The sequence below is a fragment of the Spodoptera frugiperda genome, chromosome 15 (genome assembly GCF_023101765.2).
Source record: "Spodoptera frugiperda isolate SF20-4 chromosome 15, AGI-APGP_CSIRO_Sfru_2.0, whole genome shotgun sequence".
Taxonomy (NCBI): domain Eukaryota; kingdom Metazoa; phylum Arthropoda; class Insecta; order Lepidoptera; family Noctuidae; genus Spodoptera; species Spodoptera frugiperda.
In genome coordinates this window covers 9,581,709-9,653,538 of record NC_064226.1, presented here as the reverse complement: position 1 = coordinate 9,653,538, position 71,830 = coordinate 9,581,709, and the positions used below count along the sequence as shown (strand labels likewise).

The window sequence follows — 71,830 nt, the reverse complement described above, 5'->3', positions numbered from 1 at the left end:
TCCGTAACTATGTAGTTGTATATATGAGCTCCATGTATCCAATATATAAACTTGAATGTTAGTAACACAATATTTATATGAAGTAATATAAACATGTGACCAAAGGCGTGATCCTTCAGATTGATAGAAAAAGGATGATTCTTTAGACTGTCATTCTAGTCTTTCACCGTATCTCATTTTTTAAAAAGAAACACGTCATTTTTTCTAAAAAGACATTGCAAAGCCACTTTCCATCACTTATGTTTACAGGACCACGTAAAAGAGGGAAAGCCATACTACTGGGAAAAGACGATAAGCGATTACAAATGTTATCTCGTGTTATTATACATAAATAAATATGCAGTTATTACATAAATTAAATGTATCTGATACCTTGTGCTAACTAACTTTCGGGCTTACAAAGTCAATAATCACAATTGCAATATAACCAACTTGCATAGACGATAAAATCACCAAAAAAAAAACAACAAAGAATCACAATACCTAAAACCCACACACTACACAGATATCATATCAACAAATAACTATATCAATTCGAGTATTCGATGTGTGTGAGTTCACAACGAATATTTGCGATAGTCAGTAATGCGCTGAACAACGTTAATTAAACCGGACGCGGCGGGCATCGACTGGCCGGTAATTGGGTTGAGCAACAGGCTCCTGTGGGTATCACCACGTACAGACGCGTGGGTAATACTCCCGAGGCCAAGTACATTGTGCACATATGTACAAGTCCATGTGTGTTCAACATGTCGACACCAGCAATTTATACTGCGCTAACTCAAAAAGCGTACTTTACAGTAGAGGCGTTTAAAGGGAAAAACGTGATAACTTTTACATTAATTAAGATACTTTTTTGAAATTTGGTATGCTTAATATTTAATTTATTATGGTTTCTTTTTATATTTTCTTAATTATTTCTATTTTTTGATTTGCGCAAGTTAGCCGTATATAAGCGTAATTCATCAAAAAAAATTACATCTTATACACGTCTAACTTATGTTAGCAGAGTGTAGTACGGGACGTCGTAGTGCATGATCAATCATCTGTATGCATATTTCAATATTTTATAAAGAACATGACTTACTCACAAAAAGAATAGTCAACGTACCATTAATAAACTAATTAATACGGAACACATAAGTATTTACTATGTAAAAGTCGCTAAGTCGTTAGTTTTACAAACGAACAAGTATACACATTGAACGCACTAAACTACGCTAACTATGAGCTTAGTGCAGTGTTGCACGGACTTATGACCAACTTGATCCTCGCGCAAAATCCGCTAATAATAGTTGGCGTAATATAAATCGAGTGATTTCAAAAAGTACCTTTACTTAGAGTTTTATAAGATTTGTAACTTTCTTATTTTTGCATATTTCTTCTCAATTTTTTTATGACGTATGTAAACACACATTTTAAGCAACTTGGCATAAAAAAAGTTTTTTCCAAATTTCGAGTTAGCGTAGTATAAATTGCTGGTGTCGATGTGTTCTGTGTTCCTTGTTAGTTGATACGATCTTTGGTTTTTGTTTCCTATTTCAAATGTGGTTCCTTTATTTAACTGGTGCGTTAGTCGTGTATACCCTAATCAGATATGCATTTGCTCCTAACATTTTGAAACTTCACTTTCTATATTGCGGGAAGCCGTGTATAGTTTTAGTTGTGTTTTTCTGTCACATACTGAGAAATGCTCTACTAGTTTCGAGTCACAGAGGGAGTTCATCATGTGCAGACGCGGGCGACGTCTTGCACCCTAAGTACAGTATATTTACGTGTGTGTCTTAGAACAACTGCAGTAGTTGATGTAAGTAGTCCTCGAAACAAAAGATTCCTGAGATATTCGTTTATTAGAAACGTACTAGAAAATATGCTTGTTGGCAGATACTATAGGTACTACTTCCAAATATATCAAATTTCTTCCTGTTGACCAATATCATAAAAATATCGCTAGAAAGTAACAAAGGAAAAATTTCGGAAATAATTAATCAGTAACTACTTATACGTCGTCAAATAAGAAATAGGTCACGTATTTAGGTTACTAAGAAGGATGAATTATTGTTAGAGCTTTTAATTTATTGGCATTTTCCTCCCTAAGACAATAGTAAAAAGAAAAAACTGACTGTACTGATCTCTCTGAGATTATTATGAGAACGGGGCTACAAAGACTGACTATATAAAAGATAGATTAGGTATAGTAGTTGGAAAAAAACTGAAAAAAGTACAATTTTTTATAACATTGGTGAGATAAACTAAATTAATTATTACCTATGTTATCGGCTTACTCACGTAACTTGTAACGATCAAACGTTACAAGTTAACAAGACGAACTCGACTAGTTTCAAGCCATACTAGAGGCTCATATTATGTTGTTTTATAAATGAGAGCGTTTACTGTAAGCAGTAGGTGGATCTAATGTTTACTAATACCCTAAGTAATAGGAACTTCCCTTAATAAATTACTCGTAGTATAAATATGATTAGTTTACCTTTGTAAACAATTCAAGATGTATATCTTTAGTATCCCATTAGCTTGCAATTAGATATTTATTGGTCATCCTTTATAATGTGTAACTATTCCACAATTTGTATTATCAAACTTAACTCATAATATTCGCAGTCACTTTCAGAACATGATCTCTTGTATCATATTAAATCTCTAGTAATTTTAAGTTTATATAAATTAGATTTTTGTAATCTTTGAGTCACATAACTGCGTAACAAGCAACATTGATGCATGAAATTATAACAGCAGTTATTATTATTAATCCATATTTATAATGCATGATTATAACACTAATGAAACAATTTAACACAAAACTAACCACGAAAAGACCTCAAAATCCAATTTAGTAAAACACGATAAGTGTCATTATTTGTTGACTTATGTAAATTGCGAGTGAAATACTCAATAAGCTGTATTTAATACGTTGTAAGGCTTTATCAAGCGAGCGCAGGCATAGGTGTCTCGGCTCAGTACGACAACGTTTCACTTTGATACTCCTTAACAAAATTTAAGGGGGGTGATATTGAAACGTCTACGCTTTTACGATACAAATTTCATGAACATACACCCCGCTTTGTAAGATAAGTTTGTTTTTTAAGTAAGAACGCTTCACTTAAGACTTGAAGCTACTTGACAGTTTTCTTAACAAAATAGTTCCAGTAATTACTAAATCTTTTAAAGTCCTCCAAACAATTTCAAGAGCGAAAAAACGATAAGTACTCATCAAAGGAAACATTTTTGGTAGACCCCATTAATTATAACGTAATTTATTTAGACAAGCTCCACAAGCATCGGCCCTTTGAAACCCATTTACAAAATAATTGGATTCCCTCATTTAGAGCAATTTTCTGATTTGATTAAAATTGACTTAGACATTGGCAAGATCATTAACAAACTTATTCTGGCGTCGCCGTGCGTTTGGATAACACTTGTGTAGACTTTCATTACAGTGGAATTTAATTAACGACTCCTGCGATTATTAAATATTTATAAAGATCTCTTCGAATTTCGAATCAATATTGACATTGTTAATAGATTCTAGAACGATTTAAATTCGAATTTGGTGCTTGTTATTTTAGCTGTAACGTGTCGACAATAGTCGTGAAGTGATATTCTGTCTCAAGTTGTAAAGCAAGGAGAATGTGATGTTGGAATATTATGTACTGGGAAGGCAGTATTGTGGGTTACAGACTAACAATTTGTGTCTCCTTGTGCGCTGTCACGACTCTGCAATCAAACTGCTTGGTTACTGCCGAGCCGTTACACCACGTTACGACTGTGTCTCTATCCAAGTATCCGTAGTTACATGAAGCCAGCCATGTCAACATTCCTGATCAGTAAATAAAGATACTCGATAAAGTATTAAAGCCTCAAAAGAATTATATAAGGATTACGTGTCCCCAACCGACATATAAATGTAGATGTCCCTTCATTTAAGAGCTTCTGAACTAATGAACCGATTTAAATAAATGAGGCGTCTATCCATTTACCTTTATAACACTTTTACGGTTGTTTTTTTAAGAGTTTCTTGAGCATGTGGTGGTTATTTTTGGAGTCAGTAAAAGATTTCTTTTACCCCGAATTGTTTTTCCTGAACTGGGGTAGAATTGAACATTGAAATAATAATGAAGTTATCATTGTACCTACGTCGTTGTCTATTTCGTTGTTTTAGTGATACCGAGTACAATATAATGTATCTGCAAGTACGATATGTACAATATTTCTTATTTTATTGAGTTTAGATGTGAAATTCGTTTGTTTTCCTCAATCATGAGAATAGCTATTAAAACCAAATAATTATAAACGAAAAAGCAGAAGACATTTTGTTAATGTAAAGATATTCATCATACAAAGTTCTTGACTTCCAATTCCAGGTAAATTGAAATAGATGTATTGGTTTTAACGATTTTCTAACATTTTCAGTGATTATATCAAACTAGCTTCTGCCAGCGGCTTCGCCCACGTTCCTTTCGCATTTATATAAGTACGTTGTATGGAGTACTACCACATTACATAGGTTTTATAACAAAGCTAGCGAAAAGTAGTGTTTACGTTTAAGTGCATTATAATATTCGTATGTGTTTATTCCTTCTTCCCAGATTATTATGCTATCCACCTCACTAGGTATATGACAATCGATACCTAATCAAGTCTCCCGCTATTGTTTGCAGAACTGATTGCTGGAACATTGTGACATACAATACAAACATAGTCTTATATTAATCATAGCGTGTGCGAATGACCTAGTAATGATAGGGATGAAGATGTGATTAGTATAAAAATAGTATTTGAAAAGCGAATAAGCGAATGATGAAGATGCGAATATGCAAACGAGTTTATTAAGTTTCAATTCGCTTCTTATACATAGAATAACACTTATCCTGTCAAACCTTATCATGCTGGCTAGATATATTATGATGTTTAAGTACGTTACATTTAAGATTTATAATTTGATACCGATAATTCAGTGACAGTGTATTATCCACTTATTGATTTTTAAACGAAGATTGTATCAGTTTAATGTGCACTCAATACATAATCTGATTTAAACCGTGAGGCGGAGACAGAGTAGAATACACCACCTCTACTCTTCCTCCGGGTGAAATTAAAAGGAGCTACTCAGTGATTTTGTATGTATTTGACAGACGCCAGGCGCAGTAACGCACTCCTATAAGCCTGAACTGCATTCCCAACTAGCAAAATCAGTACTTAAAACGATCTCAAGACTACTTTTATTTTCACTTATAAGTAACTTGTAGCATTCTACAAAGCTGGATTTGGGCGCAGTTATAAGATCAGTTATTTCTATATCTATCTTATAATCAACTTATAAAATGTTACTAAGCCCTATAATATACTTGACTAAGCGCAATAGCTTCTAACGGGTGTCCCAATAAGAACGCAAGATTTAAATTTGGCGGCATTCGAAGTATAATTGTTTGACATTTGAACACTTGTTATTTTTTGTTAGTATAAGGTACGAGGTTAGTAAAAATGGTGCGCTACACGATTGAAAATGAGGCAGGTCAAGCGCAAACAGTCAATCATGGTGTTCGGTATCGTAAAATGATAACCAGTCTTTCCGTACCTCGAATTGAAGAAATGGATTTGCAGGACATGTGGTTTCAACAAGATGGTGCCACATGTCATACAGTCAGAGAAACAATAGAATTGCTGCATCAGACATGTCCCGGTCGTGTTATTTCACGTTTTGGAGACCAGAATTGGCCGCCTAGATCATGTTATTTATCAACATTAGACTTTTTTCTTTGGGGTTTCTTAAAGTCGATGGTTTATGCAAATAAGCCGACGACGACTCAAGCCTTAAAAAGGAAATTGGACGCTGTATTAATGAAATACCGCAGCATTTATGCAAAACGGTCATTGAAAATTTCATTGAAAGATCGCATATGTTTCAGCAAACCAGCGGCAGCCATCTGCCCGATGTATTATTCCATAGATAACCTCATCCTCTCTACTTTACGATATTATAAAGCTTATACGATTTTATTAAAAAAATATGCGTTTTATTTAAAATTTAAATCTTGCGTTCTTGTTGGGACACCCTTTATAATGTTATGAGACTACACAATTACAAGTACAAACGCTCATGTTAGTATCTGACATAAGTATCTTACTAAAGCAATCTTGTTTATATGGCACTAGTAATGTACTTAGTTATTAGTTATAAGTATATTTTAAGAGGTTATTTTTGTTGTTGCTTCGGGTCGTGGTGCCGGTTGTTCTGTAGTCATTTATTTTTAATAAAAACGTAACTATTATTTTGTGTTATTGTAAAATATAACTAATAATACATTTAATATATAGGGTGTGAACCCGTGGGAAAGTCATATTTACTGTAAATGTGTACCAAAATTTAGTTAATTTCACAATGCCCTCCGAAAAATAGCACATTAGTATATTATTGTAAATTAATTATTTCAACAATGTCATGAATATCCGCCATGTTTTAAAATTGCTCTTCGTTAAGTACTTTATAGAATCATTATAGGTAAATTAGTATTTGTAACAGTTTCTGTCCAGATAACTCTCCTCCATTTTAAAACAAATTAGAGTTCCCTTGAAGTCTGCCTGTTAATGATCGATTTTCCTTTTTTTAGGATTTAATTAACAAGATGGTCGTATTTCTGATACGACCATCTCTGATGTCGACTGTTTTTTGACAAAATCTTCTTTGATTTTACTTACAAATAACGGGTGTCCCAATAAGAACGCAAGATTTAAATTTGGCGGCATTCGAAGTATCATTGTTTGACATTTGAACACGTGTTATTTTTTGTTAGTATAAGGTACGAGGTTAGTAAAAATGGAGCGCTACACGATTAAAAATGAGCAGGTCAAGCGCAAACAGTCAATCATGGTGTTCGGTATCGTAAAATGATAACCAGTCTTTTCGTACCTCGAATTGAAAAAATGGATTTGGAAGGCATGTGGTTTCCACAAGATGGCTTCACATGTCATACAACCAGAGAAACAATTGAATTGCTGCATCAGTCATGTCCCGGTCGTGTTATTTCACGTTTTGGAGACCAGAATTGGCCGCCTAGATCATGTGATTTATCACCATTAGACTTTTTTCTTTGGGGTTTCTTAAAGTCGATGGTTTATGCGAATAAACCGACGACGACTCAAGCCTTAAAAAGTTAGACGCTGTATTAATGAAATACCGCAGCATTTATGCAAAACGGTCATTGAAAATTTCATTGAAAGATCGCGTATGTTTCAGCAAACCAGCGGCAGCCATCTGCCCGATGTATTGTTCCAAAGATAACCTCATCCTCTGTACTTTACGATATTATAAAGCTTTCACGATTTTTTTAAAAATATCTGCCTTTTATTTCAAATTTAAATCTTGCGTTCTTGTTGGGACACCCTTTATAAGATGGCCTTGGACAAATACACATTTTGTGTTATCCGAAAGCTGCAATGGGTGTGGATTTCCAGTTTATATAAACAATATGTATAGACCTACTCATTTCGTTTGTAGTCAAGAAAACATAATAGTTTTATTGCATCAAATCTTTTTTTGGTTCCCGATTTGCTCCCAGTACAGTATATATGACCATTACATCGAGGATGAATGCACAATTTGTTACTGATTTTGTATCCACATATTTTTTAAACACACCCATAAGTACTTAATTTTTTAATGTTAAAATAATTTTATCGGATAATATTTTTTTTTGACATTTGTTATTTTTTTATAGTCAGTGGTCTCTGCGTTATTTAAATCGTATTCTTCTTCCCAATTTTCAACTTCTTTACTTTCTGAGTAGTGGGAAAAGGGTGAAAAAATATTATTGATCGCGGAACCCTCAATTATTTCACCTGTGTTTGCACTTGACGCGCTTGATTTATATCCCGATCCTGTTGTTTACTAGTAAAGTGATTGATCTACTATCTTATAAACCTTTTTGATCTTATAGCTCTCTTTTTAAGTACTATTAGATTTAAAAGAGTCTCGAGCAAGACTATGATGGCACAAACTTGTAATCGTTTCAGCTAAGTATGTTATAATATCATTTTCTCTCACAAAATGCTACTATAGGATCAAAATATTATTCAGGATTATTTAGTCTTACTTCAAACAATTATAGGAGAGTTATTCCTTAAAGTGTCCTAAAAGATAATCTTATAGTTAACTAAAAGACTGAGTTATAAAGGCTATTACTCTTGAGTATATGTATGCTTGTGAAATGCTATTACTAGTAAAAATGTCCTATAAATGTTTTAGAGATCAGTCTTGTAGCGAACTACAAGACCGAGATATAAAAACAAATGCACTTGAGTATGTTAAGGCTTGGCAAATGCTATTATAAGTTAAAAAGTCTACCGCAATGCCTTTACAAGAGCGTTATTAGTAGTGACAGACTTATAATATTTCCTTATAGGATTACTTTGCTTGTTGGGTTCTCCAAAACTTATGTAAAGGAGACATATTTTCTAGTACTTATAATCGTCTATGGACGACTTAACGGGCCTGGCTTGAAGCAGGAGTACGAACGGGGTGGTTTTTAGTCTGTAACAGTCTGACACTTCCTCTCGCCTAGACTAGGGCGCTAGATCATCCAACCATTTCTAAATCATTGGATGATTTTGTGCTTCAAATTCAAAATAAAACTTCATCTAACAGTAGACGGTCACGGCTTATTGATGGAATTAATACTTTAATCAGCAACAAAACAGTTATAACTTATAGGTTAGTTAAACGAAGTCGGAACGTTCGTTCGAAGACAACAGTGGTTTCAGGTTTCCAGTACCTAACTACGAAGCAGCTTTTATCAGATCGGGTTTTGCGAAACTGATCCAACTGTTACTGTTCTTCAATTTCTGAATAAACCCTTTTATTTAGGATGGGCATTCTTGCAATTTTTTCTTTGTGCCATTTTGTTTTCCGAGAAAGTAAAAAAATTGTACCTGCCTTTCATTCATCGAAGTCAAAACTGAAAGTCGCCAGGGCAATGCACAAAGAAACAATTGTATTTGTTATAGGAATATCACTCAAAGTTTGTTTTTCTCTTACGGTTTTCCCTTCATGGGTATCAGGGGTAAAGTGGGTGTGTCACACTCAAAGGAATTAAAACCACCTGCATATTTACTTAGACCGGAAAATCAGGTGCGACCTAGAAGAGACATCTGGTCTAGAACACTTTTAGTAGTCTACTAAATCTTTTATTTACTAAATTTTAAAATAAATCAATAAAATCTGTTTTTTTACATATTTGATTGGCCGCTATCTCGCCTGGTGGTAAGTGATGATGCGGCCTACGATGGAGCACGTCTGCCCATATGACTTATTGTTACCTACCTATAATTGTGAAAAATAATATACTAAATATTTACTATGAAAATGTGTCACTTAGGTATATACCTTTCCCTGTAGAGAATAATAAATATATTATAATTATATTACATATTTAACATACTATGTATATTTACTATTTTTTCACCCATCAAGACAGGATAGATTCTTCACCGTCACAACTTTAATTAAGTCTCGAATGTACAAACAAGTTGCCGAAACTAGTTAGCGTGTTTAGTAACTATAATTAAACTTATACCAACTTATGATGAGGTACAGGAATGTTATTCCATCAACTATCGATTCTTACTTGTTCCCTTTATGTAACAAATCGTTTTCGTATTCAATTAACTGGTTGGTACATTACTAGTGAAGAGAGTAGAATGTTGTAGTGTTTCGTCATGTCATAAATCAACAATTTTACAATAAAATACCGCTATGTAAAAGAAAACGACACTTTTCTTTTTTTTTAGACTTTTCCCCACACTAGGATTTTCTCCTGTGTCGTGGGTGCGTTTACAAACATACAAGTTCACATACACATGACACCTAGACCCGAAACAACAATTTGTGACTCACACAAATAGTTGCTCCGTGCGGGAATCGAATCCGCTACACGTTGCACGACAGCCAGTTGCCAAACCACCGCGCTAACCGTGCAGTCACACTCTTTTAGTGCATTAAATTTTGGGTGTATTACAGAAAATGGTGTTCAGGAATACAGTTTACAGACATCTAATATCTTCAACGTTACGTAAAAACTACTATAATATATATAATTGGGCGTTCATTATCTCGTACAAAAAATAACTGAATTAATATCAAAATGCAACTGGTTTTTTAAGTGTATCAATTAAATGGTCTGTGAAGTATAAGAATCGCAATTTATAAGCCAAGTGTACGGTCTAATGCCTCCATTCATAATGATAACCTCTAAATACCCACATCAAAGACTATGTTCCTAATAGGATTTCTTGCATACCACCTTTGAAGTCTTAATACCTTTCAACGTCTTTATTCCATTTTCTTTACAATCACAAGGATTTATTTCTATCACGTTGGACCTTTCATAGCCATTTCTTTTATGTAAATATATACTTTATGTTGCCAATCTTTATTAAAATATTGATTAGCATAATGACAAGGTAATAAGATTTTAAAACAACAAAGAACCTTTTGATTGCGGTTCTTGTTTTTTATTTTTGATAGGAAAGCTATTTACATGTTATAAAGTCGAATGGCGTGTGGCAAAATAATCTTGGGCCTCATTTTTCTTTTATTTGGACTTCATTTGGTATTTTCGATTATCGTGTAATTTCCTTCGCTACTTAGACCATTATTTAAGGCTTGGATTAGATCTATGTAATAAGATCTAACAGGAGGATATTTATTTTGAGGGGAAAAATCATCCCATGTCTTTTCCGCCTTGAACATATTAAACATAAATTGATTTATTATAGGTAGATACTTAATACGACACTTACTGTCACGAATAGAATAATTTCATTTTCAGTTTCAAGTAAGTTGAAGTGTCCCTTCTTAAAACAGATATTCAGATTATCTACAATCTAAATTCTCAACAACTAAACTGACGAATCTACAATGTTTTCTTGCTAACCGATTAATTCCCACGTTCGTTCGCTCAAAGAGAACACAAACGCCCCATTCTTTGTAACAACACAAGCAATAAATGTTATCAAAGTAACGTCTTCTCATTTCATTTGTGTAACAAAGTAGTGAATAGCGTGCAACGTGCAACCGTATCTTAGCACAATACAGAACGGTGCAGCACTAGAGGTGCGCTCCAAGTTGTTGTCTCGCGACATTAGTCTACAATTGTTGTTTAACAGATACAATACACCACCACGATATCGTTGCCACTACCACACACATACGGTCTCAGACCAACGGCACTGCAATGAATAAAATATACGACCGCTACTTGAGTTTAATCTTGTCTTGTTTGAACATCACTATGCTCCTAATAGTGTTTCGTGCAATTGTGCTGGGGCTACATAATTACATAGAGCGGGAAATTACAGGTATCTAGGTATTTACGATATTTTATATAGCAACCTGAACCAAAAGTCCCCCCGACCACTGTCTGTCCTAGATATGGTTTATCCCATTAAATTAGCTGTAACATCATGCAGTTGATTTTGAAATTATTATTTTAATTTGAGCGTCACTTAAACGGCTGTTGCGGTGTGCGGCAGGGAATGATATATTATTTAACATTTTAAACATAGATATGGAATAATTTATGTCCTGGTATGAATATTTTAATTGCTACTAAATTAAATACAAATTTTTGGTAATAACATTGGTTATTACATAAACTGGTTTATACCAGTTAAAATTAGATAAGACCGCATTAAACGTGCACGTTAGCACGTGTTTTATGATGATTTCTTTCGTGTCTTCTTAGAGATAAAAAATACAAACGTTTTAAAAAGGCCTGGCAACATGTCAAGGCGGCCTGTCTAAGTGGCCCCCTCGCCTCACGCCGTTAGCCCGACAGTTCCGAGTGTATGGGGCGTAAACTCACTGATCGTACCAGAAGAGTGCCTTCAACGATCCTTTTACGCGCTGTATGCGAGCGGGGATAAATGCCATTTTGAAATATATCGCACTTTTATTTCACTTCAACGTCCATGAAGAATTGTAGTTTCCGCCCGGTTAACACAACTTATTGCATCAATTCCAGCGCTTCGTAAAGTTGAGCGTTTGCTCTAAAGATGGTGCAAACCAATTAATCTAGATGCGCAAGTACCTAGGTCTGCGGAAGTTCTGCATATCAAATCAAGCACAGCGTAGGTACGACGAGTTGGAGACTCGTGGCGGGCTAGTTCGTGCCCCGGTGTTTGCCGTTAAACCACATTTCTGCTCCATTGAAAACTTAATTATGAGTGCTCAGCCCGGGCCGTTCACGCTGGCCTAACTATAATCCACTATGTCCTTGTTACCACGTTTTCTTAATAACATTAAGAGGCTATCAAGTGAAGTGTTGGCCGGCCCTTTCAAAACTAAACGTGCGGCTTTTAGGAATTCCGCAAGTTTGGTCATCTATTTATTTTGGGGCCCGAGTAAATAGCTTCGTTCAACTAACCATCTATCTACCTACAAATGGCTGCCACAAAGTATAAGTCTCTTAAGAAAGTTAAAACATTAAACGTTACATAAGAGTATAGGTTTTGGATAGTGGCCAATTTTAAAAAGTAGTAGGTAGCTAGTATACTTTAATACTTCTCGTAAGTATCTAACTCCTGGGTGTTCCGCTGCAAAACGCTCTAGTCTCGCGAAGTTTGTAATACTGCGGTAGATGATCTGGTATTCATAAATTGAGTTGCAGTAAAAACATTTCCATCTATATATACTTGTACTTGTGACAATAAAGAATGGTGAAAACTAAACTAAAAATCACGGTTTACTCACGTAAATTAATGGAGAAAAGCTATAGCTAGAGTAGGCTGCGCGACGTCGCCGCGTACGCTGCTCATGATGAAGAATCCCTCTGTAACTCGAAACTAGTAGAGATTTTCTCCATTATTTTACGTGAGTAAACCGTGATTTTTAGTTAATTTAAATGGTGAAAAGTGGGTGTTCGTTGTACAGTGACTACATTGGCATTACGTACAGTAAGCTCCACCTCTGCCTTCCCCTTCGGGGCTAAAAGGCGTGACGAAGCTTGTGACAATAGTAAATGTAATCTAGTAAATGTAGGTAAATGTGCGTAAAAGAGCAGCATTTAATTATAGACAATTAATTAACCTTTCCCGAACCGTTACTCGTAGTGACTTCATAGCCTATTCGAGGCAACTGAATTCCGCGTTCAGATTCTGAATACGGAATTGAATTGGACTCAACCAGTTATACAGAATGGGCTTATTGAACACGATTTACTGGTTCACAATGAATAGATGCCAGTAACCACGGCTAAATCTATTAGACTTCAAGCTCAAATCGTACCAAGAGAAATGTCATGCGAATTGTTCAACGTGCAATGGAGATGAGGCTGGTTCACTTTATTCAATGAATGGATTAAAAAATAAGAAAAAACTTAATGTTTATATAAGTTGTATAAGTTAATAAACTAAAATACACAACAGTACATTGGGAAAATGCAAATATACACGAATCTTAAAATTTAAATCAGCCATAGTACCATTTTATTATTTGGCCATTTTAATATGGTAGTAATCTTTACTCCATACGATCATCGAACTATTATCTGATACGGATATTTAACCCATCAAAATTCATCAAACACATCAAAAACCAAATGCGTTGTTTTTTGGTTTTGGTAATCATTGTATTGTGAAAATGAGTCGTAGTAATAACAAAACATCGACAACATATATTTACCAATTTACATTATTGTAACTATGTCCAATCAATTCAAATGTCAGAACAACCAAAATACATAATTAAACGAATACAAAACATAATTTATTTAACCGAAACAAGCTAACTTTAACTTCGTCTCACCTTCATTTTATTTGTTCACAACAGTTAGTAACTAGGGCTCAGGTAGAACTAACTCCTAACTTGTTTAATTAAATGCCGAGTCTAAATTATTTTTAACAATGTAACTGTTGGTTGCGTTAACATTAGTATCATGACTGAGGTATCACGATATCAATAAGACTATTATTTAGCGGAGTACAAAGTTGCGGAGTTGCGAAACAAGGGGAAGTTTGGAGCAGGCGCCTGGCTCTACGTCTGCTGTATGTGTAGGTAGTATCGAGCTTCGCCACAACGAATTAAAACTTTTCTATTTAGAAGAAACATGTTCTACCGTGCCAGTGCCATTTGGGAGTAGAAACAAGTAATAATGCCGTCTCCCCATGAACACGCGTGCTTTTGTTCGGTGAATTATTGCTCTGTCGAAGTTAGAACATAATGTATTTTCAGCTTGATGTAAGCTGTCTCAGTAAACGTCTCGTTTGGGGACTCCCGTATATAAAAGTCTGAAGTTAAATTAGGGATAAGGCAGGAAACTTGGTAGTTAAATTTAATGGACTATGTTTGTATCTGTTATTGAGATAGACTGCCCGTTTAGTCTGGTATTCGTTGGGCTGTTAGTTAGGGACTTATAGACATTAATAACGGAGAAGACTTATTAAAATAGTTAATTGTGGCGAAAAGACAGACAACAAGTTGTCGGACTATTGACAGATGATTTTCTACATAAAATAAACTTTAGATACATCTACAACTACATGACACGATACTTTAAAAAGGAGTAGATATAAAATGTACGTCTTCAAAGACCGTGTATAGTCTCACACGATAAAACTTTAATATTTTTCCGATGACGTAGGTAACCTCCGCTGTAACATGCATTTTTAGCAGCTAAGGAAACTTTCAGGGTCTTACTCTGGCCTTATATAAAAACAAACAACTTTTGTTTTATAACTTTAGGGAATTTTTCATATCTTCACAAAGAATTTTTTGTACGCATACATTGCGTTACATCTATTTTCAATGAGTACTTGGAACCGTTTTCATGTTCATGTTTACATTACAGGTATTATTAATTCATACGACGTAAGACAGTTTTTTAAGGGGAGAAAAGCATCAAACGACTTCTCCCGCCTTGGGCAAGGCGAGTAGGAGTGTCCGACTCTTAGTGTCCAAAACCCCTGTTCCTACTCCTGCTTTTCGAGCACGGGGCCCGGTAGGTAGTCTGGAGCTCGGATCAGATATCAGCCCTACTGGGCCCCATCTGTGGTGGTCTGATGGCTCTTTAAGAAACTGCCGTAGTCGACGCCGACCACATCCCTGAGTAACATAAGACAGCTAAGAAAACCGTTTTGGTCCACAGTGTAACGTACCTCTACTTTCCCTTTCAAAAAAACTTCCTAATCCCATGTAAAACAAAATTATACCTACCAAAAGAACCAAACAAACCTTGGAACGTCCTACGTCACGTTTCTACCATCAGGCTAATAAAATAAAAGGCTATTAAAGTGAAATGAAACATCCCGTCCATTTTATTTAATCCCAAACAAGTTCGGTGGTACACGATTCCTTTAGTTTAACATCGTTAAATAAAGATGTGTATTTGCACAGAGCCCTTATTTGCGGAGGTTTTACTTATTTACTAGTACGCAGTTTGTGCGGTGGACAAATAAAGTCCTATATGTGGTCGCCATGATCCTATCTATTTTTCACAAAGAAGAAATTGGACCGGCATATTGATCTTCGCTTGTGAAGCCACGAGGGTCCTGGGACCACAGCTTTTAGAGCAGAGATATCAAACTTTCAATCTTAAATTAGCTAGTAGCTAAGTTCTTACTTAATTAAAAGATACCTACCTAGTTAAATGCATTTTAACAACAATTATATTAAAGAGCTTTTATCAATAATTGTTATTAGATCATAAATAAACTTGAATCTCAAAAACCAATTAATTAATTTTATAATGTATAGTATACTCTACAAAATATTCAACGAATAAAAAAAGTAGCAACATCAAAAACCGTTTTACAAACACCAACAAACGGGTTCCTGGTGACATGCCGCAAAGTGTTTCAGAGTCTACCATGCAGCTAAGTGAGATAAATTGCAGTTTTAATTAATTCCTGTGACGGCTTGCCCACTGACCACCGGCAGGTAAAATTCTCAGGGCCTAAGCTTTTGCATGCAAATGAACACCACCGCCGTATCGATCCGACGGGTTAATTTCTCGCCTTATTAAAACCTGACACGTTTACTCTTGGCCTTATCGGAAAATGAGTTTAGCAGTTCACTGGCTCGAAATAGTTCCTGCGGTTACGCTTTTATTACTCGACATTTTTTTCCAATTTATTACCACGTGCATTGCTATAGTTAATTGTTAAATTACGCTATAGTGGACCAAGAATTTTTATGGTAAAAGACTTTAAGCTGGACTTTATAGTGTTATAAATAACGTTAGAATGGTCTATTTGTTTTAAGAATTTAATTTTATAATAATTTCAAAGCTTTAATAGCTTTAACATAAGTGGCCACTGCTGACCAAAGGCCTCTTCTCAAACGGAGAAGATTTAAGCATTAATCGCCACGCTTGCTCAATGCGGGTTGGCGATTTCAAACTTAGAAATTATAAGCCCAGGTTTCCTTCACCGTTTGTCAGTGGTGTCTAAATAATCTAAGAAAGTACATGTAACTCGGAAAAGTCACATTGGTACTTGCCGCTGATGAGAAGCGGGCGTCTTAAACCACCAGGCAGATCTTATATGAGCTAAACCAACCTTAAAATAATGAAAGAGAAAACATCATCTTTGAAGAACTCAGGCAAAGGACCGTCATAAAATATGGCGTGGACAAAGAACTTGGATATAAAAACGTGTAAATTCCCTAATGCACTGACCACGCAATTCCCTCACAGTTGAGAAGTATTTAAGGGACTTAGAGAGTTTCGGCATCACGTAAGTATCACCACCTAATGACGTTAACCACGACTGTGCCTTAAGCACTTTCTGAACTATGTGAAAGACACATAAACGGTTGGCGATCTTAGACCGCAAAATCCCACGTTACGCGAACTAAGTTTAGCCTTGTGCACTTGAAGGTAATTTTATTAAAACTTTGTTTTTAATTGCTCTATAATGTTAATAACTATTTCAAAATTATTGAGACTGTATCCTATAAGTAGGTCTGCAAAATATCTTCAAACTACAATCCTATACAATACCTGCAGAACAATCATTGCTTTTTTTATACAATAGGGGGCAAACCAGCAGACAGATCACCGATGATGATGGGAAGCAATCAACACCGCCCATGGACACCCACATTGCAACACCATAGGAGTCACAGGTGCGTTGCCGGCCAAAAGGAATACGCTCTTTAAATAACAGAAGTACAATACCATTGGAGTAATAGAACTTACGACACGAGTCAGTAGCGACGTCAGCACATCAAGCGTCACCAATCTGTCAAATATCTTTGATATATTATCAATTTTATTATCAAAGCAGTAAGGCTGACAATCTTTAAATTTTAACAGAATGTGGTAGCTCAATGTGCATATGTCCGCGTCTACAGAGCTTTGTAGCTAAGCCTTTATGCCACCCTCTCTTTTGAAGAATCTCAACTTTGTGTGACCGTGCGAGTCAATACATATTTCTACAATAAACCTACAGCACTATTACTACTCAATATTTAAAGTACGCACTTCGGTACCTACGTCAGATCTCACTTTAGACTTAAAAGCCTCCAATGTCACTCCTGAGTACGCTTATTCATTATTAATTTTCAATTTCGTCTCTATTTCGACTGTACCTTCCACCCTTTTTGGCTGAAGTGATTATTTTAATGAGAAAGCATTAACATTTTAATGGAGATTAATAGACTTAGAGTTTTTTAGAGGAACGGCTAAAGCCTGAGGATCGGATTAAAAGAGATCTTTGCTATTATCTTCGAAGCTAATTTGTTTCGTTTTTTCCTTGGAAGAAAATGCTTCTCCTGCATGGTATTAAGGGATTATTAATCTGTAAGCACGGAAGTACCGTTGCTAAGACGAGTTATAATTAGAACACGGAGAGGGTGATGTTACCTTTATTCTTCAGTTACAAAAACACACCATGTTTTATTTATCCAATTAATTAGATAGTCATAAACCTTTGGAAAGCTTTAATCTTAATCCATTTCAGGATAACGATTATAATTATTTTTTACTTTAGTCCAAACTCTAGACTCACCACGTAGACCTAAACCTAGACGCTATTGATTGGACTACTATCAATAATTACATCAAGCAGTGCGACAAGTTGCCAAGCCGCAAGATTAAAGTCTTCACATGATCCCAGAACAAATTGGGCGTTTAATGAGATAGTTGGGAAGCGGGAGTCGGGATTAGGTCCAAATGAATCAAAGTTGCCCTCAGCCGCTCCCATCGATCGCCTTCCTGATCAACTATACGTGTTTATCGTTGTTTAGTGCCCATTCACTTAATTAACTAGGTTGATTGTCCATTAGATGGATTCACCTTTGAAATTCAATGGAAAAGGAACGGAATTAGAGTTTTGTTAGAGGTAGAGTGAGTTTTAATTCTATTCTCTCAGCTTAATTAACTAAGGTTAAGGTTTGTTATTGATAACTTAAATAAAGGCCGATAACTGTATATATGTATGTCTGTTCAGGTAAGTACTCTGACATTTAGTTTTGGTGACTTACTTGTTGAAAAAGTACTTTACATCTCACATCAACAGCCTATAGGTAAGTAGCCACTGCTGACTAAAAGCATCTCTTCGTACAGAGACGATTTGAACATTAATCACAGCTTACTTAATGCGGGTTGCGCGATTTCAAACTTATAATTACAAATTATAAGCCCAAGTTTCCTCACGATGTTTTTCTTCACCGTTTGTAAGTGGTGTCTAAATAATCATAGATTGTACATGTAACTCGGAAAAAGTCACGTTGGTGCTTGCTGTTGGTATGTTTCCAACCCGTACTCTCATGCATGACAAGCGGGTATCTTATACATCCTCCAAGGCCATTACGACAAAAATACTTAAATAGCGGGAACAGTTTAGATAAACTGTACAAAACAACATATTGCTATAACTATTTGATACACACCAGAATCCAACGTAAGCAATTTGTGTTAGAAACCCAACGAGGCAACAGAACTTCATAATGCATGTTTTAAAAGTGAGGTTAGTTGGGAAGAGGTACAAGCCAAAGGGAAACTGAAAGCCCGCGGAAATCCCAAACGTGGTAAATATAAAATGAGTTGTGGGTTTAACCGCGGATACATAGTGTAATACGTAATGTTACACGCACTACTTAGTTCATATTAATTTGTATTTCAAATCGTTTAGCTCATGCTTAACAAAACGTGGGAAAGTTAGATAAATATTTAGTACATAATCAAAACTGATTTCTCATGATTTTATTGTAACTTTCGTGAAACATACTAAATTAATTATTATGATCGGCTTACTCACGTAAATGTTTGACGAGGAACTCGACTAGTGTCAAGCCATGCAATACGCTCATATTCATGAGCAGCATTTCGCGACACGACGCGGCGATTGACGCTGCTACTGATTTCTCATGTTTCCTTTGCAGATTGCCTATATCTCCAGGCCTTCTGTGTTTTCAGTTGCCAATGTATTCAGCTGAAATTAATACAGGTTTGGGTGTGGTCTAAGTGTTGTTACGCTTTATACATTTTTACGTCACGAAGTTTTACATAGTATCACACCGATAATCTCTTCCGTATAATTTTTATATTGCCTAGCTCCGAGTTTTCTGCGGTTTTGTTTCATTGGAGACATTTTGGCTCTGAAACAAAAGGTTCATCCTGGCGGTACTAAACCTATCATACCTAATACTATCAAAACATAGAAAAAGAAGTGTTTTGCTATTACTATTATTACAAAACACAATAACAAATACAAACAATAACACCATTGGCCCCGAAAAGGCGCAAATACATCAAAAGCATTCCCTCAGAGTTCATAATCGCAATACTTTTGTAATGTCCACGTACCTGCTTTTGCTATATTTTTTACGATCGGCCTCAGTCGCCTCCGATATTACTTTTTTACAGCCAAACCATCATAACACTGGCAATGTTTTCTCAGATACATATTAGAAAAATCATTTTCCTCTAGGTCTTAAGGCAGTGATCAACATGAAATATTTTTACTGTTTTCTTTATGATCGTTGCGCAACGAATTGCTTTGATTCGCACTGTTTCATGTTTTACGAGTGTCTCGTGGTACGTTATAAAATTATATACGTTTTATTGATATAGATGCCAATAGCGGTTAATTTTATTGTGTCGTGTCAACGTTTTATGTGGACGATTAATATTGCCACGTAAATTGGGATTAAGACATTATTGTTTTCAGTATTACTTTTGTTTATGTGCTACCACTTAGTTATATTAAGAAACTAGCTTTTGCCCGCGACTTCGCTCGCGTGGAATAGTGACTTCCGGCAAATTTTTGGTTTTAACCACATAGTTCCCGATCTCGCGGGATCTCTTCAAAAATGAGATGTGGAAGATATTCCAGGGAACTCTTCAAAAATCAACATAATGAGCCTGCGTTTGAATTTAATAGATGTATACTCACTTAGGGCATTGAAAAAATAGTTTAAAAACGGACTTAAACTAACTTAAAACTAAAGAAAGCTACGAATTACGAATTTATAACAATTAAAAAAGAAACTATATTACAACCTATCCTCTATGCTATAATAACCAAGCTTAAACTAAATAATTTAAAAGAAACGACTTAAATCTAATCTAATTAAAAAAAAATTAGACTTACAATTTTATTAAAAAAACTAACTACAGTAACTACTAATAATCGATATCAAACTAAACCTACGTTAAATAGTTTAACCAAAAAACCAGGAAAACCCAACAAATAAACTTATTAATTGACAAATACAACGAAACCAATTTAGAATATACGAAACAGCAGGACCACTACAGACAAATAATCATACGACTGATAATACACTTTTTCTACGATAGTACCGAAGCGCTCGGCCGATACCCAACCAAATGAATGTAACGAAACCATAGCGCGATCTATTTCGATCCCAACGCCATCTATCGAGGATAAAGACAACTTGGATTATTTATTTATACTCCGTTCGGGCATTTTCTTTGTACTAAAAGTTTAATTATATTGATATAATTTTTTTCATACCTTTTTACTATTTATTTACTTTTTTTCGATGAATTAAAACAATAACATGAACCGAAGTCGTGTAACGATCGACATAGAATTATCTATACTCCGTTAGAGCATTTTCTTTGTACTAAATGTTTTATTATATTGATATTATTTTTTTCATACCTTTTTACTATTTATTTACTTTTTTTCGATAAATTAAAACAATAACATGAACCGAAGTCGTGTAACGATCGACATAGAATTATTTATAAATAATTTATTTCTTATTTTTATTTTTTTATTTTTGAAATAAAAATATATCTATGTCCTTTCTAAGGTTCTAAACTATATCTGTACCAAATTTCAACCAAATCCGTCAAATAGTTGCGGAGATTAATGGTATAAGCATAGAATGTTCGACGTGATTCTTTAATTTGACATAACTTTTTTATTTATGAACCGATTGACATGAAACAAACACTAAATGTAAATTTAAGCATACCACAATATATTCGTGAAAACCGCATCCAACTCGGATCAGCCGTTTCTGAGATTAGCGCGCACAGACGAACAGACAAACAGACAAACAGACAAACAAACAAAAAAAAAGTTAATTACATTTTTGGGTTCGACATCGACATAACAATAACCCCTGCTATTTTTTTTATTTTTATTTTCAATGTACAGACAGCACTTTTCTACGATTTTATTATATGTATAGATCACGAAGATTGTGGGTAAATATTTTTTAAATCATCCAATGACTTGAGTGAGTGAGGCTAGAGAGTGTTTCAGACTCTTATTCATTAAAAACCACCCCGTTTCTACTCCTGCTTTTCGAGCTAGAGCCCCGATAAACCCGCTAGATAGTCAGCAGTTCTAGATCAGGCATCAGCCGTACTGGACCCCATCTGTGGTGATCTGATGGCTCAATATTACGTCTGATGGGTTATTGTTACGTTTGATTTTGTAAAAAATAGCTGGACCATTTGTATCGTCTGATAGAGAAATAAAGCATAGTAGCTTTATTTTTCTAACATATTATCTGACCTGATAGCTCATAAGAAATCTCACAAACAAAACCAAATTATTACAATTTAATTATAGAAATATACAAAAGATTACAATAAAAAATACACATGGTTAACATTACGTAGGTAACAAATTCACTTCCTCCCACGAGAAAATAAACATAAAAACATTAATACATAACACAAACGTAAGTTATTATTTAACGAAATGTTCGTACGTATCGGGGAACAAAACCGCACGTAATTATCCATACAGAAAGGGTAATATAAAGTTAGTGGCTTTTAACATGTTGAAGCGTTAACAAACTGCGGTATTTTAACAAAGAAACTTTCGTGTAAACTCACTCGTTCTTATTACACTCGTCCTATGCAAAATGACGATGATTTGAATAAATTTTGTATATAAACACCTAATGGTTCCGTGTTTATGTATAAAACATGTCTTACTTAGCGTATGTATGTGCCTTACTATAACGTTAAATTATGTCGTCTCAGGGACTATTTTCTGAAATCTTCTATTAATGCACTAAATTAAACAAAGATTATGAAAAAATGTTTCATACAGCAGAATTTAGTTACCTAGTATACCGTTCCTACCTGAATTGCACCCTTTTTTTGAGTGGCGAAATCATCCAGTAGCTTCCCCCGCCTTGGGTGAGGCGAGAGGAAGTGTCAGAGTCTTACTCACTAACAATCACCCTTGCTTCTCCTGCTTTGAGCCGGAGCCCCGGTAACCTGCTACATTGGCAGCAGCTCTGGTTCAGGCATCAGCCCTACTGGGCCCCGTCTGTGGTGGTCTGGCTCCTTGCCGTATGCACGGGTCTGGTATCGTTCTCTCACTAGCTCTGCCTCCTCCTTAACTAGCATGACTGCTTCACCAAAGGACTCCAATTGCACCCTTAGGGTGCCAATAGACTCACCACTGATTTAAGACATTTTAAAAATAAACCTTAACACAACTGACCTAAGATCAGAGTAGATACAGTAATAAAACAATAAAGAATTTGAATTATTGTCTTCTTTGCATTTAACCATTAAAGAATAAACGTTATAGTAGGTACGGTTATGTAACCGTCTATCAATCGAGACAACTAATAATAGTACCCCGTTATATTTCATAAACATTCGCAACAAACTATACAGACTGATCAATTAAAAATAATTAAAAATCAAATAGTTCGTACCAAAGTTACCTCATCAAACAACTCGCGTAATTGACGAAGTCACTTGAAAGATACAGGGTGAGCTGACGTTTCAATTAAACATAACTAACTACGTGAAAGTTTTGATTGTGAATGTAAAGTGAACTATAATTAACGCAGACAACTACGGTTATTAATTAAATCAACTGACAGTTTCAGTGATGTTACTTTGTAATTGTGAATAAATAAAACAACACGCTGTTTTAATTTAATTAGCGAAGTTCTGTGCGATTGGTGGCGACGGTTCGGATGCCACAAATTACGTGATCAACTATCTGCTAGTTTTAATGGGACTGAGGAACGCTTTGCTTCTGTGTACAAAACCACTACTATTGAGAACGATGTTATTTTCAAAGAAGAGGTTTGTATGTAATTTCTGTGATATTTTTATATACCAAAGTGTGGGAGATCCATACCTCGGCACGATAAGGCCAGCTACAACATACCATGGCCTCACACAAAACCGACGTGAAACAACACTTGCGTTGTAGTGAGGTTATCGGAAGCCCAATTACGCACCTCCCTTATCTCCCCAATCCCTGAATCTCCTACAATCCTCAAATTCCTTACCCCCAAAAGGCCTGCAATGCACTTGTAACGCCTCTAGTGTTTTGGATGTCTACGGGCGGTGCAGATTGCTTACCATCAGGTCATCCGACAGCTTGTTTACTGGCTTGTACCCATAAAAAATTACTTGAAGATTATAATTGTTCGCTGCAATAGCTTTAGCGGTTATTATATGTCCTGTCACCTGTCATACACCTAGGTAGACATCATCATCATCATCGTCATCACTACCATCACCGTTTTAATACACTCAACGCTTCATTTCTCAAGCACACACACAGCATAGCACGAAAATCCATTTCATTTCAGAAACAAAAACTACTCTCAATCGAAACTGTATCAAAGCTTTTCATCCGATTGGTTCAATACAAATGCATACATATGGGACCTTTGTGGCATTCAATATGAATTGGTTGCCATAGAGACCGTCCATCTAAATTCGTAATTGCTATTGCTAATCATTGTCGATTAAGTGGCCTATAAATCTATGTTCTGAGTCAGTCAATGAAGATATTTGACATGTGTTTCGATTGATGAAAACGCCTAATATTGCAATTGCAGTAATAGACATAAGAATTCATACTTTTGACTTTGACTTTGACGATGTAATACTCACTTTTCTCCAGTAATGTTACGAGTCCTATGTAATAGAGAGTGAACCTAAGACAAACAAACCTATTTTACGTAAAACTTATATTATATTCAGAATCTAAATTCAACAATCTATTTGAAATAGGTCAAGAAGTAATAATAACTTTAGACCCCTAATCAGACAACTATTTAGAATTATTGATAACATGGTATGCGATGAACATACTACAAGTACAATCCATCATTAATTAGACTATCACTAGATCCACTTAGATATTGATAACGTAGGTATTCCAAATTCCAGGAATGGTATGACTACTACTAAGGCATATCATAACTGTATAAGCCACGTTCACTGGTAATTAGATATGTAGTAGCTTTCACATCTTTGTATATAATAGTAACTTTTTTAAAATCATTATAACTAATCAAAAACTAGACCAAATGTAACTATGAAGCATATTTAATTAAACGAACTGCCGTACTCAAAGACCTTTAATAATTACTTGAACTATTCCTTAGTTAGCGATTTTGTATCGAAAACAATTACTAAGGACAGAGCTAAGTAACCATTAAATGACTCTGAGTACAGCGGCAAGTCCCTTAATCCCACCATCGTCCCTTAATATTTAGTAATATTGTTATGTGATCATAAATTATACCAAATGCATAAACTAAACCCCTTAGGTACTACACAAGCGACAAATTCAAACAAAACATCATCAATTTAAACGTAGGTACATAAAAATTCTTCTGCTCTACAGAAATAAAAACACAAAAAAACAAGATCACAAGAACAGGTAATAAAATAATCAGCACGTAGATATAAGAGCGGATGAAACATCAGAATTCTCGTCGACGCCATAACTTCACGTCTCAGAAAACATCTTGCCATATTATACTTTTTGTGGGACGCTCTCAAAACGAGAGCAATTTATATAATGGACTAGATAGTTGTTTCCCGCAATTTTCACGACATGTGAGTGGTTCCCAGTTCACACTGTCCACTTACCTTTAAATATTTTCGCCCCCACATCGTATTTAACGCTTTTCAATGAAGCTCCTATTTCACAACGGTCGACCAGATTTAGTAAACGTGCAAATTCTTTGTAAATGTTAGTGAATGCGAGAAAATGTTATGTTACAGGAAATGGAATGAGGATGGAACATTTTGTACAAAGAAAATGTAGATCAAAAGAAATAAAGATACGGTACGGTTTTGAAATTGTATGAAACATATTTTTGCATTGAAATCGTATATGTTTAGTATTCGATACGTTTCGATAAAAAGATTTCAATGAAATCATGAATGCCTTTTGCGTTCCGATCATTATTAATAGGCGATATTAATTTCCAAAGTTATTAATAAATCACAATCACAGGAAAAACAAGTAAGGCAAAGTATTCCGATACTTCCTCGCAGAAATACACTCAAGGAAGAATTTTTAAATCCATTTCTCTCGGAAATCATTTCTGAGAATGTTTCAGCATTGATTAAGAAGTTGTGCTCTTTATTTTATGACATTAATAACACTCATACGTTTTAAGGGGCTGTTTCTAAAGCTTTCTAAACGATTCCACGTATAGGTATTTCTGTATCTGTTCGACACAGTCGTTTAAACAGAAAACACACGAATATAGAAATAAAATGTCAAAATTGCTGTATATTCCGCTAACATTTCCACAGTGCCACTCGAAGCAAAATAATTAATCAAATAGCAGCCATATTGTGACAAAGGCTTGGCACTCAAGAACGCTCGAATTCGCGCCAAAAGGATCGTGTACAGTGCTTCAAGAACAGCCAATACCTACAGGAAAACACAGTTCATTTATTACGAACGACTGAGCACTATACAATGTTTTTCCCTCTTTATCAAATACTTGTGTACCGATACTTTTCTTTATCACAGAATCTCATGTTGTTTATTGAAATCTAGTAGGAGTTTCAATGCTTTCACTGATTTATTGAGAGAAGAGTAAAGCAGCAAATTATTGTCGAATGTGTTTGTTTGCTAGCATGAGGTTTATTTTTTTATGGTATAGGTAACCCGGTACACGAGCAGACGTATCACCTGATGGTAATCAATCACCGCCGCCCATGGACACCAGAAACACCAGAGACGTTACAAGTGCGGTGCCTTTTGGGGGTAAGGTATTTAAGGGTTGTTTGGGAATCGGGCCTCCGGTAACGTCACTCACACAACGAAACATAACGCAAGCGTTGTTTGACGTCAGTTTTCTGTGAGACCGTGGTATCACTCAGGTCGAGCCACTCCTGCCGAATCATGGCTCTGCCATTCTTAAAGTTTAGCGTTAATCAGGATAACATCATACAATTTTTTTTATTTGAAATGGTCAATGTTTGTATCTTAGTATTAACAACAAATTTGTCCTGGATTGTGAGTGAGTTTAAAACACATTAAGTATCAATATATACACTGTTTCAGACCTACGTGCCATCTTAGCAAATAGTTATAAAATGTACCTACATTGAAACATATTGCCTGCTATCAGAACATTAATACTACAGTCTAAAGTCTCAAGGGAGCACAGTAAAATAATACTAGTTTTCTCTAAGAAACAGGAACAAAATGCACTACACGCCGGCTAAAGAAAGCAGCACATAAAATGTAATCACTGAATGAAAAATAGTGAAATACAACGTGAAAATCTTTATAAAAATGGTTGCACGTAACACTACTAACTTTATATTTTGTACTGAGAAAGTTATGGGCTAGTTACTAAATTATTTGACAACTTTAAATTATTATGTATTAACTTTTCTGTTTACCGATGATGAAGATAAAGTAAGTAAGCACGATCGATGATTTCTTGCATCAGCACGATCGCTGATTTCTTTTTGCGCTAAAATAATGAATGTTTGTATTTATAAAAAATAAATTATATATTTCTATCCTTGTCATTTCAGGCACGACATCATACACATGTCGTTCGTTTTTGTACTTGGAACCTAGCAAAATAAAAATACTTGTATTTGAAAGAAAATGAGATGTATCTTTTTCCTTTTCGATATCGTAATTTGTAGCTCTCAGAAAGTATCAGAAAAAGTCCTTCAGTACCAACATTGTATGTTCTTCAAATCCCGATAACGAAACACCACAAACGCACATTTATCAGAACTATATTAAACAATTCCAGAATATATTCCAGACGATAGAATATTTCATACGTTCCAATCCAACAGATTTGCTACGGTTTACACGCTACTAGAACGTGACTACACAAGTTCAAGTATCTTCGATTGGATCAAACGTTTGATCAAGGAAAGTTGTTGGCTTTTTTCCGCCAATGTTGGCCAAATCCGTTTCATGTGGTAACTGTAGACTAGAGTATATAGCCCTAATCTGATCGCGGGTGTCTTTTTCTTTAAAAAAAACTTTACCCTACTCTAGGATTTTCTCCTGTGTCGTAGGTGCGTTTACAAACATACAAGTTCACATACACATGACACCCAGACCCAGCAACAATTTGTGAATCCCACAAAGAGTTGCTCCGCGCGGGAATCGAACCCGCTATACGTTAAAATGTACTACTAAAAGACTGCGCATTACGCACAACAGCAGTCTCTATGTAAACCTGAACTTTTTAAACTGCGATCTACGTAGTTATAATTTAATAGTTGTGGTTAGTTGTAGTGTGTAACGTAGATACCATATTGATCAGATTTATTGTAAAAAAAAATCAAATTGTATGACAAGGGCACGGACCAAGAGTCCGTGGAGAACAACTGTAAATAAACTTATAAAAAAAAAACTACGATCTACAACGCGCGTGCCACCTTTGGCAAACTTCTTTTATGTAGAGGAGCCCCATAGTGCAGCAATGCACTGTCATAAGCAAATTCAACCCCCAGTCGTCACAAGTATCTCCAATTGTACGTAGGTTTGCACAAGCAAGGTGCATAACAACGACGCATGGTTCATGCACGTCCCACTGCGGTGGTTTATGCTACATTATTTCTCGTATTCTGGTTAATATTCCGACGGTGTCTAGAGAACAACCTTACAACGAATACAAATATTCTAGACAACAATTCCTAGACTAACTATCAAAAGCTTGGCAAACGGCTCAAAAACGTACCGATATAATTTAAGGGAAGCATGAAGGGAGCCATTTTAGTTCTTAGTTCTTAGAACAATGCTTGCATTTGTTTGCAGGTTTAAAATGTATTTTTGTGTTCTTCTTGCGGTTTGAATTGGAGAAGTCGCGTATAATAGCTAGCGAAGATATTTCTGCCAGAGCTTACGATAGTTTAGCAATAAATATTTTTGGAATAAAAATGACAGTAAATTATGTATTTTTTTCACATTTCAGTCTTAATTTAAGAGTCATTTTTATATACTAATTTCACCAAAAGAGTGTCTGACAAGAAGTTCTTAAGTTACCTACTAAAAAGACAGTTATAATTAATTCGAATACTATGGATAAATAATTCAATATTATCTAAGAGTACATAAAAATACATGTATCTCAATACTTGGAACACACACACTCTCAAGGCAAAATGAAAAATATTTCTAACAACAATACGGAACAAAGTTGGAAATTTCTTTGTCCCTTTTATGATATTACAGGAGAAACAAGATTTATCTAGAAGTCAATAGTTTATGGAAAGTTCTCATGTCGTAACAGAATACACATCAATACGACATAGTTTGTAAAACTACATTAGGTTTGTATAAAAAGAACACACACACAACGTCACGCCTTTTATCCCCGAAGGGGTAGGCAGAGGTGAACATTATGGCACGTAATGCCACTTTACAATATACACCCACTTTTAACTATTTGTGTTATAACTCCCATATCTATTGCCATATGCTAGGCACAATTCTAGCCTCCGTGCTACTGAGGAATTTTCGAAAAACCGAAAAAAGAAATAAAAAGAAAAATCATTGTATTACACTTACATTTAATAATAACTTACTAAACATACAAAATTATATTCATTTGCTTACATTTAAATGTACAATAAATAATTTAAATAATAAATAGCTACTAGTTATGTACGAGTGTCCGTAGCTCAATAAAATTTACACTTTATTTTGCAACAAATAAACGTCCGGACTCGATTTAATTCTCATTTACAAAAGAACAAATTGTTGTTGCCCAACTTTTGGAGATTTGCCAGCCAAATCAACTTCCCATATAAATTGAAACTCCCGTTATTTAGCACCATTTAATATTTTAAAATATCAACTAAAATTTAGCACCCGAATGGACTTATTAAAAAATTTAACACTCGTTTTGTTTTTGCACAAAACTAACTGTTAAAGTTCGTTCACGTAGAAAAATTCCAATATTTTTATCGAATAGTTTTGTACAATTGTGATTCTGCCGATAGAATTAACGATTTTAGATTTAAAACTATGACTAACTTTATGATATTTATAGAAATATGTATACTGAACTAAAATTCTGTCTTACTAATAGGTAGGTACTATTTTTATTTCACGACTAAAAAAAGTAAAATGCAATCATAACAGGTGACACAAAGCAAGTTTTCAGCAACGCGGCCATTTTAATTATTTAACGACACAGTGACAGCGGTGGTCGCGAAAAAAGGCGGCCACTCCATAATAATTTCTTTGAAAATTTAATTTATTAGCGAAGTTGGCAAAGCGGGATATAAATATTTGATCGTAATTCATGTTGGGTCACCATCCCCCAGCGCGAAGGGTTTCTCAGCGTTTGTCCTTAGGTAGTACACACCATCCTTCCTAAAACAAAACAATGGACGTTGATCTCCAAGATTTAAGCTAATGTTGTTACTGCTTAACAAACGAGTGTTCTTTGTTTAATTAAACATAGAAGCGACGAAAAGTTAACCGTTGTTCATGAATACTTAAAGTAACCTTCTTTTGTTGTTTGAGCCGCTGAAGTGAATGTTCTACGCGAATTAATGAACGCCTGGGAATCATAACTAAATGTTAATTAATTGGAACATAAATACCAAATACCAAGTTTCGGTACAGTTAAATTTTAGATGTTCTCAAGCGTGACTTACTCTGTTGCTTAATTAAGAGAATTTAACAATCCTAAAAGTAAATTCTTCAGTTTATGCTTGAGTAAATAAATAAACCTAACTTTCTCTTATTCAACTTACCCATAATGAATATCAAATCCGCCCATGACTAAGGTTTCCCCAGTTCCTTTACAAGATCCTGAGTAGTACAACTCGTCGTAGCTCTCACAGCGGACTGCTGTGAACGGCACGTCAGATATGATGGACTCCGAGAAGTACATGTGGGCTCGATTGTGGGCACAGAAACCTGGTGATAGAAAATGAAAGGACAGAGTTTAGATTATTATCATCATATCTAGAGGTCAATCAAAACAAATCAATGTATGAAAGTTGAACTAGCATTCATTCAAACATGCAAATTAAGAATGACATGAATTTTCCTTGAATTATCCCAGTAGGTAACTTATCTCTACCGAACCTCTCTTCTAGGAACAACAAGCGTAATACTATTATTGTACACTTGTACAGAAAACATCGTCAAAACAGAATCTAACTGGCTCTAACTAGTTTAATTAACTTTTAAGGGTCAGTCTTGACGGAATTCCTAGAGCGTTGGACCAGCTAGACAGTCACAGCTGTTCCTGATATTAAGTCCTAATGGAATAGGGTATAAGAAAGTTAGGTCCTAAGTAAGTGGTACAGATCAAGAGAGATACGGTTTATGGCCGTGTTTTTACTGAACAAAAAATGCGTTGGTGTGAACATGTATATTATATATAGCTATACAAATCTTGAATGTATTGTTTGTTCAAACTAGGTATATATTTAGAACTACTACACTAGAGGACTGACCGATAAACAGCTCATTTCATCAAAATCCTTTCAGTTGTTTCACCGTTTTGACGGACAATCGTCAACACAAACACTTACATTTATAATGTAAGTGTGATGGGAATGTCAAAGAAAAGATTAAATTAAGAACCTTAAAATTTTAACTGAAGACAAGCTGAATAATATTAAACTAGTGGTCGCCTAGTGGTCGAAATTCGACCATATACGATTTAATTTACAATACCACTTTCCATTACGTTCAAGGATAATTATTATTTAACAAATTGCTATTAGTTTTGTGAAATTCAAATTAATATATTCCGGCGGATCATGAATAACCAAACCTCCTTCAATGAGAAACCTCTTTCCATATGAGACGTGAGAATATCATCGCAATGTCTGTCAATTTTGACATTTTGTCAAATACGATGCTATGCATGGTAGTGTGTGTAATGTTTTATTTATTGATTTGATGTACTTTATAAGCATTATTTTTGAAAAATATTAGCATTTCTCACTTCTCCTACACATAAACTATAAGTGTACCAAATTTTATGCTCCTACGTCCGCGCAATTTTCGTAAAAAGGTTCCGAAAGTTTTTGCATCACGTATTAATATATAGATAATGCATTCAGAAGTCGAAACCTTTTTTATAACATGTTCCATTACTTATAAATTATCGAGGTAAAAAACAATGAAAGTTAACTTTAAAGCATTTCATTGCGATGTCGAATAAAAAATAAATCAACTTGCTGTAACTAACAAAAACAAATGAATAGCCAGTTTATTTCGAAATAAACTCATTAAAATAAAAGTACAATTTATTAAAAAGTTACTTTTTGTTTAAGAATCCATTACTTTAGTTTTTAGAATGATGGATTGGTTATTGTAATGAGTAACGCCTTTTATTCCAGAAGGGGTTAGGCAGAGGTGCACAATACGGAACGTAATGCCACAGCATAATACACACCCACTATTTGCTATTTCTGTTCCAAGTTTCATGTAATAGGGTATGAGCATATTGCCATATATACTGGGTACAATACCAAACTCCGTGCTACAACTGAGAAATTTTCAAAAAGCCGAAAAAAGCCCAGTAATACACAGTTTGTCCTACTTTTTTAAGGTGTGAATATCGTCCTATGACTTCTCCCGCCTTAGGCGAGGCGAGAGGGAGTGTCAGACTCTTACTGACTAAAAACAACCCCGTCCTTACTTTGCCCGAATCCGAGACGCCTTACCAGGCAGTCGCACTTGCGACCACTCAACCAGGCCAGATAATATAAATTATATTTATTTACGTACTATTCTAGTACGTAAATAAATATAATTTAAAAAAATATATTTGTGGGCAGACAATATAGGCGAATTAGGTAAGCAATCACAATTTCAATCTAACTAGTCTCAAACAGACATAAAGCGTAGGCAGATCTGAAGAACTAGCCTACGTTGTATCTATTTTTGAATACTTAATATACCTACATCTAATCTCATTTTTACATCTTTCATCCTTGAGTGGGCTCAGGGTATCCTACTTTTCATTCACCAGTTATATTGTTAGTGCTATGATCTTACTATTCTGTAACGAATGTCCTAGAATTTTGCCCCGATTTAGGCAATAGGCCCTCCCAATGCTACAATAGGACTGAATACGTGATTTGTGAAAAAGTGCCGATACCGGACACCTGAATATCAAATTATCTATACATATAATAAAATCGTAGAAAAGTGCTGTCTGTACATTGAAAATAAAAATAAAAAAAATAGCAGGGGTTATTGTTATGTCGATGTCGAACTATAAAATTTATGTAATAGCTTAACAGATATTTTTTTTGTCTGTTTGTCTGTTTGTCTATGCGCGCTAATCTCAGACAACGGCTGATCCGAGTTGGATGCGGTTTTCACGAATAAATTGTGGTATGCTTCAATTTACATTTAGTGTTTGTTTCATTGTCAATCGGTTCATAAGGGAAAAAGAGTCTTATGTCAAATTAAAGAATCACGTCGTTCACTATTCTATGCTTTTACCATTAATCTCCGCCACTATTTGACGGATTCGGTTCCGAAATCGTCCTCGAGTTCCAGAACTCTTAGAAAGGACATAGGATAAGAACATAATTAAATAATTCAAAGTTGTCTTTATCCAGATAGATGGCGTTGTCGAAATAGATGCGCTATGGTTTCGTTACATTCATTTGTCCGGGTATCGGCCGAGCGAACTTCGAGTACTATCGTAGAAAAAGTGTATTATCAGTCGTATCGATGTTTGTCTGTAACCGGTCCTGCTGTTTCGCCAAGCTAAATAACGGTTTCGTTGTATTTGTCAATAAAGAAAACAAGTTTATTTGTTGGGTTTTCCTGGTTTTCTGGTTAACACTATTTGGAACGTAGGTTTAGTTTAAAATATCGATTATTAGTAGTTACTGTAGTTAGTTCTTGTTTAAATAACTAATTGTAAAGTCTAATTTATAGATTAATTTCATTAGATTTAAGTCGTTTCTTTTAAATTATTTAGTTTAAGGCTTGACCATTTTATTCGCTTGTATTATTGTTCTTTTATATATTTCTGTTTATTACTTCATTTGGTCTAAACTAGGTACTGATTTGATTGAATTTTTTTTAAGGGGGAAAATCATCCAATGACTTCTCCTATCTTGGGCGAGGCGAGAGGGAGTGTCAGACTCTTACTGACTAAAAACCACCCCGTTCCTACTCCTGCTTTCCGAACCGGAGCCCTGATAAACCCGCTAGGTAGTCCGCAGCTCCGGGATTTGATTACCTACGACGACTTTGACAAGGGAAAAATAAAGTGGTATAGAGCAACGTATAGAAATAAATAAGAATACTAGATAATTTGTAAGAGAAGTGTTTCAGAAAGGAGCCTTAGCGATTGCTCATTCGATTAGATTAATAAGATAAATTAACTAAATAAACCCATCAGTAAGACTCTAGTTTCTAAATAAACACGAAAATCCTTAGCAAGATTCCTTCATACCACTGTTAATTATATCGAAATCAGTTTTCAAGGAAATCTTACAATGATTGAGAACGTTTCGTTAGTAATTGGGATTTATTTACTTGGAATTATAGGCAAACAAATTAATAGAGACAAGGACAATTTATTTTGTCTCTATCAGAGCCGAAATAAGGACAGTATCACAACTATTAGGGATGTATCTATGTAATTAATTTATAGATTTTTTTTTATTAGGAAACATAAATAAAGAAGGCTACAGATTTTTAGTAACATTGTTTTTGTGTATGTCTCTTAAACAGACTTAATTGTAATCAAAGCTTACCGCCATATTCAGAGTCATTTACTGGTTACTTAACCCAGTACTTTGCAATTGTTTTCGGAACAAAATCGTTACTAAGGAATAGTTTAAGTAATCATTAAAAATCTCTGAATACGACACTTAGTTGCCTTTTACAGATATTTACCTACCTAAAACCATTTAACCGTACACACACATTACACAATTACACAACCATCCTTCAAATACACACACGCAAAATTGAACTTACCACTAAAACTTGGCACTTCAACTTCCTAAACAATAACATTTAATTTTAGTTCCACGCTATATTCCAACGATAATGTGCTATGCGTAAAATTAGCAAACAACGCAGTAGGTCTTCACAACAACCGCTAGAATTTAACAAACAATAGAAGCTAATTTGCCGCGGTTTTGTTATAAAAGCTAACAGAATTGGTTACGTAAACACCTCGGTATTCAACGCAGAATGGGGAGTTAAAATTGCCAAATTATTTGCCATAAGCACGTAATTAAGACGCGATTTATTATGTCCTGCTTGAAACGAAGGGATTTAGGTCAAATGCGTATCGTATGCAGGTTTTTGAAAGGGCTATGAGGGCTTAATTTGTGGGAAAACGTTTGGAAGTAGATAATTACTTTTGTCTATGAATTTCTCGTTAATTTCAACCAGTTTTACAGTACGGTCGATTTTTTTTCTATGAAATACCTTTGCCCCACATTAGTATTTTCTGTGTCGTGGATGCGTTTACAAACATTCAAGTTCACTTGCACATGACACCCAGACCCGAAATAACTGTTTTTGGAACACAAAGAGTTATCCCGTGCAGGAATCGAACCAGTTACACGTCGCACGGCAGCCAGTTGCCCAGTCAACCATCAGTATTACCTACATACCATTATCATATAACGACGAAAATCCTTAGTAATTTTCAACCCCCGTTAATTATATCGCAAATCAGTTTTCAAGGAAATCTTATAATGTTTGAGAACGTGTCTCGTCTAGTAATTGGGATCTATTTCCTCACAGTGTCTGTCTTGGAATCTGTAGGCATCAACAAATCCCAAAAGGATGACAAGTGATTTCAATTTAGTTTTTTCTCGTATCAGAGGGGACTTACGTGACGAGTATTCAACTATTAGACATGTATCTAGGTAATTAATCGGTTATAGCCGTTTTAAAGTTATGGGCGGTAAGAAACATACAAAGAAAATAAAGCCGAAGGTCTACAAAGATTTTTAGTAACATGGTTTTTGTGTCTGTCTCAAATTAAACCGCAATTGAAATCGAAGATATTGCCATATTCAGAGTCATTATTTTTGGTTACTTAACAGAAATAAAAAATTAAATAAAAAATAAATAATAATAATTAAATAAAAAACTTTTATAACAAAAATATAAAAAAAACCATTTAACGTTTTATTATAAACAAAAAATCTTGCACCAACGTAATCTTTAGCCTACTTATATGTAGAAACAATAACATTTAATTTTAGTTCCACGCTATATTCCAACGATAATGTGCTATGCGTAAAATAGCAAACAACGAAGTAGGTCTTCACAACAACCGCTAGAATTTAACAAACAATAGAAGCTAATTTGCCGTTTTGTATAAAAGCTAACAGAATTGGTTACGTAAACACCTCGGTAAAAACGCATAATAAAAAGTTAAAATTGCCAAATTATTTGCCAAAGCCCGTAATTAAGACGCGATTTATTATGTCCTGCTTGAAACGAAGGGATTTAGGTCAAATGCGTATCGTATGCAGGTTTTTGAAAGGGCTATGAGGGCTTAATTTGTGGGAAAACGTTTGGAGGTAGACAATTACTTTGGTCTATGAAAATATTAAGCATTTCAACCAGTTTTACAGTACAGTCAAGTATTTTTTAAGTAAAAGCTTTGCCCTACATTCGTTATTTTCTATTTTTTTCGTGGGTGCGTAATACAAAATTCAAGTTCATTGCACATGACACCCAGACCCGAAATAACTGTTTTTGGAACACAAAGAGTACCCCGTGCAGGAATCGAACCAGCTACACGTTGCACGGCATTAGTTGCCCAGTTTACCATCAGTATTACCTACATACCATTATCAAATAACGATAAAACGAAATCGAATTTAATAAAGTACTTTTACATAGTAAAGATAAAGGCAAGCGTTTAAAAACTTGTAAGTATTTGTTGAAAGCAATTGAGTATGGAGTGAAGTTCTTTCAACTAGACATTGATTGACGCAACAAACGTGCAGTGTTGGTTAGAAAGTGTTGACAGCTGATGTTTTAACTGAATACTTAACATAATAATCCGACCCGCCCTTGCAAAATAATTGCTCTTGTATTAAAAGAAAAAGCAAGAGCTTTTTACGACTAAATCAAATGAAATTGTAATAGATATAACCTCATCGAGGGAGGAAAATCATCCAATTCGCCTTGAGCGAGGTGAGAAATCAAAATCTGAAATCCACCCCGTTCTGAAAAGCCGATAGGCTCACAAAATCAATTCTGAAAAGCTAAAAAACTAAAAAGAAACACTCACCAGTAATAGTATCAATAGGTCCCTTCTTAACGTAAGCGCCAGCTATGCCCACTACATGGGCTCCCAAGCTGTGGCCAATAAGATGGACGTCATCCATGGACACGCCCTCACCAATAAGAAAATTGAGGAACTCCGTGAGAAGACGACCAACGGACGCCACGTTATAACTTGCCAAGATATAATTAACGTTGGCTGCGACGCCCCAGTCCACCACAATGATGTTCAGGTCGCTCACATTAAGGTAAGCTGGAAAACAAAAACAATAAAACATAACTTTTTAAGAAGATTATGAAACCCGGAGTTTCCTGGTCATCCGAAGAAAGGGTAAAAAGTTATGGACAATGAAAAGTTATAGTGGTTTTTAAGAGGACCGACAAAGTAGTAAAACGCTGCCGTAAACCGTTGGGAGGAAGGATTTTGTTGAATAGCTATATATAAAAAAAAACTGAGATCTCACGACTGTAATGAGTGGGAGTTTAGTTAATATCACAAATGGTCGAAGGATTAACCTTGGGTACAAATCAGTACCGTAATAAACTTTAAATAGGATCTTTATCTAAAGGATAGAATAATGTTTCTAGAATAAGTTTCATCGATTTTTCTAACTCATCAGCAAGGCATCACAAATTCCAAATATTTTCACCCTTACACATTACACAGCATAGGTAGAAACTCCAGAGAATCAAGATACATTGACCTCGTTCGAAATTCAGTCTGGCATCGATGTGATGGATTTCAAGATCTCATTATGCAGATACAGCCGGAGTAATCGCCTACAACCATTGCAGCTCCCGTTACGCAGGAGCTTAGGGTTGTGAGAGGTATGTTCGTGGCGTTTTAGTTACATGAATACCTGGCTAGTGTTTGTTTTAATTGGAAAATGGTTAACTTCCCACCTTTTCACCAGTTATGTATTTCTAGGTACCTAGTCTAGTTAATTGAATCCAAAACTATTGCCAAACACAGAACACCAAACTCATTTCTATTTCACTGAATTTTAAACCATTTGTTTCATAGCTCTAAACAATTCACGATTCTTCGTAAAAGGGTAACATTCATATATTGTAAATTATAAATACCAACCTTCTTTTATAGACTCTGGCATGGGACTGTATCCATGGTTTAACCAACCATGAGTTAGCACTTTAACTTTTTTGCTAAAATCGAAATTTGATTGGTGTAGAGACGCAGAATCGTTCGTAGTTAACACTTGAAACTCGAACGGGTTTCTCCTGGAAAGATAAACGTTATAAATAAATATTAAAAAAAGTAATATTTCAAGTAAGGAAGCCCCCTACTACGGGGTTAGGATAAGATATGGGACGATGACATGGGTTTATCAAGAAAATCATAGTGCGATATGTAAAAAACCTGCCAAATTCGATTAAACTTTTTGTAGGTACCCCGTAGTCCTACTAAAGGCTTGTTCTCTTAACTATTGTGAAAAACTTTAAAATATTTTAGCTAACCAATTAAGATCTAGAATATTCTGCCACAGAGTTGTACTAACAGCTTAGTAAGTCGTACCTGACCTATCATTAAAACTGTACTTAGATACTCCAAATAGATTTCTCTAACCACGTTATCAATAGACACACAGAATGTTCACAATAGCCCATTTAAATACAATTTTGGTCATATGACTCTTATACACATTACATGCGACGCGAAACAATAGCATACTGTACCGAAAAGGTGGCGTTAAAATTTTTGTCATACCCAACGATAGCAAAATATGTTGGAAAGAACGCATTGCGAATTTTAATTATGCTTTACAATTTTTACTTTATAGCGACAACATATTTTTTAAAGCGGATACAAACGTGTTTTTTGGAAACTTTTAACGTTTATGTCGATTGACTGTTTTTTTTTTTTAATAGAACGATTTTCCGTTTGTTATATTATGACGCCTGCTATTTGTAGAGGATACGTTATAACATCGACTTTCGCCAACCTGTTTAATGAATAAAACTTAAATACCAATTTTGAAAAAATGGAAAAGAAGGCATTTTTTAAATTCCTTAGTAGATTGGCATAAAACAGATTTACGTCAATATCCCATCAAGGAAAACCCAAGCCGGGTTTTTAATAATAAAATATCAATTTTCCTATATCTATATGATAAACATGTTTTTGTAAATGTACTAAACAAGTCTAGACAAGTTCAGATATAAAAATAACGAATGATTCTTGTAGAATTGTAATAAATATTTATAATCCTTAGATTTTATTTGGACCTAGTTCTAACAAAGTTAGGGTGCTTTTCCACCAAAGATGTGCTATGCTACGTTGCTGTGGATGCTTTTGACTTCAACCAATCATAGTCATTGGTACACATAGCTCCACTGGTGGAAGCGGACTCAGTTAAGCTATGTTCCTATATGGATGTGTGCTATGCATGGTTATTGGGCCTACTATCGATACATCGCATTCTTAAGCTGCGCAACTTCCTCGCGCACTATACTGCAGCGCATCCTCGTAGCACAGCTATATAGCTTAGTGTCAGTGGAAACGGTCACATAATTTCACAGCTTAGCTATTACATCTTCGTAGCATATCTACATGAGCTGCGGACTACCTAGCATGTTGTACCTAGCACGAGCCGGAGCCCCGGTGGGCTCCGGCTCGAAAAGCAGGAGTAGGAACGGGGTGGTTTTTAGTCACTAAGAGTCTGACACTCCCTCTCGCCTCGCCCAAGGCGCGAAAAGTCATTGGATGATTTTCCCCCCTCAAATAAAGCATATCTACATAGCACATCTCTGGTGGAAAAGAACCGTTATTTATAAATTTCTAGATATTTCTAAGAATTCGTTAATTCTAAGGGCCTTTGTACTTATGAAAAACCAGATAGGTATCTGGTACCTACGTTGTGACTAGGTAATGTTTTGCAAATAATGTTAGACAAGCGTTAGCCTGGGACAAAATTAGAAATGAGGTCTGACCGCCAATTGAGATAAAATAATGGTGTTTTATGTTTCGAAATTGTTAGATCTAGAAGGTATACTCTACCTACATAGATAGAAATCTAATGTAGGTACCTACTATCCATGCTTAGAAATGTAGATAGGTACCTATTTATATACCTATATATGTATCTAATGTGGTAAGAGGTTCCCTATCTTTACACCGAAAATCTAGGTATTAATAACCACACATTAAAATGTAGATTATAGGTCAAATAATAATAAATTACATTACTGTCAATGCTATATTTAATATACTACATCATGCACTTCTTATATTTACGGGAAAAAACATGTTTTATTACATCCAGTTGTTACCTAAAGTTCAGATATAAAATTAGAAATATCTATAACAAGGATATAATAATCCTGTAACTACTTCAATGCAGATACAATAGATAGGTACGTGGGCGGGCTTATCACTAAAACATATGAGTAAGCATGCACTATTCGGTGCACTTCTTATTTTTACGGGAAAAAACATGTTTTTACCCGACTGCGCCAGGAGGGTAATGTTTTTTGAGGGTATGTATGTATGTTTGTATAATTGTTTGGCATGCTCTGCAGCCGGCTTGATGGATTTTGAAAATAAAAAAACCCTAAAACGAGAAAGTCATCGTAAAATTTAAGCAGTCGGGTCCCATTCTAGAAAACCAGCCGTATGTGCCCTCACGAAGTCTTCATAATATTTAGAATTGGTCCCGACTTCTTAAATTTTACGATGAATTTCCTGTTTTAGGATTTTTTAGTTTCATATTAAAAAGAAACGCCGTCGGGGTTTTTAGTTTTTTAAATTACCTTTTTATTATATCCAGTCGGTACCTAAATTTCAAATACCAAATTAAAAATATAACAAGGACATGATAATCCTGTACCTACTTCAAAGTGGATACAATAGGTACGTGGGTGGCATATAACTAAAACATATGAGTAAGCAATATAATTGGAAACAATCAGTTTGCCAAGAATTTGCACTTTCGAGCTGTGGATGGCGAAACTATTAAGTTAAACACTGTTCTTTAAAGTAGTTAATACAGAGTTATACCAACTTAACCCCTAAGATTTCTGTAGTTCGGTTTGATTTTGCATAAACTTTCGATTTACTAAGTAAGTAGCCTAGGTGCTCATTAAACTCTACTAGTTAACCTGCGAATCGAGATAGAACTAACAAACGTTTATGCAAAGAACTCGAGAAAAAGAAGTTGCTTAATTAATAGACATTAAGATTTGTATCAAACTGTTAGTAGAATTCGTATCTTCATGAAATCTTGATTAGATGTTCATAATTTCTTATAGTATATTTCTTAGTCATTTCTAAGTCACAATGTTGGTTACCGTACTCCTCCGAAACGGTTTTACCGATTTTTACCAAACTTTATATGCGTATTCAGTAAGTCTGAAAATCGGCTACTATTTATTTTCCATACCTAACTAAGTCATAAGGGTTCTAATTTTTTTTTTGAAATTTTTGACTGAATTAATTATAAGGCAAAACAACGTTAGCTGGTAGACTATAAAAATACATACACTTATATACATAAACTAGTACAAACACATTTTGCTACACAACCCTTTACTCAGAATATCACGAGCCAAATACCACTACCTCCACTTAATCCGGTTATTGAACTCAAGACCTAGCTTAGTAGATTTCTTTTTGACAACGGAAGCAACAGGGAAACTCAATAATAGTAGGTAATAATCTACTTTTATTTATGTTAATACATAACTTAAATGTCTCACCTTGTAAACAGTCTGAATTCAACATCAGCATCGTTGACCCATCCGGAAAGCCAAAATCGGGTGTCGTTGAGGACGGGGGCTGGTGGATACAGTTGCACACTAGCCAGCCATACAGGGTCGTACTGCGGCGGCGCATCCCAGTTCACCGCCGACACGACTGCAAGATCAATTCAATTAATATAAGGCAAGTAATTTCTAGACGAAATTGAAATTAATTTAAAGGGACACAAGTAGACTACTGCTATACTAAGCAAAATTTAAACGTGTGCGTAAATGTAACAACTACGTGGCTGCACCCACGAAGCGTAATGATTCAGTCACAAATAAACTTGCAATCAATTTGGTTGGCGTATATTTTATTTCCATCAACTAACCTCCAGTAGTGCACATTTAGTGAATTAGGATATTATTAGAAAATATATAACAAGAGACCCTAAAAATTTGAAGAAGCCTGCGGTTTTTTAGTGGACACCTTGCAAATATGTATCTACTGTAGACGCTATCAAGTCCCCAAGATACAGGATTATCCTAGTTTGGGGGCTACCGATACACTTGATGACAACACCAAAATTAAACAAATTATTGTGATATAGTATAAGACCATGATGATTGTGAAGTTAATTAATAAATTTATTCTTATTCTTATCAAGTAGATTTTTTATGGGACAGGCCGGCAAACGAGCAGACGGATCACCTGATGACACAGCACGGAGCATCAGAAGAGTTACGAGTGCGTTTCCAGTGATTTGCGGATTGGGGATTAGGGGATCAGAGATGTGCGGGGAGGATTGAACCTCTGGATTGGAATTATTTTGAGGAGCCTATGTTTAGTACGTCTTATAGATAGATGCCTACTTTAGAAGTTATCATTTAGAAACTGCGAATTCCAGAAAGTCAGAAGTGTTCGGATTTACACAAGTGCCTATAGCACACCGATTAGATAAAATTGAGTTAGTAAGCATTCTAAAGTAACGTTTGCTTTCAGGAAATCGTTTAGATCCTATACTAACGTACTATACAAGGCACTTAGGTACTTACTTTAAGGCTTTCTGATAATAACCACATTGTAACTGTATCAATGGCACGGTTACGGCCTACAATAGGTAACGCTATGGAAGGTACCGGTTCTCTCTAAGGAACAAGATTTTCGCTTCGAATTATCGAGGTCACATCGCAAACAATTCAAGGGACAATAACGAGACAAAAGGTTTGAAAAAACAGACATCAGGCAGACAAACCAATGAGACAATAGTTTGAAGTCTTTACTTAAAAAACCGTTATTAATCTCTTCTTTTATCATTAGGCTTTGCACAGTTGATAATGTCTGATGATGGTCACACCATAAGATCAACGAAGCATTCGTAATAACAGCTTATACTTATTCCTATTTCTCTACTTACAACCTTTTTTTAAGGGGAGAAAATCATTCAAAGACTTCTTTCGCCTTAGAGTGTCACTCTTACTGACTAGAAACCATCCGTTCCTACTTCTGTTTTTTGAACTGGAGCCCTAGTAACTCGCAAGACAGACCGCAGCTCCGGCTACTTAGAACCTAAGGTGAATTATAGAGATTAATTTCGAAGTAAATATTAATGACACTCTTTTCGGAACTTTCAAAATAATAAATTCTGAATTTGTACCATGCCATGGTAATAAACTATTCATCTAAAGATCGAAATAACAATAAAATATTTGTAAGGTTATCACGGCCACGCCAGCCTATCTCTTCTCACTATATAAAACTGTCTGTTTATAGTTTTTCGCACCTAAACAAACATAATGGCTGACTTAATGTGTGAGTGCTTAGGTACCTAATCTTCTCTTTTTTTAAGGGGGGAAATCATCCAATGGCTTCTCCCGCCTTGGGCGAGGCGAGAGAGATTGTCAGACTCTTACTGACTAATAAGAACCACCCGTTCCTACTCCTGCTTTTCGAGCCGGAGCCCCGGTAAACCGGTAAACCCCGGTAAGTCCGCAGCTCCGGATACCTAGTCTCCTCTAATGCTGTAACAATATGAGAAATAAAATTAACAATTTTATCTTCATTTTATAACGAGAGAAAACTTTTATACGCTTCTCCATTTTTAACCTAATAAAGTTTGTAAAAGATTTTCTGTTTTATCGAAACTGAATTTCTCTAGAGGATAATAATTTGAAAAACTCAATGATCTGAAGTTTAGTCATAAACTTTAAGGTTAATCGATATTGGTTTTATTTTGCTTTAGGGAAATTAAATTAAGCACTTTATATCCTTAGCTGCTTCCAATGCTCAGTTATAATTACTTACCACTTCTTTTCGTATTTTGTGTTGTGTATTAAGGTCCATAAGAGTCACATTAAGCACATCTGTTGAACATGATGAACGTAAACATTTGCCACATTTTGCCAAAGTAAGCAATCTATCTTCTAAAACACGAACTTGTAATCAATTATTCAAAATTCGTGTTGAGTTGCTTCGTTAATTTAATATAAGTCTGCCTCACCATAATGGTCTCGCGGATATAGATTGTTATCTTAGCTATACCATTCTATGAATGCTTGAACATTTACTTATTGGACCTACACACACTGTGAAAGTTGACTACCGTCAAATAATTAATATTCATTGTTTGATTGGGACTTTGAACGTTCATGTTACTTTTCTCAACGGAACCCAAGGGTTCCTCGGAACATGTCTTAGTCTTAATCTTTTAAAAGAACACACTTTTTTTTAAACGTCGCCCCACGCTAGTATTTTCTCCTGTGTCGTGGGTTTACAAACATACAAATAAGTTCATGACACCCAGACCCGAAACAACAATTTGTGGATCACATAGAGTTGCTCCGTACGGAATTCAAACCCGCTACGAGTTGCGCGGCAGCCGATTGCCCTGCCATCGCTCCAACCGTGCAAAATGCTTGCATTCTGAAGATGCTGCTTTACATATTATCTGCTTGGATCAGGGATTATCTATATAATCAGGTATTCCTTCAACATTTACACTGTGAATCCCAAAAAGAACTAAATCAATGTACCGTTGCGTAGTTTCTGCTAGTTTAGCAAAGACTGTACGACAACCTGAACTACCTAAGCAGCTAGCTGGGTAAGTAAGTATTTAAGTACCTAATTTAGAAAAGCAGATAATAAAATTTTCCTTGTCCTTTAAAATTTTCTATTCTTCTCACCCATTTCTGACGGATACCGGTATTGTTTAGAGCAAATCTTTTTACCCATCGTTCCAAAACTTAACACGACTTACCTTATTTAGGTACCTACAAATAAAATTCCACAAAGAATAGCCTCAAAAAACTGACCGAAAATCAAACGGGACCAAAATGGTCTAAATTCACTAATGGCTTGTCTAGAACGAGGTTAACATACTACTCACGAACCTGTACAAAGAGCAAACAGCAACGGAATCATTCCAACTTCACTTCCTGGCAACAAACACCAGACTCACTGAGAGCAAAACCAACTTTCCACACATCGAACAAAACTTTGTTGAACTTTAAACTGTCTGGAACGCTCATTTTGAAGCTAAATCTAATTGAAGGACCGGCACCGAGGGCTCCCACATTTTCACTGGCCGCTCGAAACAGAGATAGAATTTAAATTTACTACGTAGCGGTATCGGGCTCCATTACGATTCATAGTACGATTCGCTGGTCTGTCCATTGATCATATTAATCAAAGTGAACCTTATTAACATTGCATACGGTATCCTGAGGTTTCATCGTCAGGTGAAGGGAGAAACTGCGAAACTTGAGTCATGGGTGAATAAATTACTTCGCGCGTTACCAGGATAAAAACAACTTACAACTTTACCTGTAGGTGTACCTACCATGTGCCTAACCTACTAGGCAGTCTGATCGTGACCTATAAATATGTTTTGCTTAATTTTTCGCACTTATTTTATTATCAAAGCTTTTATAATCTTTTTATATATTTAATATACACTTAAAGCTTGAAAGTTTGTTGGTTTGAACACGCTATTCCCCGAAACTACTGGTCCGAATTAAAAAAATCTTTTTGTGTTGGATTTATCGAGAATTTTCAATTTGTAAGTAATAGGTGAAGGATAGCCAGATAGATATTGGGTAATACATTATCTATTATTATTCAAGGGAATTCTGGGAATGGACGGCGCGGCGCCTTCGAGACCGCTCCAGAAGACAGGTGATATGACCTTGTTGCGACCAAAAATACCAATAATTAAGCAAATATTTAATAAATAATACAAAAACATGTAAAAACTAAAAATTTCTCTAAAATAACGCCATAATAATATGTACTGTATATTCCAAATTAGTCACCATACAAATCATAAATTCTAATTTATACTTTACCCTAGAATTTTCTCCTGGTCACAAGGTTTCTGAACCATCTCACCATAATTATTATGTGGAATACTTTTCTATTTTCATATTGTTCCATAAACGATGAGTGTAGGCATTTACAACGTCTCACAGTTTTCCAGGTTTGCAATAATCGTTATTTCTATTGGTTGGAAGCGAAGCTTGTGCGTACATTATAAGTACCGTACTTACTATTACATATAATAATTTTATGATAACTTCGTTAACTTATATTGGCATTTTCTATGATTTTACATTAGTTTTATGTTATGTGTAAGCTTGTAATATAATCAACTTCTATGCGGACAAAGCCGCGGGAAACAGAAATTCAAACTTTTAGGCCTATAATTACTTATTATCTACATCGCTCCATTTGACAAATGCATCTATTCTACAAACGACAATAGGCGGCTTAAAAAATGACGAATATTTAATCTTGCTAAGAAACAATTGAATCTGTCAACGAAGCGGCAAATTTAAAACCGCCTATTGTCATCTGACGAATGGCTCATCGACTCATTAGTCTACGTACTCGCACACAGTGTGCAGGCATTCGTCATTTAATGATTGCACGACATTATTACAACACTAACGCAACATCTTCAAAACGGTGTCCACAGCACGTTATTTGACGAATGCGTGCAGCCTGTGATGCTGTGAGTGAAGCAAAGCAACGACGCTGCTACGTGGACACCGTATTAATTGTTTCTTCGCAAGATGCAAGCATTCGTCTAGCAATTTTATTATCATGACGACGAAAGCGTTGTATGACGTGCGTTCATGCGGTTAGTAGATAGTACATAACTTTTTTTTACTGGCAAATTGAGCCTGTATACCTAACTTTTTATTTCTTGATACAATGACGTTTGTCGTTTGGCGGTTTGTGTTTGACACTGACATCTGACAGTAGTAGTAGACCACAGAGTTAAAGAAGATTATGTGTAACAAAGGGTTCGGTAGTCTCGATATTCGATATCGATATTTATAACGAAAAAAATCAGTTCCTAAACTGACACAAGTGATTTTATTCACGCTCCATTATAAAACGAAACAAAAATCATTCTATGGACTTCCTTCCTTCCTTGTCAAGTACAAACCTCGATTGTCGATCTCTAAACAACTGTTATGTGACATCAGTGACATGTGAAGTTTGGTTGACTGATAAAGGTTACTGTGTACGCACATAAAATCAATTATTATTTTATAGTATCAAGTGTAGCGTTACGGACGTTGCTAAGGACAATAAATATTATATTGTATGTGCCTAGTTCGTTAGATAATTGTTGCAGTGAGTCAACTATCTACTGTGCATTCCAAGGTTAAAATATAATTTTTAAATAAAAAGCGCACAATGGCTTTAGCAATTGAAAATACAAAAATCTTAGAATTTTTGGAACTTGTCGGTCGTTTGAAGGTAAGTTCTGAGTTTACTTTAAAAATAACTAAATGAAGAAGCGATTGATCCATAAAAAACTAAATTACAGTTACCAGCTGTTATATAGTGTAGGTACGGAATGTAACGGTTCATATAAAAACCTTTTTGCGTAATTTGTGTTCCATTAAGATTTGTTTTAGCAAATGTTCTATTCACCCAGTAACGTTACTGTAAAAATATTTAGCTAAAAATATATTTTATCCATGTAAATTTATCAGAACAGATTCTTATTAGAATTTATTGTTTACAGCATGTTAAAAGGACTGGCTGGGTGATTTGTGATATAAAGGAATGTGAGTCTATTGCTGGGCACATGTACCGCATGGGTTTAATGACCTTCCTGCTCACAGAAGAAAACAACCCCACCAACCTGGACAGGTTCAAATGTCTCCAAATAGGTAAAATTTTTAATCATCAACCTTTACTTACATAAAAAAAAACTGCACCAGTTTTCTTCATTATTTTGTTCCTAATCTACAGTTCTATAAAACCAATAATTTTCTCAATATTTCAGCTCTTGTTCATGACTTAGCAGAATGTATAGTTGGAGACATAACACCACATTGTGGTGTGTCACCTGAGGAGAAGCATCGACAAGAAGATGAGGCTATGCAGAAAATTGCAGAACTTACTGGCATTGCTGGTGACAGGATGTACAATCTTTATAAAGTAAGTATCTTGTAACAACCTATTTACTATTTGAATGGTAAAAATTATAAATTCAAATATAATACTGCAACATCCTGTAATTGTGTATGTAGCCTTGTAGCCTTGTAAAATAGATAAATGTATAAAAACTCCTAAAAAATATTTATCGTAAATCATACGAATGTGACTGAGTTTGTGTATATTAATTACTCAATCATGTCAAAATATCTGAAAGGATCAGATGAACTTTGGAACAGAGGTAGATTATGGTCCAGAATAACCCATAAGCTACTCATTACTATTTACTATTTAATCCGAACTTGAGGGATGCCACAGGCAGAATCTAGTCATATTATATTATTATCTTTTATTGAACAAGATAAAATATTATTCAAACAAGTATTTTGCAATATGTGCAATATTGCAGTGTTTATTTGATTCCTTTTCTTTTAAATGATTAGATAAGCTTCAGATATCTTAAACCATTTTGATAAATTTGTCTGGTGAAGGTTTTTTACCTTAGTGTAAGGTCTGAAATTCTTCCAATTATGGTTTTCCAACTAAATATACATTTAGGTATATTTAATTTCTTATCAATTGCCGATTTGAAGGCCATTAGTTGATTTGTTTTGCCATCTTGTACCCAGTGTGCTTGTTTATCTATAAATGTAAAAAACTGCTACTTGTGTGACTAATAATGTAGATTATTCAGACAATAACTATAAATTATAACTAACATTTGGATCCTGTTGCCATATTTCAAAATTAAAATTGATTTATAGCAGAAAGTGGTATAAATTAGACCTCATGAGCATTAACATAAACTTACCTTTTCAAACTGGTTTCATAGTTTAATCATTATCGGCATTTAACCCTCTATTGCATGAATTATTAAATTAAAACCAAATTATTTATTCTTTCAGGAATATGAAAACCAATCATCTCCTGAGGCTAAATTCGCCAAAGACTTGGACCGCTATGACATGATCTTGCAAGCATTTGAGTATGAAAAACGTGAGAATGCACCAAGGAAGTTGCAGGAATTCTTTACTGCCACTGAAGGGAAATTTGATCATCCTTTCATCAAAGATTTGGTCACAGAACTGTACAAACAACGAGAGGAGTTTGAAAAGAAATGCCTAACAAATGGGCATGCATAATATTAGAACAAAATAATCTTCCATACTACTCATTAGTGTTAATATTACAATATTAATAGCATTGTTACCTAGCTCAGCTAGTTAGTCCGATATTTAATAGCAAAGGGAAGCTTAAGAAACAAAACCAAAATAACTTTCTACTGAACATGAATTTCTGCAAAGGTTGTATGTTAAAGAACTGATTCAAAATGCATAATAGAACTGTTAGTGAAGATTTTTTTGATTAGCTGTCTTGGATGAAAGAGAAAATAGGTATAAAATAATTTTGCGTGTTCATCTGAAGTAGAAAAAGTACTCAATTACTTTATTGCAAGTTTATTTTTAACAGAACAGATTTTAATAGATGTATTATTTTATTAATGTGTGAAGATTTTGTTGTTTGTGTGTTATGTCACTTGTGTTAGTTTTGTTTTTACATAAATATTCAAATAATGCACTATGGTGTGGTGTTACAAAATTTTTTCATAAGAAATAGGTATTGTTTTAATTTAATTTAAGAACAATAACTGCTGTGAAAAGTAACAAATGAGGTATTAAAAATTGTATACGTATTGCAAATATGTATAAGGCGTAGTATTATAACAAAATATAATACGTATTTATCACGTTACGTGCAATTTCTCAAGCCATTAAAAATGAGCTACCAGTAATTATTAGTTATACAAAATAATCATTCCCACTAGTCATTAATAGTGTCGAATTACTTAATAATTAAACATAATATATCTGACATTTTAATCTTTCCTCTAATAGTTATTAGTATTATTTGGTACAATTGTTAACAAAAAATTTAATATTCGCTTATCCCTCCTGGTTAAAGGATTGATAAAAAAAATTGAAAGAAAACAGCGACGTAGTAATTAATTAGAATAGCATCTCTCAATTTTGTCTTCTGGAGATGAGCTTGAAATAGCCAAATACTCACTCAGATCGTATTAAATCAAACCAAGAACATTGATTGTTTACCTTCCATAATATATTTACCACAGACCACAAGATATTACGCCACTCTGTATGTACCTACATAAGTGTGATGATTTTTATTTTTGTCTATCTCATAATACCAAATAAATGAAACATTGTTTCTGAAATCTGCATACATATTATTATTAAATTACACAGTTTTTATGAACAAGTTTTTTTATTTCTTAGAAATGTGTAATACATTACACTCTACAATATAACTTAGATTGAACTTAATTTAACAAGTACATGCATACCATATCAATCAAGAGTATGTACCTATTCTTACTTGCAAACCAACTTCATATTATTTTCACAATAGGTACTATGAATGAAGTAATCATTTGAGGAAATCATTTATTTGAGCACTTGTTTTATAAGCGGTCAAGTGACTTTATCTCAACTGCCATAAAATCACTATGCAATGTGTGCACAATAAAATGTTGAAATGTTAAGTTATATATTGACTACGACGCGTGTCGTTACGCACCAGAAGCCAATCAGTTTCATACAAATATGTATATTGCTATGGTTAGAGCGACATTTATTATATTGCAGGTGTCGTCAACTGCTTACAGCAGTTGGTCGACACTACCTACTTTTAATCAAATACATTGTTATGAAAGGAAAAAAATTGCCAATGACAAAACAGAACACAGTTGTACTTTTAAGATTTTATTGTACAAAAATGGGTAGTTGAGTATACATACAAACCTATTCAGTCAAAATTAACATTAAGATTTGCATAAATGCTAAGACTTCTTGTGACAAATCTGTTTACCAATTTGTCATTGCAACTGGGCCTGATGAGCCACAGTAAACAACTTTACTTCTTCAGATCATACAAGTTCAAATCCTAGGCTCCCAACTATTATAACATTTAACAAATAAAATCTTTATTTGGGATTATAATTAAATTAGGCTCTGTTAAACTCAAGATTTTAATGTTATTCTAATTCAAAGGAGTGCTTCAATCACATATCCAGTTTCGGCTCACCACTGACAAGCTCAAAATTTTATGTGATTAAACATAATAAGGAGCAGTCAAAAAACCTTCATGTTTTTGCCTGAATATTTAATTTGCTGTTTGTTTTTGTTTATTCATACTTGCTGCTAACTGTTCTTCTTTTTTTCGTTGCTTTTCTCTCATTAATTCAGCATCCCTGTAATAAAGTATAGGCCACACATTAAAATGAATGTTATTATAAATTATTAAGATTATGATAGGTATTTATAAACAGTGTGCAAATGGTAAGTGCCGATAGTAACCACATTCGAAGAAATGCTGATTGAACTAATTTGAAAAAGGGCAAATTGGACAGAGTGGGTACTTTTAAAGGGTAATCTAGTATGACCAGATAGAAACTAAAACAATATGCGACACAATAAAATGTTCTCCATAGTTTCTGCCCATTTCCATGAAATAAATAGGCATGATGTATACAGGCAATCATAAAACAAACTATTTGATAGCAGCAATTTGGAATTATTAGTAAATACATTCATTAGTTAATGTAAAACCAAAAATTACCTTTGTAGGTCATTAAATTACACTGGCAACCCCACCAAAAATACCATTAAAAATAAATACCATGCCGATTCTGTTTGCTGCATTGTTTGTATAGGTACATACTTGAACTCCTATGTCATTGAGAATAATTGAATGGCAGATTTGATGATGATGATGATGTAATTTATTATGAATGGCTCAAAGGTTATAAATATAATACAACCCACCTATGTTTCCTTTCTTGTAAAGACATGCCAGTCTTTTCACTAGCATTCTTTTTCTTTTGCATTTCTTGTTGTTTCTTTTGGTTCTTGGCGCGAGCCAAATCTCTCTGGTTTCCACCTGTAACGTAAATCAACACAATATGTTGTTTATAAATAATCATCAAGTGTGCGCGTTCATAATGTCATGTCCTAATTTACAACAAAATAATACCATAACATCATCATTAACATGCGTTAAGTCATTAAAACATGTAAAATAATGGTTCAATAGAGAGGATATAATCAATTTTCATCATACAAAGCGTAGCGTCACCCAAATATGACTCGTGTCATGGATATAACGTTAGAACGATTCATCTAGAATGTTCCATGGAATTTGTCCTTCCAGGACTAATACAAGTTATATTCAATTTGCCTTGTGTTTAATTATCACTGTGGTATTTTATATTTTGTAAACATGATTATTAATAACTGTGTCACTGTACTTACGGGTCATCTCGTATAATTAATTACTCAACGCCAGCAAGGTTGGACTTGTCGAATGTCGCAATTTAACTAATTTATAGTTATAATAACACTATGGAAGACCGGACGATACGCTAGTCCGGCCGAAACCTAGGACAACGCACCGCCCTACCCTCTTACCAATACGAAAGAAACTTTGAAAACAACTAAAAGATAACGCTGGCTCTAACAAAGCCTCAGCCAGCTGGCCACACAACCACAAGCAATGTCAAATGTCGCTTGTAATTTCTTAAACTATTGTTCGATTTGACTTACCGTCTTTTAAGCACCATTTCAAAGTTCCTTGTCTATGATTATGAAACAAATTAATGTACGTTTACGTTTTAAAAATTATATAAAATTTTGAAAACACATGAATGAAGGAAAAAATTCAACGCTTAGTAAAAAATCTTATTTGCATATTGTTATTAAATAGTTCCCGATTTAATATAAAATGTATTACTTTTTTCTAATGCGCAACTGGAGGAAGACTCCTTACTTATCCTTAGGGAAATACGTTGATGACGTCAGAGAAATGTACCAATAATATTTAACGAAAACAGCTGTTTTATTTAAGATATAAAGCAGGTACCTACCATTAGATCATTTTTATATCATTTAAACAATTCTTATTTAACTTAGCTAAATGAATGTCTCATGGTTCAAATAAGAAGAAGGGAACCGTAATTATAATTCCTATACTAGTCTAGAACCTGGGAAGTATCAAAGTGATCCACAATCACAATATTAGTGCTTAAATTATGAGATATCTGGAAGGATTAAAAGGTAATTTTTCACCCCCTCATGCTAGACCATATTATGATCTTGTAGTAATTGGCAACACAGATACAAACAGTTTTCAAGCTATCTGCTAACTTCATTGCATACTCCTTGTCTTTGATAGCTTGATCAAAAAACAGTGAACTGTCAAAGTGTCAAAATGTCGGTCAATGCACAAGTTCATAATATGAGTAGCAACGAAAATAATAAAAAGAATGACAAAACACTTAAACAGTTGTTTCCTAAACGGGATGAGTGCTCACATGTGTCTTGTTATTGGCAAGTGTTTTTCTATTTTTCTACAGTTCGACAGTATAATAAAAATATTCAATAACCGTGCCTTTGTTGTGTTCTTTTCTGCAGCGAGGAAAACGTCTGGAAACTGTGTCAAGATGTATCATTGAGAATTCCTGAGGAATTGGATAGATGTTACATTGTTTTTATATCCAACCCTTGTCGTACGGTGCCTTTGTGGAAACAAAGGGCTGGGCGCGAGGAGGATCGTCTCGTCATATGGGTGTGTACCGAAATTATGTCACGCTATTATGTACTTAATAAGTTTTATTGTTCAGAGAATGCGAATTTCTTGCAATTTATTCATACATAATTTGTGGCCAACCTTTCTTTCATTAATTCTGTGCATGAGCAACTATTAACTTGTGTTAATAGTTGCATAGTTTTTCATTGAAGTAGTTTTAACAACATACTTTATTGCTGACCTAATAACTTAATTATCTTATAGAGATAAAGATACACATCAACAGTAAAATGAAAGCAGGATTAACATATTCCAGATTGTTTGAATGTTTCTACAACCCATACATTTTAATTTCAGGATTATCATGTGATATTTCTGTATTCCTGGGACAGCAAAACTTGCCTTGTTTATGATCTGGACTCTGAACTCCCGTTTCCGACATTTTTCCACAAATATGTCACAGAGACATTTCGTACAGATCAAGTGCTCAAATCAGATTTTCACAGGTAGATATGAAAATAATTTACTATCATAAAACTACTTACTTCTAACTATGATGTATCTACACAGCTATAGATGTATGAATATCAATAGAATTAAAATTTATAATATATTTTCAGATTCTTCCGTGTAGTGCCTGCTAAGTTGTTCTTGCAGAACTTTGCATCAGACCGACGTCACATGAAAAGACCGGACGGTTCATGGATTAAACCACCACCTCCATACCCAGCAATATGTACTTCAAGTGAGTAACAGTAATGTTATATTCATGTCATAAAGTTTCAGAATTTGACCTTCTATTCAGCAAAATATTTCAGAGGACTCACATGTTTTACAAATGATCTTATTAGCATCTGAATGTTTTCATGTTAAATGAGTTCTGGCTGCTATTGCTGGCCCGGAGCCAATAGCTTAATCCACTCACTTAAGTAATGTAACAAATGTAGTATTCACAATACATAACCCACTGTGAACACTTTTGTTATATTTTTCTTTGTTCTTGCTGTAGGTACTGTTTTGTTGGACGTTGAGAAATGGGTCACTAGGTCACTATTGTGCTATAGAAGTACAGACTAGAATGTTTTTAGTGCTGAATATTTCAAAGCATTATTACTATCTTTTATTACATATGAATAAAAGATTCTAAATTGACTATATGTAATATGTAGTTCTTTACCGCATTTAGTAAATTAGATTCTGAAATGAGTTCATAATTTAACCTTTTAAGTACTTAAAGTCTAGACATAATTATGTTTTGTAGTTATTGATTCGATCAAAAGATAAGTTAGTAATAGTTAGTGTTAGCATGCATTAGCTAATTACAAAGTTATGACTCATTTCATATTTAATTTTCATCAATACACCACTGCTACAGCATGAATTTATTATGGTTCTCCTTTATTATTTTATTTACTTTATATTAGTAAAGAAACCTTTAACCCTTTAACTTAAGTTTAATTTCGGTATTTCCTCTCAGACTATTGAGATGGATCATGCCAGTCTTATAAACCTAATTTTAAAACAATTATTGACTGAAACTATTTATTTTGTAAATAAATATCAATTCATGTACAATTATTTCAACAGCTGACTGATATCAACTTTTTTTCTTTCAGCTTCTACACATAATCTAGATGAGTACATCAACATGGACTTTGGAGTTGGTCCCGGTCAGGTATTTAACCTTACAGATTTCGTGCAGCGGTTCTACAAAATAAACAAGTAGTACAAATACTAACGGTGTATTGATAGATAGTCCAATGTTGGGTTTTTAATCATTTCCATGATGAAATAATTGTTTTTTCGTTATAATTTGATTATGTTTTAATAATCCTTGAGTATTTTATGTATCCCTTGCAGTGGATTTATGTAAGAATCATGCCACTATACCCCTGACGGAAATATTTTATATTATCTTTTGTTATTATGTAATTATGTTGCCGTTATTCTTAATTATTAAGTAAAGGAAAGTAATTTCTATTTATTTGAGTGTAATTATGATTGTTCTTACTATTGTACGAGTGACCTTAAGATTATGAGAGCACAATAAGTCAACAAATTTTATCCACAAACACAATGAAATGATTATGCACAAATGTTACCTTTTATGAAATGGAGCAGTAATATGCTTCGTTAAAGTATTATTATGTAGGTTTAACTGAAAATATATGGAGATTAAATTATATTATTAGCTGTTATTGAAGTTTTAATATTGTAATTATGCAGTTAGTTATACAATCAGAAACCTACATAAGAATACAAAAATATATACTTTTATCTAATAATAATTTTAAATAAAATAAAACATTAAATATGGCAAATTATATAATAATTCAGGGCACTTCTATTCCCCATAAAGATTAGCTGGTTTTGATATAATTAGATAGTTAAATATTAAGCATAGTGAATTTAATCGAGGCTAGTGCTTAATGTTTCAATTTTATATGAGTAACAAGTGAGTAGTGTTTTGGATGTTCTGCATATTCTTTCTTTTGTCGTTATTGTGAGAGTAGATCGTATTTATTATCATTTTGACTGAGGTAATCCTTGTTTACGGATTGTGTGTTACCTTGAGTGATAAATTAATGTTTAAGTAACTTTATTGTAGTGTATATGGTCGCAAGTAGCTTTTGTATGTTGTTAAACTATTTAATAATTTTGTAACAACTTTTATACACTCTTTTTATTCTTCCCTAGCACCCTTAGAAAATTGAAAAAATACCAAAAAATATATTTAAGAATATTCGCTTGCGATAAGGGTTTAATCCAATGTATGAATATGAATTGTATGATTCATTTCTAAAGAGATAGAGTCAGTTTGTTTACGTCCTTCTACTTCCACCTATGTACTTACTCATTTAGTTGAGCAAACTTTAAGAAATATTATCTATTGTTCTAAATCTTAAAAGATTATTTTACCTAAAATATTTACACTTAAAATTGTACCTTAATGTTTTACATTTTATCTATTAATTATGAGTAAAATATTAACTACTTAAAGTACTATATTAATTATACTTAAGATTAAGAAAACTTATTCTAAAATGGCACAGAAGAAAGATGTTAATTTATGATGTTGGTTTGTGAATTGTGAATAATTTTATTGTTACTTACAAACATTGAATTAATTGTATTTAACTACCTACATACTTTCTGCAGGGTTCTTGATCTGTGTTCGAAACTGTACTGTTTACTAGTCCATGTTAATTATTTTTTAAGGATTATGACATTCTCTCGAACATTATTTGAAATGCTTCTACCTAGTATAATGTCAATGAAAAGTTTTATTGTAGTGCATTTAAGACCTAGTCATTATCGTTAATTATTCTTCTTCCTAACAGTTATCACTTGTCACACTTAGTAATTAATCGTCGAGGCGTAGCTGGATATTCTATGGGACCAAACTCTTTGGACTGGATGCGGTGGAACCCGGAACGTAGAGCGAATATTAATCCCTGGGAGTGTGTTTACGGCCCATTGGTTACGCCTTTGTCCTCCTACATATTATCCACATGTTACAGACTCAATCGATACCTTCCCTCTACGCCTTTAAAGTTTTATCTATTGACTGACATATGAGTGATAATTATTGTGCTTGTGCTTTTAATGTACCAAGTTACATGTTTTAATTTAAGATTTATCAAGCAAAATAAATGAAACATTACACGCTATTTTATGTATTTTTATTTAAATTAGATTCAAGCAACAATACAAACACTAATAGAATTGATAAAACCTTATCAACAATACCATTATGCTATGGACACAACAAAAACAAAAATTAAATAATATTTCGTAACATACCACCATACAAATCATAATGCATTATACTAAAACAACAAATTGGTATCACAGTTGAATCTTTGTAGTTTGAATACTAAAAATACTAAGCTAAGCTATCACAATGTTAGAGAGTATTATTTGGTAATTATTTTTGCTCCATACTCTGTAATTAAAACGGTGTGTTCTGCTTGGGCACATCTGGAACCATCTTCTGTGACTAAAGTCCAGCCATCGTCAAGTAGCAGTGTGTGTTTACTCCCATGGCTTATAGCTGGTTCTATAGTAAATGTCATGCCTGGGTTCATTACTCCAGGGTACCTATTGACTGAAATAAATAATGTTTAGTTTATGAAGGTGTAAGCAGAGATATGGTACAACCTCTTATCAAAAGGTAATAGTTGGAGAAATCTATTTGAGAGGCAAGTATATCCTAGAACAGTGTGGAAAAAATTTACTTACTACTATGATATATCTCAGGAGGTCCATGAAAATACTCCCCAATGCCATGTCCCAACACAGAAGGGATAACAGTTAGGCCATGTCTCTTTGCATGTCTATAAATACTTGAGCCGATTTCTCTAAAAGGTACACCTGGCCCACAGCATTTTATTCCCTAGAAATTTAAATATTACTTGTTAATAAAGTTACACAAATAATTTTTCCCTTCTTTTTTTTTTATAAAACATTGCCCCACTTTAGGAATTTCTATTGTGTTGGGGATGCGTTTACAAATATACAAGTTCACAAACAAATTACACCCAGACCCAAAACAACAAGTTGTGGATCACATAGACTTGCATCGTGCGGGATTTGAACCCGCTACACGTTGCGCGCCAGCTAATACCACTGCACCAACCATGCAGTCATAATAATATCTACAATACTGTGCAAGGATTTTCCAAAACAATCGTTTTGAAAAGTCCTTCAAAGATTTTCCCTTTTAACTTACAATATCCAAACATTCTTCAGTAATTGATACCAGCTGTAACCCTCTGTCGTCCACATCACCAACTAAAAATGTTTTGGAACAGTCTCCATGGAAGCCTTTATAGAATACCTGAAAAGTCGGTATGTCAATTTATGAGAAGTTGTTATATTAGGTCTTAGGTCATACAAAATCCTTGATACAGTTTCAAATAAGATTTAAAAACAATGTATTGGTTGGTTATCTGTAGGGAGACTAGATACTTACCTAAAGACATATCATTTTTAAAGTAGCATGTCATAAATGATGATAATGCTTAGATGTATTATCTTCCATGCAAGCAGTGCACATGGCTAAAATGATTTGATACTTATCAATACCTTTTTATCTTTATTTCCAATGTAATCAATTTTTTTATGATTAGCAATAGGAAATTCAGCAGTTACTATGCAATAAAAAGCTGATGTAATAATTAACATTACATTTCATATGATGATAATTGAATAAATTTCGTGATTTTTCTGTTTTTCTTTCACCTATTTTGACAAAATAATACCAACCGTAACATCTACATTTACAATATCTCCATTTTCTAGAGGCCTCAAGTCTGGTATACCATGGACAACCACATTGTTGACTGATGTACAAATACTCTTTGGAAAGCCATTATATTGTAATGGTGATGGATAAGCCTCTGCTTGAATACACAATTTATGGGCCAGTTCATCCACATCATCTGTTGTTACTCCTGGCTGGAAATAAAAATATAAAATTTGATAAAAAAAAGAAAATTACCTAATTATAATATTTTTATGTATGTGTGCAATAAAGTATAAAATAAATAACATTATAACAATGAATTAAAATTTTATTTTATGCTAGTTACCTGGATAAATTCTTCTATTCTCTGCAGTATACTTGCAGCAAGTTTGCAGCTTCTTTGCATGCCTTCTATCTGTTCAGCATTTTTTATTTCTGGCACTTTTGGTACCACAAATTTTTCTGTCACTGAAATGTAGTCTGGCCTTGGAATATGCTCTGGTACAATTCTACTTGGTGTGGTTGCTTCTGGTAAAACTCTATTGTATAGTCCAAAACGTTTTCTAAAACATTATAGAATATTATGTAACTATTTCTGAATTGTTGCAGAAATTGCATTACTTACTTTGTGTTCCCATTTGTGTGTTTTCCTTCAAGACATTGATTTTTTTCAGACACAGTACAAACATAGAAATAGCCAAACAGGCACAGGAAATTAATGTTAGTGCCAGGCATGCAAGTGAACTATTTACGACAATGTACAAGGTGTTAGTTAGTTGTGTTAATTTCTAAATTCTAAGACCAACTTACAAAATCCGTTCCTGAATCCTCGGGTTGTAGGCTCTAGGGACTCTCATATTGAAGTACCTAGCTTTACCACCGATTTATTGGCGACTTATGATGAGGTTAGGCATAAAACGAAGTGCAACTTAAATAAAAAAAAACAATCGTTTAAAAAATCTGGTGCAAGGGTATAATGATTTAGGCATGATGAAATGGATGATTAAAAAGGGAAAATTTCAAGAAATCAACAAAATCATTACAATTCTTGTCAAGTTCTTTGCTTACACATTAGATCTCCAAAATCGGCCTAATGACTGCATAATTTTAATTACTATTTGCTCCCAATAGTCGTACGTAAACTAACACAAGCAGTTTAATTCAGAAATCGTAGATATATGTTCTGAAAGAAAAATGAATTACTGTTATAAGCAATCTCTTATCTCGTTTCAATTTCAAACAAAAACTGAAAAATCACGAGGTCACATTGAATCTTGTTTTTATTTGATGACATTGACATATGTCACATGGAAATGACATTTTTAGTGCTGTTCTTTTGTTTAGTTAGGTCATAGACTAGTTAGTTATTGTTACCAGTTTCATAGATTTATAAATTCTTTTTGTACAGCATTACATTATTCAGGTAGCTATGGCTAATTTAGTTTCTTAGTCAAATAAATAATATAAAATATCTACCACATTGTTATGATAGATATATTTTGTCGTAAATAAATATGTTTTACATGGATAAATGCCGTAGCATATATTTTTCTTACATCGTTGCTCTTTGACTCATTTTATTTTTCCAACTAAATACTATTATGAAGTAGTACAACACTATTGTTTTGCTGTCTGAGGAGGTTTGCTTGTGGCGTTTTTATTATTATTGTTGTTTTACGAAACTTGCTACAAAAAGCAGAAAACGTTTGAATAAAATAAACGAAATATATTATTAATAATACCATGTCGCAGAGTAAGTAAGACCTAATATAAATATCATTAAATCGACTTACAAACAACCGGAATTGGACGATCTATTTGTAACTATTTTATTGATTTTATTTCAGATTCTGAAAAACCACCGAATCAAGATGTTGTTGATCCAACAGGACCGGCTGCAAGGAAAGGGATCCTTATATCTTTTAGGACTGGAAAAACAATGGAAATACCCGAAAAAGATATCGTATGTAAACATAACCTACAAATTACCGATTGTTTAATATTGACCAGACTTTTTTGGTACTTTTTCAGTTTTGTGTTATTGCTAACAAAACTATAAACAGTACTATATAAATCTCTTGTAATGGCATAACTTAATAATAACCAACTTATTTAGCGCATGAAATGGACTCAACCAACTTACTGTATATTATCTGTCAGTATTTTTTTTTTAAATTAACACAACATTTTTCTTACCTATTTAAAGTTATTATTTCTTTACTCAGCTTGGGAGATGCAGATTTGTTGGTGAATTTGAGAAATTAAATAGAATTGGAGAAGGAACTTACGGCATCGTTTGTAAGTATAAGTGAAAATCTTAAGAGAATTTACCCAACTTAATCCTTACCAATACTCACAAGTAATTTAATGATGGCTTAACTCAATCCTCAGCAATTGTTTTCGGAAGAAGATCGTTAATAAGGCATAGTTTAAGTAATCATTAAATGTTTCTGAATAAGGCAGAAAGATAATCACTGACAAAAGGTTAATTTATTTATATTGTTGGTCATCCTTATGTAATATTTTGTTATTTCAGATAGAGCAAAAGACAAGTTAAATGGCTCTATAGTGGCTTTGAAGAAGGTGAGGATGGATGTGGAAAAAGATGGCCTCCCACTTAGTGGTCTCCGTGAGATTCAGGTCCTGATGGCTTGCCGACATGAGAATATTGTGCAATTAAAAGAGGTTCTAGTTGGGCGTTCTCTTGAGAGGTGAGTTTTGTTAAATGTTCTTACACCCTTGCTTAGTACATAAATACAGTTCCTGTATTAACTTTTTTTAACAAGCAACTTCCCAACAGACAAATTAAAATGGGACTTATTTAAGCCCACATTAGAGCTACATAAAATATAATGTTAATATCATGGTGTTTTAAGCATAAACAATGTCAAGACTCCTGAGTATTCTATGTAATAAACTTTATTGTCAATAAATAGATAGTAATAACAAAACACACAGTATGATAAAATTAATACAAACAATTACAAAGGTGGCTTTATTGCTAAAACCGATATCTACCAGGCGTCCTTTGGGTGCATAGAACACTATTATAATGTCTTCATTCGCATAACACAATGTTTTCTCAATGTTATTAATTTGTATAAATAATCTCAACTTAATATGTCCACAGCATTTTCCTATCAATGGAGTACTGTGAACAAGACTTGGCATCACTGCTAGACAACATGTCGTCACCGTTCACCGAGTCACAAGTGAAGTGCTTGATGCTACAAGTACTGAAGGGATTAAAATATCTTCACTCAAACTTCATAGTGCATAGAGATTTGAAGGTTTCAAATCTGCTACTCACTGATAAAGGATGTGTGAAGATTGGTAAGACATTGTCTTTTTTATTAATGCTTATAAATGCTAGAATTACTGATAACTACAGTAGGAACTCGATTATCCGGCTCCCGGTTATACGGATTCGCGATTATCCGGACTACTGACTCATTATCTTAAAATTACCTACAAGTCGAATTAATGGAACTATTTTTACAAAAACGATCAACCGGGCAACCAATATCCGGTCCAAACATTGATTTTCATTCATATGTGTTTCTGTTGTTTTTAATAAATACATAACATCGTATGTACTACATAATATGTATGCACAAAATTCGCTTTTCTTCGTATATTCGATTATCCGGATTTTCGATTATCCGAGTGCCTAACGACAATAATTAGTCTGGTTAATCGAGTTTCTACTGTACTGATATTATGGTATATTTCCACTACTGTTTAATTTAAATAGGTACATGGGTAATGGTGGGCTGCTTGAACAGAAATAGTTTTGAATAACAGAAGGTTAATAGTTAATTGTTTTTCGGCTTACTCATGTAACTGTTTGACAAGGAATGCAACTACCGGCCCGTACAGTTTCAAGCCACTTCAGGGGCTCATATTCATTAGCATTCTGCGATAGATATACTGCATTATAATTTTAGAATGTAATGCTATACTGCAGTGTATTAAATTATTCAATGAACATTCAACTTTATTTAAAAATATTAGAGTTAAAAATCAATTTGACTACAATATTTAAACAAATTACAGCGGATTTCGGCCTGGCACGTTGGTTGGGTGCACCGGCCCGTAGCGCGACACCTCGCGTCGTGACTCTGTGGTACAGAGCACCTGAACTACTACTACAGTCACCTCGTCAGACCCCAGCACTGGACATGTGGGCCGCTGGCTGTATTCTTGGTGAACTGTTAGCCAACAAACCTTTACTCCCGGGAAGGACTGAGATAGAACAGCTGGAACTTATTGTGGATCTGCTTGGTGAGTTACGCTAATGCTTGTGTATCATTTTGTATTACAGCCTCATCCTCAGCTACATACTTTTTTTTTAATAGAAAGTAATTTGATTTCCACGGACTCTAGTTCGTACCTTTGTCATACAATTAGTTATAGTTTTACTGTCGATAATACTTATTACAAAGTTGTTTTAGTTAGCTACATACTTAGAACAGTTTGGTGGCTCTTGTGTAGAGCAGAAACATTACTCAATTTAATGTAACTTGTTTGCTCACAGGTACACCTTCAGACGCGATCTGGCCGGAGTTCAGTGCTCTGCCTGCTCTACAGAATTTCACTTTGAAACAGCAGCCCTACAATAATCTCAAGCAGCGCTTCCCATGGCTGTCGGCTGCGGGACTCCGGCTCCTCAACTTCTTGTTCATGTACGACCCTAACAAGCGTGCAACGGCTGAGGAATGTCTACAGAGCTCGTACTTCAAGGAACAACCGCTGCGTAAGTATACTTGAAGCTAGATTTATTGGAGCTTAAAACTTGACTCTTAAAGTCCATTTTAGCTTAAATACATATTTAGTGGATTTATTATAATACTACCAATAGTACCAATATTAAAAACCCCAGGTTGTATCTAATATTTTTATTTTCTTTACGCAGCCTGCGACCCCAAGCTGATGCCCAGCTTCCCACAACACAGAAACATGAAAGGACAGCAAAAGAGTTCCTCTAATCAGTTGAATATTCCCCTGTCAAACTTGAACACGGGGGCTAACGACCAAACCAACAACCTGCCAGCCATCTCAGACCTTCTAGGTGCTCTAGTCAAGAAACGGAGGCTCGAATGATGAAAGTAGATGACAAGCAACTCGTATTATTATTATAACTAAGTAAGATACTAATAAATTGCACCGAAATATTAAAAAAAAGTTTTATTTTAAAATTAAGTAGATAATTAAGTGAACACTCATTTTTTTTAGTATTTCAGACAAGACCTTTGCATTGATTGCGATTTTTTTTTTAATAAAATTCATATCATTCTGTTGATGCGTCTTCGTCACCCGAAAGTCCCATGGCTTGTTTGAATTTCTGCTGATGTTTTTGTATCATGACAGCCTCGTTGGTCTTAGCCTTTACTTTTTCCTTCTGCAATAAAGGCAGGTAAATAAAAATACTCTTGTCATTGTTAATTTTTTTATAACGAGTTCAAACACACATTCCACACAGCGAATGCAATATCTTTGCGTGAGGAGTGACAGTATTATTTGGAGGTGTAGTACTCACAATTTCTTTTTCTGACTTTTCTATTATTTTTAAGCTTCTAATACATTGGGAACAAAGAATTACATCTTCCATATGATTCACGGTTTTTTTGCGGTGATGATGTTTTAATCTGTGAATAAATTGTTATAAATTATTCTTTATTCAAATAACCAGTGTACTGGGGCTTTAGTACGAGTTTGCTTTACATTCAACAAGATCGAAACAAAAACGGCGATTGGTTCTGATTGGTTGGTTCATTCGAGGCGGCCAATCAGAGCGCCGAACGCCCTCTCATTTCGTTTTCGTTCAACGTAATGCAAACTCGTACTAAGGTACTATGTATAAAAAAGTCGCAGTAGATTCCTATTCTGATTTAGTTCAAAGAAAAGGTTCTCAAGACGATTTGTTTGCATTACATCATTGAAGATAGCATTTACGCCATTGAAGTATACATTTTACACAACATATAGTAGTAAGCTGACATAGCAGAATATTTGCCATGCCTGCCTACTATCTACGTAATTATTTACGACTTTAATTTAAGCAAGGTAACTTAAATTTAACTTACTGTTTGCCACAGTAGTCGCATTGAAGTTTGTCAGTGCGGTGGGTTATGATATGCCACCCTAACTCGTGATAAGTCGGGTAGCGTTCGGAACATCGAGGACACACGATTTTGCCTTCTGAACGACCGCCGTTGCTTTGATGTTCGTACAACTCTTGGGAAGTTTGGAAGTTTTGGTGGCAACTTGGACACCTGTGGAATAATTTGACGATTCTAATGAAAATTTTGAATCATAGTTGTGTTATATTCGACCCAAAATCGTTTTATTGATTGTTATGACAAGGAACTTTAGAATTTGTAGGATGTTTATACATATAATAGGCAAACTACAAACTATTACAGTTTGTAATTTGCCTTTTATGCCCGAAGGGGTAGGCAGAGGTGCATATTATGGCACGTAATGCCATTATACAATGTACCTACACCCACTTTCCTCAATTTGAGTTATAAGTCTCATGTGCCAGGGTGCAACTCCAGACCCCAGAAAATTTCTCAAATTTTCCAGTTGTAGCAACAACTGAGAAATTTACGAAAAACCGAAAAAAGCCCAGTAACATTTTAGCCGACCCGGCAATCGAACCCAAACTCTAAACCCAAACAAGTCTGGCAGGCGCACTTGCGACCAACTAGGCAGTAGTATTTTCTACTTACATGAATATATTCGGCTGAAGATGAAACGCCATGTGTTCAATTATTTTCTTCGGATAGAAATAGTGGAACTTTTTGTCACAACAAGTCACATAGCCTGGCACGCCGTGTCTCTCTTTGTAGTGTTTCATAAGCGATCTGAAGTGGAAGCCATTCTCGTGGCAGATGCAGCATTCCATTTTGTAAAACAATGTTATTTGACGGTCCAAAGCAGCTCCTTGTTTAGCTGGTCTTCCTTCCAACAACACCAAAGGGTCGAGGCTATCTGTATTCGTCTCTGGTTCTTGGGCTTTAGGTTGCTCCTTTTGTGCTTCTCTCTTTTGAGGTCCGGTTAACTTAACACCTGCTGTACTTAGCATATTTTTGTCGAGTTTCTCGCTGCTGGCAAATTCTTCCAAAGTCATTGACTCCATAAACTTCAGGTCAGACGGTGACTTTTTCTTCGGCACTTTGAATTTCGCATTTTTCGCGTCTCCCTGCTGTAGCTCACTAGCTGGAGATTTCAGATTTGTCCCCCCACTCGGCTTTTTTTGCCCCTCTGCCACATTTTGGGCCGACATCGCTGCGATAATAGGGTGCATTGCTTTGTCGGCGGAGGCAGCCATTCTCTCCTCTTGTATTTTCGTTTTGTGGAATTCTAAAAACTTTTGTGTTTTTTCGACTTTTACAGCGTATAGATGTAACGCCGATACTTGCTGTAAGCAGTCGTGGCATATTGCTTTCGGCAACGTATCATCTGTGCGAACCTGGGAACAGATGTGAAAAGGTTTACCTTGGTACTTATTTATTATTTCTCGTAAAACAAATGTCTGGTATATAAATAGCATTATTTAACAAAATTTTCAGTATTGTAATATTTAATAATGGACTATTTTGATTTGATAATTATCGTCTTGTCGGTCGGCGTCTGAGACACATTTAGAAAACACATTGTGTTTCGCGTAGATTTGCGTTCTTGCTAAGTTAAGGTAAATAAAGATTTTAAAGATAAAAACTGTTACCTACCCAGCTGTAGGTACTAGTAGGAAACTAGCTTTTATTATACATAATAGGTAGGAACGTAACTATCCTACTTCGGTAGGTTATAATATCACGCCGAATCATATTTGTCTCCTAACATATACAGAGTTCCCTATTAACATGGTCGTTCTATAATTAGTGGGCTTACCAAAATATCAAAGAGCCTCTTGATTTTTCGCTTTACCTCTGCACTGAGCGGCTTCAGTTTCACCACATCGGTGCACAGACACAAACGACACGAGAGTTCACGGACAATAGTTTTTTCTAAATTAGCAAAGTCATTCATACTGGTGATTTTCTTACAAAACGATTAAATACATAATACAAATGTACAAAATAAATATAATAAAGGTTATGATTATGCAGGCTTTATTTGTTCATGACAAAAATACTATTTTAAAATCAATCTGATAAATTTGGACATAGTGACAGATCCATGACTGTTTGTTTTATTTTAACACTTTATAAATAACGGCCAGGGCGAAAATATATAAAATTTTTGGCCTACTTATTCAAATTCATGAACAATAAATTATTAAGCACTTTCTTTTTACGTAACACTACCTATTTCTGTAATAAGGTTTTATACAATAATCTTGTAATCTTACAAGCTAACCAGTAGGTACAATTATACTTACCTAACTCCAATAAAATTAACAAGTAACAAAAAAATAAGGACCTAAGTAGCTTTTCATAATAAATTGTAACGTAAAAGAAATAGAAAACACAGTCCTACTTAACCGGTCTTGCCCTAGGTGCTCTTTAGTTACCTATGTGTCATATAAATCAACAGGGGAAACCTACACAGTTTAATTAATAAAATGAGACCCCCATAAACAAATTAAATTATATTATGTTCCCACCGAAGTAAATTACATCACGTAGGCAACATAGCTACATGTCAGTTTTACTTTAGAGTAGGTTTACTGACATAGGCATGTGCTTAGGTACAGGAGGTACCCAATCCACTATGTAGGTACTCTAAATGAAATGTCTGTTCCAATTAAATTCAGGCCCTAAAATCTTGTGTAGGTATCTAATATTTAGCAAGCGACCATGTGTCTGTGCGTTGAATAAAAATGTTTCAAATTAAAAGAAATTCTAACATTTGGTTATAAACAATTTGTATGAAAAGTCACGTAGTTGAGGTCGACATAAAATTCACTGCCGTAAAAGGTTACTAAAAAAAGTAAATTGAAATCCAGGTTCTTGTTTCGTCTAAGAAAATCTAGATTTACCTAAATAACAGAACTTGAATATATTTAGATATAGGTCACTGATAGGATTGTTAGGTCACACATACCTAGGTGTGCGGGTCTGCGGACGGCGAGCAAGGGTAGCTCGCTGCCCGACCAGAACCAGACCCGTGCGTCTTCAAAGAGCCAGACCACCACAGATGGGACCTAGTAGGGCTGATGCTGGATTCGGAGCTGCGGACGCCGTAACAGGTTACCAGGGGTTGGTTATTAGTCAGTAAGAGTCTGATACTCTCTCTCGTCTCGCCCAAGGCGGGGGATGATTTTCCCCCATCAAAAAAGGTCACAGATAGGTATAGGTAAGTCACGTAAGTGGAGGCGGACCATTAAGGCATTTCTAATATTACATACGTCACGGTACACTACAATACAAAACGAAACTAATATGATGAAAATGTAGACTTCATACCTCCACCCAAGAAAATAGTTGGAAAATAAAAGCGAAAGGGATTTTCCACGGCTCAATAAGCATTGTTGTGAGGAAAGGACTGCGTACACGATAATAACGTTTAAGAATTAATAGAATCCGTGCCGACCGGACTTTTTGTGTGATCGCGAGAACGAATTACAATATTCCGTCGACAAATCCCTTTGAGGAGTCCACACTCGCCTTAGGCACGTCTTAGCGTCCACGGACAATAAATCTTATAACAACGGATATTCGGATTCTATGACGTATTAACTTTTCGTATTTACTGTCCCGGTAATGAATGACGTGCCAGTTGCTTCTGATTCCACTTAACGCATAAAAAAATAACAATCGATTGAATGGAGATGTAAGAGACCAAAGCCTCTACTTCGACAATCCTTAATACCTATTATTAAGTTTGAATAAAAAATATTTCAGTATAAATTGAGAAGCTTGACAAATAAATCAGTAATTGATTTACATTAAAAATTTAACCTTCATACCTAAGCGTTCATAAAATATGTTCTATTTGATTCGGAATGTATTCTAGATTATTGAATCGACAATGAAAACAAGACTGTATCGAAGCACATCCTAAAACAGCAATTTATTGTGAATCAATCTTCCAAACCGAGCCTCCGAATTGACCGAAATGGCCATTCGGTATTACAAAGGAAGGATACGTTGAAAGCTGGCCTTCAGCCTTTGATAGTAGCCATATACCAGCTCTTAATGTAAGTGGACTGATCTATCAACGCTACTGATTTCCTAGATAGTTGAATTCATGTAATCAGAGAATGATTTAGAGGCGGACTACGGCTAAGTAGTTGGACGAAGTTATTGGGCGGGACCAGCCATCCGAAATGAAAGGGTGGCTCTGGCTACAAGGTCGTGAGAGGTTCCAAGTTCGATAGGTAGATAACTGGTCCAACTACCCACTTCTGTGTTTCGCAGAAAGTTGGAGGAAATTATCAATATTCTATTAATATTATACGTACCTACCTACTATATTATAAGTGTCTCTACATTTATAGCTATCGTCATGAGGAGCGAGATTTATTTTCTCGAGGGTTCGAAGGCTTTGCCGTTAGCCGTTTTCTTACTACCCCTCTTTGTTTAGTGCATGTTAATTAGCGTTGTTAATTAATTTTCCACTCAGGTCACGAGTGATTGGGGTTTCGGAAAGTACCTTTCGCTTCGTAACAAACACTCTAGTACTTTAGTACGTGAGACTTTGGGAAAGGGAAAGGGTAAGTGAATTAATTTTCAAATTAAGTTTTGTTGCATAATAAGGAGTTACTTAAAATTGAAAGTTGTACCTCACGAAGTTTGTTTTAATTAATTTAACTTTGCGACACTAACAACTTTCATAATTTCATCGAGTTAAGTTTGAAGTTTAAAAGTCACTTTAATCTTTTAATACTTTAATTAGGTAGTAGAACGAGTAACAAATGGTTTTGGAATGATTTTAATAAACAGGTATTGTATACTTTTAAAATTAGGTATCTAGTGTTCTATAAAGTTTCATTACGATCCATTTAGGTCAGGTTTACAAGATTAGTTTTCTATTTTTTCCTTGTAAAATTTTAGATAGGCCTTTGTAGTTGTAAGTTTTTTTAGTAACATTTTCTGTCTGTGTTCTTAGGAGGATAATTACGAAATGATTCGAGACGTATCTGTGTCTTGTCAAGCTATTATAAAAGCCTGTACCCTTAGTAAGGGTTTGTTTTACGTTTAAAGTAATTGGTTGGTTTATTAGAGCCGGTCAATCATAGCACCGAACACGTTCTCGTTTCGTTTATAGAATAACTATGTTACTTACATAAAATAGATATACTTTATACCTACCTATTGTATGTAAGCAAATACGAACCGACAACTCAATTGAAATCTTATTTTGTAAACCAATTTAGAAGATAACCCTTTCACTTCTCAACTGCCTCTACCGATACCCCTTACCGGGTCTTTGTAACAGAAACTTTTTAAACCAGCAACACAAACAGAAAGCTACAAACTTTGTACAGGTTAATACCACTTGGAAAATGGTTAATCCTTAAGAAAAACCACGTCTCTTGAATTTTCATTGAGTTTCGCTTTAGGTGTCGGTCTAGTCTATTTTTGGAAATAGGTCGCCTAATAGTCTGTCCTTAATAGGGACTCCTAGTATTCTAATTTTAGGGAAAGCTAAAGGTGCTTGTCTAGAGGTCACTGTCCAGACGACCTGGTTTTAATTTCCCTATTAATCTAAATAATGCTAAGCTTTTTATGAAAATTTCGGTTAAAGATGCTCAAGTAGGAACCTAGAATTTGGTCTGGATTGTAAACATAGATTAGGAAGCAACACATTAATTAAGTTGCCACTCCAACCTCACCTTATTTTGTTTTGAGGGGGGAAAATTATCCAATGAATTCTCCCGCTTTGGGAGAGGCGAGAGAGAGAGTGTCAGATTTTTACAGACTAAAAACCAACCCGTTCCTGCTCCTGCATAATTAGATAGTTCACACAGATCCGGTAGTAATCAAATAGTTTTACTACACCTATCTTACTTTAAATTCCTTTTGGTGGGCTGATAATATCACCTACAAAAAAAAGGAACGCGCCTTATCCAAGGACGTCTACTTAAAATTCAATAGGTTTGCCATCACCATTTTATAAAATAAACATCCCTGGAAATATCCTCAAAAGATATCGAACGTGATTGATGACAAGAAGCGAAGGTAATTTGATACACTGTTATCTTTGCAAAAAGCAGGTATCATATGACAAGCTTCCATTTATTACGTAGTATATGTATGGGTGTAAACTCAAGAACCAATAAGTGGTATTGGTGAAGTATCGGCCTCATTAAGCGATAGATTGTCAGGACGTGTCAAAAATTAGTACCTAGGTATGTACCTAATGATTAACTTTACATTGGTGACTGTTAATTAAGGTACATAGTTTATTTGAAGAACTCTTTTTTAGGGATTTAATGTGAGCTACGAATAACGTAACGGGTTATCGGAGCGCCGGCTAAAAGCAGGAGTAGGAACGGGGTGGTTTTTAGTCAGTAAGACTCTGACACTTCTTCTCACTTGACCAAAGGCGGGAGAAGGCATTGGATGATTTTCCCCCTTAAAAAAGAGGACCTAATGTCATTAGAATTCTGACTAGTCAAACTTTAGGTGATCTAGACAAAAGAAGAACTTTATCCTTAGTATGATTTTGCTTTACGTTAAGTAATTGAAACGATAGCGCGTTCGGTTGATTGGTTGGTTTGAAATGGAAGTGTAGTTCTATCTATTCATTAGCTAGATGGAAGTACAATGCGGAATGTCATCTACATATTATGTGTGATTTATGTCATAATGAACAGTGTCTAGACGTACCTATTATGTATGGTAGAGGCCGAATGGTTCTATTGTAAAAAATAGTTGATCCGTAATGTCATTATTTAGAATGTT

General features: G+C 34.6%; 7 protein-coding genes across 10 annotated transcripts; 3 read left to right on the top strand and 4 right to left on the bottom strand.

The window, feature by feature from the left end:
- Positions 1 to 29,828: 29,828 nt before the first annotated feature.
- LOC118278929 (phospholipase A1 member A) lies at positions 29,829 to 45,264 on the bottom strand. The gene is made up of 6 exons (XM_050698775.1): positions 45,058 to 45,264; positions 41,686 to 41,842; positions 38,063 to 38,211; positions 36,980 to 37,225; positions 30,477 to 30,672; positions 29,829 to 30,090 (listed from the first exon to the last, which is right to left on the bottom strand). The coding sequence occupies exons 1-6, from the start codon at positions 45,086 to 45,088 to the stop codon at positions 30,018 to 30,020; spliced, it is 852 nt and encodes a 283-aa protein (XP_050554732.1). The 5' UTR covers positions 45,089 to 45,264; the 3' UTR covers positions 29,829 to 30,017.
- Positions 45,265 to 46,989: 1,725 nt separating this feature from the next.
- Positions 46,990 to 50,398, top strand: LOC118272823 (5'-deoxynucleotidase HDDC2). The gene is made up of 4 exons (XM_035589521.2): positions 46,990 to 47,434; positions 47,706 to 47,853; positions 47,970 to 48,124; positions 49,027 to 50,398. Exons 1-4 carry the CDS (start codon positions 47,372 to 47,374, stop codon positions 49,261 to 49,263), a joined length of 603 nt encoding a protein of 200 aa, XP_035445414.1. The 5' UTR covers positions 46,990 to 47,371; the 3' UTR covers positions 49,264 to 50,398.
- LOC118272830 (putative SERF-like protein) lies at positions 49,496 to 52,694 on the bottom strand. Its single transcript, XM_035589532.2, has 3 exons — positions 52,450 to 52,694; positions 51,964 to 52,078; positions 49,496 to 51,389 (listed from the first exon to the last, which is right to left on the bottom strand). The coding sequence occupies exons 1-3, from the start codon at positions 52,454 to 52,456 to the stop codon at positions 51,302 to 51,304; spliced, it is 210 nt and encodes a 69-aa protein (XP_035445425.1). The 5' UTR covers positions 52,457 to 52,694; the 3' UTR covers positions 49,496 to 51,301.
- Positions 52,695 to 53,355: 661 nt separating this feature from the next.
- On the top strand, positions 53,356 to 57,393 carry LOC118272435 (protein N-terminal glutamine amidohydrolase). 2 transcript variants are annotated; one of them, XM_035588954.2, is made up of 5 exons: positions 53,356 to 53,523; positions 53,608 to 53,761; positions 54,080 to 54,228; positions 54,343 to 54,467; positions 55,339 to 57,393. In XM_035588954.2, the coding sequence occupies exons 1-5, from the start codon at positions 53,405 to 53,407 to the stop codon at positions 55,446 to 55,448; spliced, it is 657 nt and encodes a 218-aa protein (XP_035444847.1). In that variant the 5' UTR covers positions 53,356 to 53,404; the 3' UTR covers positions 55,449 to 57,393. The 2 variants fall into 2 exon arrangements, with proteins under 2 accessions (XP_035444847.1, XP_050554754.1); XM_050698797.1 differs by having other exon boundaries at positions 53,360 to 53,527; positions 53,612 to 53,761.
- On the bottom strand, positions 57,391 to 60,265 carry LOC118272428 (methionine aminopeptidase 1D, mitochondrial). 3 transcript variants are annotated; one of them, XM_035588941.2, is made up of 7 exons: positions 60,039 to 60,265; positions 59,781 to 59,898; positions 59,317 to 59,533; positions 58,991 to 59,182; positions 58,455 to 58,562; positions 57,965 to 58,118; positions 57,391 to 57,830 (listed from the first exon to the last, which is right to left on the bottom strand). In XM_035588941.2, exons 2-7 carry the CDS (start codon positions 59,825 to 59,827, stop codon positions 57,640 to 57,642), a joined length of 909 nt encoding a protein of 302 aa, XP_035444834.2. In that variant the 5' UTR covers positions 59,828 to 59,898; positions 60,039 to 60,265; the 3' UTR covers positions 57,391 to 57,639. The 3 variants fall into 3 exon arrangements, with proteins under 3 accessions (XP_035444834.2, XP_050554753.1, XP_050554752.1); XM_050698796.1 differs by lacking the exon at positions 59,781 to 59,898; XM_050698795.1 differs by lacking the exon at positions 60,039 to 60,265 and having other exon boundaries at positions 59,781 to 60,032.
- A 292-nt stretch (positions 60,266 to 60,557) lies between these two features.
- LOC118272418 (cyclin-dependent kinase 10) lies at positions 60,558 to 64,154 on the top strand. Its single transcript, XM_035588929.2, has 8 exons — positions 60,558 to 60,723; positions 60,818 to 60,933; positions 61,196 to 61,268; positions 61,507 to 61,681; positions 62,101 to 62,303; positions 63,027 to 63,254; positions 63,508 to 63,726; positions 63,886 to 64,154. The coding sequence occupies exons 1-8, from the start codon at positions 60,714 to 60,716 to the stop codon at positions 64,071 to 64,073; spliced, it is 1,212 nt and encodes a 403-aa protein (XP_035444822.2). The 5' UTR covers positions 60,558 to 60,713; the 3' UTR covers positions 64,074 to 64,154.
- Positions 64,143 to 67,204, bottom strand: LOC118272412 (zinc finger protein weckle-like). Its single transcript, XM_035588916.2, has 5 exons — positions 66,870 to 67,204; positions 65,705 to 66,447; positions 65,057 to 65,245; positions 64,510 to 64,618; positions 64,143 to 64,371 (listed from the first exon to the last, which is right to left on the bottom strand). The coding sequence occupies exons 1-5, from the start codon at positions 67,005 to 67,007 to the stop codon at positions 64,261 to 64,263; spliced, it is 1,290 nt and encodes a 429-aa protein (XP_035444809.1). The 5' UTR covers positions 67,008 to 67,204; the 3' UTR covers positions 64,143 to 64,260.
- Between the last annotated feature and the right edge of the window lie 4,626 nt (positions 67,205 to 71,830).

Coding starts and splice junctions, on each gene's coding strand:
- LOC118278929 (XM_050698775.1), bottom strand. CDS start 45,088: ATGATTCCGTTGCTGTTTGCTCTTTGTACAG. Junction 38,212..41,685: donor GAATTCAGACTGTTTACAAG/GTGAGACATTTA, acceptor TTATCTTTCCAG/GAGAAACCCGTTCGAGTTTC. Junction 30,091..30,476: donor GGATTTGATATTCATTATGG/GTAAGTTGAATA, acceptor GTTTTGTTTTAG/GAAGGATGGTGTGTACTACC.
- LOC118272435 (XM_035588954.2), top strand. CDS start 53,405: ATGTCGGTCAATGCACAAGTTCATAATATGAGTAGCAACGAAAATAAT. Junction 53,524..53,607: donor TCACATGTGTCTTGTTATTG/GCAAGTGTTTTT, acceptor TCTTTTCTGCAG/CGAGGAAAACGTCTGGAAAC. Junction 54,468..55,338: donor CCCAGCAATATGTACTTCAA/GTGAGTAACAGT, acceptor TTTTTCTTTCAG/CTTCTACACATAATCTAGAT.
- LOC118272412 (XM_035588916.2), bottom strand. CDS start 67,007: ATGAATGACTTTGCTAATTTAGAAAAAACTATTGTCCGTGAACTCTCG. Junction 65,246..65,704: donor CTTCAGCCGAATATATTCAT/GTAAGTAGAAAA, acceptor ATTATTCCACAG/GTGTCCAAGTTGCCACCAAA. Junction 64,372..64,509: donor AAAAGTCAGAAAAAGAAATT/GTGAGTACTACA, acceptor CCTTTATTGCAG/AAGGAAAAAGTAAAGGCTAA.
- LOC118272830 (XM_035589532.2), bottom strand. Junction 51,390..51,963: donor TTACAAGAAAGGAAACATAG/GTGGGTTGTATT, acceptor ACTTTATTACAG/GGATGCTGAATTAATGAGAG.
- LOC118272418 (XM_035588929.2), top strand. Junction 61,682..62,100: donor GTTGGGCGTTCTCTTGAGAG/GTGAGTTTTGTT, acceptor ATATGTCCACAG/CATTTTCCTATCAATGGAGT. Junction 62,304..63,026: donor TAAAGGATGTGTGAAGATTG/GTAAGACATTGT, acceptor AACAAATTACAG/CGGATTTCGGCCTGGCACGT.
- LOC118272823 (XM_035589521.2), top strand. CDS start 47,372: ATGGCTTTAGCAATTGAAAATACAAAAATCTTAGAATTTTTGGAACTT. Junction 47,435..47,705: donor AACTTGTCGGTCGTTTGAAG/GTAAGTTCTGAG, acceptor TATTGTTTACAG/CATGTTAAAAGGACTGGCTG. Junction 47,854..47,969: donor GTTCAAATGTCTCCAAATAG/GTAAAATTTTTA, acceptor TCAATATTTCAG/CTCTTGTTCATGACTTAGCA.
- LOC118272428 (XM_035588941.2), bottom strand. CDS start 59,827: ATGAGAGTCCCTAGAGCCTACAACCCGAGGATTCAGGAACGGATTTT. Junction 59,534..59,780: donor AGGATTCAGGAACGGATTTT/GTAAGTTGGTCT, acceptor ATAATGTTTTAG/AAAACGTTTTGGACTATACA. Junction 58,563..58,990: donor TTGTAAATGTAGATGTTACG/GTTGGTATTATT, acceptor CCGACTTTTCAG/GTATTCTATAAAGGCTTCCA.